Consider the following 72,089-nt stretch of genomic DNA (forward strand, 5'->3'; position numbering starts at 1 on the left):
AGAATAGTCCTTAGCTACTCCCGCTACGAAATTCTCTCTAACCTCCTGTAATTGAGCATCTACCAACTCACCTTCATTAATCCGCTCTAGTAGGGTCGTCTGCAGAGTAATGTTGGCCAACCGGCCCACCATCAACTCTATCCCCGCTCCGGCCATCTCATCAACTAACTCTCTTGAAATCTGAGTGGAACAATATAACTGACCCGGGGCCCTCCGGCTCAACGCATCCACCACTTCATTGGCTTTCCCTGAATTGTAAAGAATATCACAGTCATAGTCTTTTACAAACTCTAGCCAATGTCTCTACCTCATGTTCAGGTCCTTCTGTGTGAAGAAGTACTTCAAACTCTTGTGATCGGTCTATATCTCGCACTTATCCCCATATAGATAATGTCGCCAAACCTTCAGCGGGAATACCACTGTTACCAACTCCAAATCATGGGTAGGATACCGCTGCTCATACTCCTTCAGGTGTCGTGACACATAAGCTATAACCTTCTCGTTCTACATCAACACACATCCCAAACCCAACCTTGACGCATCGCAATAGACAACAAACTTTCCTTCCTCCGAAGGAAGACTTAACACAGGTGCAGTAATAAGTCGTTGCTTCAATTCTGGAAAACTGTTCTCACACTTGTCTGACCAGACGAACTTCAAATTCTTCCATGTCAATTCTATCATCGGTGCTGCTATCTTCGAGAAGCCTTCCACAAACCGTCTGTAGTAACCTGCTGATCTGAGGAAACTCTGAACCTCTGAGGCGTTCCTTGGCCTTGACCAATGTCTCACTGCCTTCACCTTAGATGGATCCACCTTAATCCCATCTGCACCAACAATATGTCCAAGGAATGTCACTTCTGGTAGCCAAAACTCACATTTCATAAACTTGGCGTACAACTAATGCTCTCTCAACCTCTGCAGAACCTGTCGAAGATGAAACTCGTACTCTGCCTCTGAACTGGAGTACACTTGAAAACAATGACAAACTGATCCAAGAAGTCCTTGAAACCCTGTATTCTATACACATCCTCAGAGTCCCATCCTTCTTCTTCACAAACAAAACTGGACCACCCCATGGCAAGTAGCTCGACCTGATGAACCCTAAATCCAGAAGCTCCTGTAACTGTATCTTCAATTCCTTCAGTTCTGCTGGTGCCATTCTATATGGTGCCCTTGACACTGGCTCTGTCCCTGGCGCTGACTCGATAACAAATTGAATCTCCCTATATGGCGGCAACCCCGGTAAGTACTCAGGGAATACATTCAAGAACTCACAAACCAATCTAGTCTCCTTCGGCCCAGCTGGCAACACCCTGGTGGTATCCACCATGCTAGTTAGAAAGCCTATACATCCTCCCTATAATAAATCCCTAGATCTCAGTGCTGATATCATGGGCACGCGGGGTCCATATACCGCTCCCACAAAGACAAAGGGTCCTCGCCCTCCGGCTCAAAGGTCACCATCTTCTTCCTACAATCAATAGTAACTCCATATCTAACCAGCCAATCCATCCCCAAAATCATTTCAAAGTCCTCCATACCCAACTCAATCAAGTCTACTGACAATTCCCTACCATCAACCATCACTGGCAATGATCTAATCCACCTCCTAGAAACTACCAGTTCTCCTGTAGGCAATATAGTCCCAAACCCCGTAGTATAATACTCACTAGGTCTACACAGTCTATCAAACACCTTACAGTAAAAGGAGAGCCAGCACTAGAAAGCTGAACTGTCGCCAACGAGGGACTAGCCTCGGCCTCTGCCTGCGTCAGGGTGAACACTCGAGCTGGAGTCAAGTTGTCCACCTTCCCTGCTTCCCCTTTCTTCATTGTTAGGAAGTCTTTCTTGAGGTGTCCTACCACCTCGCACACATAATAGGCCTTAGCCTGACATTCGCCCGGATGGCGTCTTCTGCACCTCGTGCACTCAGGATAGCTCCTCCATGAATCACTGCCTCCCTGACGGCCACCCTAAGTACCCCGACCTCTCCTATCAGGATCAGGAGCGATCGAAGCATCAGGAGTCTTCCTCTTCAGATCACTGGGGCCTCCGCCCCTACTAGACCCAGAGTATGGAGGCACCGCACTGCGGACCTCCCACCTTGCCGTACTTTCCCTCCAAATCTTGTTCTCCGCTACCTTAGCGGAAAGAGCCTTCTCAACAGCCTGGGCATAAGTTGTCCCCCCAGAAACTGTTGTAATCCTCACATCTCGGGCTATCATAGCATTAAGCCCTTTGATAAATATGTCTTGCCTAGCTGCATCAGTAGGCACAAGATATGGTACGAACTTCGCAAGTCTGTCGAACTTCAGGGCATACTCTATAACTGTCATGCTGCCCTGAACAAACCCCACACATTCATTAACCTTTGCCGCCCTGATAGAAACATTGTAATACTTCTGGCTGAACAAATCCTTAAACCCTTCCCAACTCAATGTAGTAACATCCCTAGTCTGTGGTGCCACTTCCCACCAGATGCGAACATCCTCTCTCAACATATATGCAGCAGAAGCCACTCTGTCATGATCCTCTACCCTCATGAAATCAAGAATAGTAGTGACCATACTCATCCATTGTTCAGCCTTTAGTTGATTTGGTCCTCCCTCAAAAGTTGGAGGATGCTGTTTCCTGAACCGCTCATACAACGGCTCCCATTTATTCCTAACCTCTACTAGCTGTACAACTGGTACCACTGCAGGTGGCACAATAGGGGCAGCACTCCCTGACGAAGCCTTCTGCTACAGACGTCAGATCTGCTCATCCTGGCTCTGTAGCTGTGCTTGCATGTCTACCATAATTTGCTGCCAGTTCTTAGGGACTGACGGAGAGGTCTGGCCCTGATCATCATCCCTTGTCTCAGACCTACTGTCGGTAAGTCGCACTGATCGTCTTGGATGCATAGCTATCCAAGTTCATCTGTAATCAATGACTCGGCGGTCAGACTATGATGATAGGGTAATAATCCTCCATTGGAACTCAACCATTCACAAGCAATCAAGATATAACAGTTTATTCTATTATTCATTCACATACACAGCAATGCCTCCACTACAAGAAAAAACAGTATTCATAACACTTAAAAATCGCTAACTGGGAGTATTGATAACGCTTCTGAAAACGCTAACATAGCCCATGTTATTAAAAGTCCTATCTTTTCTATAACAGTATTCGAATGTTATGTTCAATGTTATCTTAAACTATTCAATAATACAGTTTTAGTTGCAATAATATTCAAAAAATAACATTTAGTTAGAGTTTTTGGTTATAAATTTGGAGTTTAATCTTATACTTTATGCATAACACTTTCTAACTATTATGAAAATTGTTATATTTGATCATTTTAAAACGTTTTTAGTTCATTCTATTATATAAATCATGACTTTTTGTCCCAATTATAATATATTATACAAAACAACCATAATTATTGTAAATTCTCCCAATAATAACATTTTGTTATTTTGTAATATGTATTTTTAATTGTTGTAAAAAGTTTTTATTATTGTATTTTTATTAAAAAAATCACAATTGATCACAAGTGTAATATTAAATAGATAAAAAAAATTTAAAATATTAAATATATATGATAAACCATGAGTATTTTTACATTTGAAGACGAACTACTTCAAACCATGACACTGTCCACTTCAAAAGTTCTTAGTTCTAACTTGAGTTTGAAAGCACACATAATAAAATTCTATAGTCTTGCACATCTTATGCTTCAAAAGTAAAAATCAGAAACATAACAAGATACACAAAAAGTAAACCATGAAGCTTGCTCCACCCTCCAATTCATCATCCACTCCATTGTGCACTTGTCTTTGTTGTGAAGTTGATTTGCTTAGCTACACAAGAGTTTAAATAATTAATGCTTAAACTTAGAGTTAATAGTAAACTAAAAGAGTACAAAAAGAAAGAAAGTTAATAAACTCATTACGACTTTATAAGTTGGCCATGCAATTACACTAACTACAGCACATAGGCATGAAAGATTGAAGATTCATGCTTGGTAAAATACTCATTAGAAAAGTTAGCTTAAACACTTTATGATTATGAAATGAAAATGCAAATGATACACCAACCAAACATATATATATATACAATACAACAACTAATTTATAAAGAAAACCCAATAGCATAGACACATGAACTAGAATTAGATCAAATATAAAGTTCCAAATAGCAAGTGCAATGAATTTGCCATTTTTGTTGTAGATTTCACTATTAAAGGTTTCTCATAATCTTGCAGACCTAGTTTCCATAAGATAATCAACACCAACAATTCAAACAAATCAAACAACACACAGGTTTTCGTCCATATATCACCGCATCACACATAATTCTCATAACCTACTTTACTAAGACATGCAAGTTTTCAACCTTCCGTTATCACCGCAAAACACAGAATTCCCATAACCTACTTCACTATGGATAAATATCTAAGATATTCAAACTCTACTAAAGTTATACAAATTCTATTCAAAATTATAAAAGATTGAAAATTAAAAAAAAAATCAAATACAACATACCTCTTGCAATTAGCTACCAATCCAATGCTTTACAAGAATCACTAAAGTATTTATAAATCATAATTAATACCCAATTTGAACACAATCAATATACACAAACATCAATTTGCACACAGCTCATATTCAGACCACAATTCCCCATCTCAGTTTATGCAAATAAAATTTAAAATCCAAATAAAACTAACAACATATCCCAAGTTATCAGAACTCATTCGAATTTAAAATTTCAAAGTTAGTTTCTCTCCATGACATGTTTAAAGCTAAAGTAAAAATATCGACATCGGGACAACTATAAAAGTAAAAGTCAACTCAATCAAACAGTCACAATTTCATGAAAATAATATTTAGAAAAAAAAAAGAAAAAAAATCAATCAAGACTCTTTAACAAAAAAAGCATGAAAATCAAATAGATTGATGGACATTCCATATGAGGTCAAAATACTCCATCTGCACACATTAAAAGAGAATCAAATAACTCAAATATCAACTGCAAAGTAAATTTCACATTGTGACATGGACACATAGACTTGAAATTAATACTGAATAAATCAGATTTTTTTAATGAAAAAACTATAATAAAACTTTTGGCAAGACGTCTTATGATCCAAAATACCATTATCAAATAGCAATCCAAATATCATACTAAAAAATAGGTCAAAGATGAACCACGACACCAGAGACCAATGACATAACAGAAAACAAGGCTATCCCAAAACAGAAAAACGACATAAACAACTTTATACAATTGAATTACCTGAAATTGATCAGAACAAATGGCATAGGATCCTTCCTCTCTATGAGGGAAAACAAAATCAGAAGAGAAAGAGAGAGAGAGAGAGAGAGAGAGAGAGAGAGAGAGAGAGATTTAGAAGAGATACGTACCATCAAGCCTACACCTCGCCTTTCCAAGCCCTGCCACCATCAAACCCCACAGCCACCGGTGCACCTGCAAAATAGAAAGAAATAAGCATAGCTAAGTGTCTAAGTCATTTATAATTTATATTATGCACCCAAGAGCAAGCAATTTCTTCCACATCAATAAATTTATTGTCAAAAGCATTCTATAAATTAATAATAAATGATAGTATTCTCCATGAAACCAGAAAAGACTCTCAGATCATAACATTACATTATAATCAGAAAGATGCTACTTTAGATGACCATGAGAATCAATGGCTAGTTAATTACTTCTGATTTCAATTAAAAATGCATTCAAGCACAATAAAAGTTAAAGAAACCAATATATATCTTAAATAAAAAATAACCACAAACATCAAATTCAACAAAAATCAGCCAGCATGTGCATATATATTAGACCAACAACAAAAATATTTTTTTGAAACTTCTTAGTCCCCCTTGCCATAAAAAGATTAAAGAAAACATATTTTTTAAACACAATATTAAACATCATGCTAATTGATACACTAAGCCCAATAACTCAAATTAGTTAGTATTATGAGTATTAGACCAACAACAATACAACGAGGACCGCCAAAATACTCACCATTTCAATGCACAAAGCTAAGAGAACGAATATCAAGAAAAGTTAGCCTATAATCAATAAAACTTACTGGAATAACCAATACACCAAAAGGAGGACTAAATAATTGAAAATAGGATGTGTAGATGATAATGTATCAAAAATAAATTCAGATTTAATACATGATTTAAAAGGGAAATTAAATATGATTTGGGATAATAAATAATACATGGAATCAATTAGCATAGTCCAAGAAGCTAACTGCAAGAAGCAAGCTGTCATCTAGCTCATTCACAAGGCAAAGCTTAAAAATTCATTTATATGAAAAATCATGATTATCAATGTTGTTGTGAAGTGTATTAAAGAACCAAGCAATGTTGAATAATTTGTTTTTCTTTTAAAGATTTAGTCCACTCTTATATATAGAAAGACAAAGGTATGGCTAAACAATAGAATCATGGAAAGTTTATTGGTTCATTAAAAATATTAAACTCAAGAAGCCTTATTCAATACAGTTAATAGTCTATAACAGAATACAAAGCTGGTATATGCATATAGCAAAATATTTAAAGCAACATAACTAACATAATCCTATTTGAGCTTGCAACAATATCTCAAAACTGTACATGGAAGAATTTAAGTAGCATAAAGATCTATTAAAACTACAACTAGTTCACATTTAGAGTTTAGTGTTCAAATTCTAGTTTGTACTTCCAGTTTCACACCCAATGCATGTCGCTTGCCAGAGAAGGATCTAAAATTTAGGAAAACATTATCATGCTAACTAAGTGGGGGTGATAATCTGATTTTATCTACACTGATGTGTTAGTTTTTAATAGAGGTTAGTGAAAAAGCTTCTCACTTTAGGGTAGGCACTATTAAGAATAAGATCATATCCATTCTAAAATATATGCAAATTTCTATATATGAATATATATTTTTCACATTTCTTCTACAGATTGAAAGGAGTTGGAACTAATTTCCTTACCAAGCATCATTTAAGAATATTTTATTCTACAATTCCTATTACATATGTTATAGCTTCACTAAGTTCCATAGAATTAGGATTGCAGGGCCTTGAGCACCATAAGATATTGTGTTTAAAATTACCAAAATAACAATTTAGTAAATGCACCTGAAGTTATGCTTTGGTGGAAAGAGTTTTTGGTAAAAGTATACATACAAGTATCTCATCATCAAGATATGAGATCATGAATAGTCTCTGGAAAGTTCCACCTGTGTGCATAAGATGAAATGCTTAGGATATTTTCACATTTTATAGTAATAACCTAGTGAGTCAGCAGTAAAAGTAAACGAAAGCATGATTCAATTCTCATTGAAAACTGAATCTTAAAAATCTCTCTTAAAATATAATCATATGGCACCTTATATTTCTAATTACCACATTTTTAATGTTTTTTTTCCTCATTGGTGGTAGGTACTGTATGGAAACTTAGTGACTGAATGAATAGAATCAATTCTCATTAATGAAGTAATGATACAAAAGAGTATATACACAGAAAAGACCGAAACTAATAAAATAACTAATCTACAAAATAACAATAATTAGTTACAATGAACAACTAACTAACCAAAATATTTAGTAGCTGTAAAAATTGGCTTAACAAGTACCACATTTTAATGATCATTTGCATCTTTCTAGGGAATATTATAATGATAAAGTGTAATCAAAGGTGAGTACAAAAAGTATCCTCAGCAGTCAACACTTAATCATCCTTTGGCAAATTTCAACTTTTTAGTTACTGATAGTTATCTTAGCTGCTCTAATAGCTCAGGTCATTTTTGTGTTATAAAGAACTGTGTAAAAGCAACTGAAGATAAAACTCCAGGGAACTACAAATGTCAAGTGTGTTTGGGGTGTTATAAAAGAGCTATATAAAGGAAATCTGGAAGATAATAAAACCCCAAGAAACTGCAAATGTCAAGTGCAGGATACTAACTCGCCAAAGGCTGATGACTGTTTTCTTATACAAGCAAGAATGGTAATGCAAAAGTTGACAGGCTGAAAGGACAGGGTTCTGTCCCATACAGCAGTTGTTTCCAGGACAAAGAACAAGCAATATCTGACCAAACACTTTTTGACAACATATTAAAACAGTGATTATAGGTAGGTACTAACTCAAATTTGTAAGGTTTCAAAAATGGTCAATAAAGCATAAATTTTTCTTACTCAAAGGAACTCTCAGACCACTAGTGAAAGCATCCCTAACAGGTATAGAAAGTTTTTGTATTGTGTTTGCTGCCTGACCAAGTGCACCTTTAAGCTGTTCTGGCACTGTTTCTTCAATAACCTTTAGTGTCTCAAAAACCCCACCTGCATATTCCTCTCTCATTCGAAGTGGTCCTTCAACAGTCAATTTTGTTGACAGAGTAAACTTGGTTTCTATCTGCATTCAAACAAACATAATAAATGCCCTTTAAAAAGAAAGATATATGCAGCTATGTGCTGATGAAGTTATCAAAGCATACAAATCGAGTCAACATTAAAAAAAAACATGCAAACAGATTTATTTCCCATTTGTACTAAGTTTTCGGCATCTTAGAATAAGAAGTAAAAGTTAATTTTGTAAAATCATTTGAAACCATATGGTCAATCAAATTAAGTTGGAAGCATTGGGAGAAAAGGAGCCAAATTTGTAAACACATACTATGAAATCCCATTTGTTAAGTAAATTCACATCATTAAAGAGTAGAATGCCGAGTTCAAAACTCTCATGTTTGTCGTAACTCTTGCATATCCATCCTTGATCACCATATCTATTTTCGATAAGTTAGCCAAATTTGAGGGAAATATCCTACAAACAGTTCAGGGGTTACAATAAACATCAAACACAATCAGTTGTTATCCAACTCAATCCAATTTCACATTAACCACATAATTTTGGACAAATACAAACCACATTTCTCAAAGCTGAGTAACACATGAGAGCATAGAAAACTCACTCGAATATGAATTTGGCAGCAAATAAACCTGGGCTTCCAGACCCAAACCATTCGAAACTCCACCGACCCTCCACGAATTGCGACCTGATTAGCTTAAACAAGTAAAAATCCCATAAAAATTGAAGCTTGGAAAAAATCCTCAGCTCAAATGAGCACTTACGTCGTTGGAAGAGGCGTCGGATTAAGCTGCTCAAGGCCGGTAATTCTTCCATTCACATCAATTCTCTGCAAATCACTCGTCTTTCCAGATACTAAAGCCTCAAAACCCCCAGAATCCTTAAACTGAATAAATAAATAATCCCAAATTCAAAGCTCAAATGCTAGGTCTTATCAACTACAATACACAAATTCTTAAAACTTGAGACTCACAGCAAGAAGAAGGGATTCTTTAGCGGATAGCCTCTCCATTTCTTTGGCGTAAGCAATTGGAGCTCCTCCCTGTACAGCATGCTGGACCATTGCTCTGCAAGTCAATCTCCATCGGAGTCGGGCGAAACATGGAGAGGGAAGTTGTGGTAGATGAGGCGGAGGAAGATGACGAACAACAGGAACAGATTGTAGAGATAGCAGATAGCTGGTACAAGACCGTGGTAGACCCACGAGTCGAGCCATGTCGTAGACCCACTGCCGCAAGCACAGTCGCTGTAGAGTCCAAGAACTTTACTTAGCTAGTTAGATAGTAGTATTATAGTAATTATATTATTATCTTTATAACTGTGGATTTTTGGTTCAGACCGGGATTTATTTGGACACTCGTAGTAGTACCTGTAGATTTTCTAAGTTTAACCTATAGTGTAGGAATATTAATTTTAACCTAAGGTTTGATTAATATGACTGATATTGAGGATAATATTTATTATACTATAAGGTTTAGATAAGAACCAATAGGATTTTAGCACATGTTATGCATGGGTTATTAATGATTAAGTATTTTGAGGATTAAATTTATTTAGGGTAAAATTTGAATGCTCTAAGGTCAGTCAGCAGCTTTGAAAACGTTTAATGGCTTAGTCAAGGTTGTTTACTCAATTCAAATTAAGCTAAAAATGGGTAATTTCGTGTTTAAATAATCAACATATGCCGATATATCGCAGCATGAAGATACGAAAAACACGAAACGATGCACGACTGCCTCGGGCATACTGGCCCAGGCAATATATCGCCTACAGGGGGCGATATATCGCCCCTCTCAGCATATTTTGAAACTTTTTGAAATCATTTTCCATTCAACCCTTCAACCTCTTGATAAGTCCAGCATCATTTTGAACGAGTCTTCAGCCTCTGCTGAACGATAATTCAAATTATTTTCACTTAGAAAGCCATTATTTTTATTCAAGTTAAATGAAGATCTCTTCATTCCTAAACTCTATAAATAGGACCTAGTACCTAGCCATTATTCATCTTTTACTCTAAGTTCAGAGGCTGCAAGTTGCTAGGTGAGTGTGAGAGTGTAAACACTTGGGTTGGGAATCATAAGCTTGATCATCATAAGCTTATCAAAACACTTGGGAAGTAAGATTTTATAGCATTTCGGTTCAAGGTTTAGATCGGTCTTATAAGTCTTCAAGGTATCCCAAACTCTAGTTCGTTTCTGTACATTTTCTTTAAAAGTTCTCATAGCCTTCTACTCATTCTAACCTTATTCTTATTTTGGTTAGGAAATCTAAGTTCTTGAGCAAAAGGTTTTGGTAAGTATATTTTAAAAGTATAGTTCCTTCATCTCTTTTTCTTCAATAAACTCACCTTTCATAAATGGTTTTTAAGAGTGTTCCAAAGTCCCAACTCTGTCCTCATATCCCGGTAATTTTGGTAAGGAAAATAGGGTAGAATTCATATGTTATATGTTTTATATGTTATCTTATGTTTTTATGTTACGAAATGTGTTATGTTATGTATGTATGTAGGCTTGGGCATATGACCCATATGACTAACAAGCCCCAAATGGATTATGGGCATATGACCTGCTTAGCTAGTAGGACCCCACTAATCTAATGGGCATATGACTTGTTTAGTCTATGGGACCCCAAGTAATAATGGCCATTATAGTATGTGTATGATATAAGTGTTATGTTATGTTTTTATGTTTCTTATGAAATTTATGTATATGAACTATGTGTTAGATTTTCCTTGCTGGGCATTAGGCTCATTATTTTTTGTTTATATGTGCAGGAAAATAGTCTTAGTGGCGGGAAAGGTTCTTGGAAGCTTGGAGAATGTGTATTGAGGTCGAATGGATTCAAGAGCCGAGCGTTACAATTCGAGGATGTAGTTTTGTTTTATGGTTTTTCCATGTATTTTTCCACACTTGTTATGTAATTCCTTTTTATTTTAAATTATGTTTTGTTTTGTTTTTAAAACAATGGGATCCCATATCCTAAGCTAAATTTTATGTAAGTTTAACTCTTATTTTTACAAGTTTCTTAATAAAGTTATGGTATTTTCACTTGTAAGTTTTATTAAGGATTAGTATGTATAGTTTTCGTTAATGGTCCAAAAGTCTAGAGTAGTTGGGTCATTACAGTCACACCCATGAGCGAGCCACGTTGTAGACCCATGAGTCGAGCCTCCCTGTCACACGACCCAAGCCGCAGGCCCCCATCACCTTGTTACACACCTACAACTAACAGAGAGAAAGAAAGAAAGATTGAACGAGCGAGAGAGAGTTACTGAGTGTGAGAGAGAAACAGAGGAGGCGTGAAGAGTTATTAGGGATTCAACCTTAGAGATTGCTTTTTTCTTTAATTTGGCACCTATGTACTTCATTTACCGCCTGTTTTCATTTCATTTAAGTAAAATGTCTGTGTCTTTTTCTATTAGCATGCGACAATAACACTTTTTAAAATATGTGATATTTTAATGTAATGTATGGGCATAATTGTTGTAGTGCTCGATACCATCACACATCAGTCAAGGCCCAGGCCCTATCAGTATCTCATGCTTCCTATTAATCAAACAGATATCAGCATTCGTATTCCTTTCCAATCATATAAGCATATAATCATGTATACACAATTACCAAACCTTGAGTCGAGCTTGTCTTTAGCGGCGAATGTACATGTCCAGCCAGTCTTCAGGTACCCTTAAACCTAGGACACTCTGATACCAAGTTGTAACGCCCTGTGTAGCCAAGACCGTTACACTGTGTGTTTATAAAGGTGCAAGACTTGCTAATCAAGTCATTTAGTTAGAAACGTGATACTGAAACCATAATTGAACTAGGGTTATAATATTTTGGTCATAAAAGATACATTTCATTTAGATAAACATTTCGTACATGGGATCCCAAAAGAAATAGAGTTTAAAAGATAGTTTACAAAAATTCCAGGTTGTAAACAAGTACTGGCCACTCTAAGGGCAAATCAAACATTTAGGCTTCTCCTATCATGTACCACTCCTCGGCTGTGGCAGCCGATCAACTGACTATGTACATTCAGTCTCAAAGCTCTCCAACTCGGGACTGGTCCACCTGCTCTTGCCTTTACCTACACCACGAAGAACCCGTAAGCCGAGGCCTAACAAGAAAGCCACAATACAGAGTATAAACGGTAAAAAACAGTCAGATATTTCATGAATTATCAATCAGATATAAACAGGTCATATTGCTCATATAGATAGTGATACCAATCTACAAGCAAATAATCAGTTACTCAGACAACATACTCTCCACAACCATTAGTTTAAACAACATTAAACATATCATGCCAAAATCTAGGGTCGGCGCCCTTAGGCCACACCCTCTGAATATCCCACTGACTCCGGCTCGCTTAGGCCGAGCTCAATTTTTATGTCTTTAACCTCAGCTACTAGTGGCCGAGCCGCACCCTGTGCGCAAATATTGATTATGGCACTCTTAGGCCGTTTATCACAAGTACCCATGGCATAATCTCATCTCCTGACATCACATAAAAATATAGGAAACTCTTAGTCCCGACATATTCACGTAACAGGGTGCAGTTTCTTACCTTTGAATTCGATAGCTTTGATTAGTGAAATCGACCTTCAAGCATGATCCCGTCTGAGCCCTAGTGTAAACCTAGTCACAGCCATAAATTAGAACCATCACTAAACTTCAATTCCATAATCTAACCTCGAGAAAAATCCTGAGCCCTCGGGAAGCCCTAATTCCACCAAACGAGGTAGTGGAATAAAACCTTGAGCCCCATGGCAAAAACCCTAAGAAAATACCCAAAAATCCATTTCTGGAGGTAGGGTAGCACTACAGCGCCACAAAGTGGGTGCTACAGCGCTACAAGCAAAGACAAAAGCCCCCGCAGGAAGCCAGCATAGCGTTGTAGCGCTCCAAGGCTAGCGCTACAAACTACAATCTTTAACCTCTGGTTTTCTCCTTCGAATTTCCCCGAGCCAAACCTCCATAAATCCCCTCCAAACCTCTACCACACTTCAAATTAAGCCTACCACTCACTACATCTCACCCCACATGGCCCAACACATCAAATTTGGCCACATGCACCAACAAACACAGAAAAAACAAGATTGAGCTTGAAGCTCAAGGACTTAACAAGAAATTCAAAACTTCAAAGCGAGAAATTGTTACCTTTAATGGGAGAATTAGACCTTAGGTTATTTCTATGACCTTCTAGCCTTTAGCTCCTCAACTCCCAAAGCTCAAATCCCTTAATTTCCATTCAAAGCTCAAAATCATAATCAACTTCATCAAAGTTAGAAAATTCAGACCGAACTCTGTAAATTTTACCTTAATTGAGTATTAACTACAGCTGAACCTCTAGCCACTTCAAGGATCAAAGTCTCAAGACATTTCCTAGACCATCCTTGAGATTCCAGCTCCAAAACTCACAAGAAATGGTGAGGAATAGAGCAAACCGAGAGGAGAAGAAAGGGGTGAGTTAGATGTTCTGTTTTTTCTTCTTTCTTTTCTTTTGCTTCTTTCCTTCAACTTCTAATTCATTCTACAACTTCCACTATCTCTAAAAAGTCAGATTAATACTAATCCCTTTTAAAACACCAAAAGACCATATTGCCCTCCCAAATATAACCCAGCCTTTAAGTCATTCTAGGGGCATTTTGGTCATTTGTTCCCAATTCCCGCTAATTTCTCAAGTGTCCCTAATATTTACCGCTTAAACATTGACACTTAACTAATCACCAATTATTCTTCCTAATGTCAAATAGTCTCCAATATATTTCCCAAATTCCCAGAAATACCCCCAGGCTCCCCCGAGTCGGATATAAATCCTTACCGTGACTTTTTCACTAAATCGCTCACTAGGATCGCCTCGAGTCACAAGATGCAGATATATATCCACATAATAATGTGGTCTCAATATTTAATCACAATTAATTACATTTATGCCCTCAACGAGCCAAAATTACGAATATGCCCTTATAACCTAATCATGGCCTACATGCATACTAATACTCATAACCATGCATCTCATATATCAATATAATCATATAATCATATAAGCATGCTTATCACATAATCATGCATTTAATCATTTAAATCACACATAAACCAATTATGCCCTCCTGGCACACTAATCAAGGCCCTTAAGCCCTATTAGTAATTTTGGGTCGTTACATGCATCCTGGATCTAAAATCCATTCTTTGTTTGATGCATTCTCTGAGATTGAAAAAACATCCCCATTAGAGGACCAATCATCATTGGTGTCGGCTACAACAATAGTTTCTTGATTATACTGATTTGGTTTGTGATTACTCTTGTGATCTGGTTGTGACTTGTAGTCATATTGGTGTCTATTGTCTTGTTCGGTTTGAACATTCTCTGGTTCTTCAACATGTTGCAGAATCTTTTCATATGGCCAACTTTGCCACAATTCAAGCATTGCCTCAAATCTTTGCTTCTTGATTTGGAACGAAAGTGAGATGGCTGCCTTGAAAAACTTCTCTTTAATTGTCTTCCTCATGCAAAATAGGCTTCATCTTTCCTAGATTCCTTCTCTAATTGTAACTCGAACTCCTTAGATTTTATAGTTCCAAGTACATCTTCAAGTGAGATAACATCCCTGCCATATTTGATGGCAGCTTTAACTTCTTGATAAGTTATTGGTAGTGATCTTAGTAGAATAATGGCTTGGGCTTTCTTCATCTACCTTGTGATCAATGTTACCAAGTCCAACAAAAATTTCATTTTAAACTTATCAATATTATCATTTAAAGAAAAGGAGGAATTCATTCTAAACCCGTATAGTCTTTTGAAAAGGTTGATCTTGCATGAAATTGAAGGTGTCAAGTAAAATTGTTCAAGCTTATCCCAAATGCCTTTTGATGTAGTTTCTCCACTCAACTTTCTCCTTACTAGTCGGAAAGGTGCATGATGATTGTATAGTATGTCATCTCCTCCATTTCAGCTACTTCTCCCTTCTTACTCTCCAACAATTTCTTGTCTCCTAGCACCTTAGCAATCTTGTGAACAAGAATTCCCTTCAAAATTTCACGCATAATCCGAAATCAGTAGAACCATCAAACTTTTCGAGTTAAACTTTGCCATTGTCTACATGTTCTTAGTGTGATGTTGTTCTTGATTAATCTTGATGCGAAAGTACTAGGATCTTGATTGCTTTAGATCGTCAACCTGACTTTGATTTTGTAGGAAATTTGTATTGATTTCAACTTCAAGATCCCAATAATGCAAACAAAATGTTAGTTTGTTTAAACACAAGAGTAAATCAATAAGTATAATATCAATATAAGAACATAATAAGTGCAGAAAATTAAATAAAATGACAAAGAACACACTCTCTCTCTCTCTTGAGCTTCTTTCTTAACCCGAGCAAGTGAAGACCAAGTCTTAATATATAGCCTTTAATAGATTTGTCATTGGTTGACAAGTTAGTTAATTATTCTGTTATGACTGGTATTGGTGTAGGATTTGGAGAAACTAATTCCACAAGTAGGAATGTCATCTAAAATTTTGTGCGAATTACAAATATGGTAGGAAAAAATTGTAAAAGGGAAACTTGTATTTGTTCTTCGATAATAATGTAGGTTCTTAGAATGAAGGTTTCTTTAGTGGTGATCTTGGGTTTTATAGACCATGGGTAGGAAGAGCAATTAGTTTTTAGAGTTTGGATTTTTGATAGCTTGCCTTTTTGGAATGTTAAATTATTAGGCAATTTTACTGAGTTTATCAAGTCCACAATTTGTGGGATTCAATTAAAAAAAGTAATGTGTATGGGAAGGCATGGGGAAATGTATCTCACAATTTGTGTGATTCCTTTCAGGTATAATAATATTTTCATTTTCTGTATGTATATGGTTATTTTTTACACATTTTTTCTAAGAATGTTTAATCGTTATTTTATATATTAGGTATAGTAATAAAAATAAATAAATTAAGCCCTGTATATATAATATTACATTACGGTTAGGCATTTGCCCACAATTCTAATTAACAATTAATTTTTAAAATTAAAAAACCAAATATAGTCATTGCATCAATAATAAAATTTTAATAATAAAAAAGCATGATATATTAAGGAAACCATACATGCATTTGAGAGTTTTTTTAACTTATCCTTTAGAAAGTGGGTCATATTAATAAATACACAATCATAGTCCATTAAAAAAAAAAAAAATAATCGAGCTAACTATATTTCTCAGAAAATATAAATGACAATAATTTACCACAATATTTAGAGTATCATATTTGATGTTAATGGATCAAAGATAAAATAGTATTAGTATAAATTTTGTATTTTTTAATGTTGAAATTACATGAGTTAGAGGAAATTTTGATTAAAGACTACCCATCCTATTTTTTTTACCCTATATTAAAATAAAGAAAAAATTTGGGTAGTGATTGTTTTTAAAACGAGCAATAAGTATTTTTAGTATTTTCAGTATATGATAAGTTGTAACTCAATTTTTTTAAATAATGATGTATAATATAGTTACAGGAGATCTCTCACAAATTTTTAAAAAACTCCAGATAAATTTAGGATACTAAAATTAGGATTTAAATATCCTATTACACTCGCGTATAAATATTGAAACAAACATGCTTGCAACAAGTTGTTTGAATCTTGATTTCAGCATCCTATTATTCAGAATTTCTTGAAAAAATTGGGAAGTCTACTATAACTGCATTATATACCATCATTTTGCAAAAATATTAGAGTTGTAACTTATTTATATACAAAAAAATACTAGAAATAGTGATTAAAAATAATCACTACTACAGTCAGTGGTATCTTTAAAATAATATTATATAATGGGTTGCATTACAAGAGGCAATCCATAAGTAGGCCGCAAAGTAAGTAGGGTAGAAGGTGAATGACGGTAGTTTGGCGACAAGGTAAAGGAAAACCTAGTGAGGATTAAGGCTAGGATAATTTTATACTCGAGCGTGCTCAAGTTTCTGCCCACACACATTCTTCCTCCAAATCCAAACGGTAGAAAACCCATCTTGTGGCTGCAGCCACCATAAACTACGTCGTTTTGGAACCTCTCAGGTTTGAAGTCATTGACGTCATTTCCCCAAAGAGAAGGATCATGGTTCATTCCCACAACGTCAATCCATATGTTTGTTCCTTTGGGGATTACCATGTTTTTGTCTATTACTTTTATGTCTTCTCTAGTTTGCCTTTGTATATTAGGTGCCGGTGAGTATAGTCGGATAACCTCGTTCATTACCCATCCCATCTGCACAATTTGAATATGAATCCATGATTAATATAATTTATAAGAAGTATATGTGTATATTTATTTATAGCTGTTACTAAGGTGAATTAAATTGCCAAAATTCCCAATAATATTCCAACCACTTTAATGAAATAGTCAGTCATTTTTTCTTAAAACAAAATACACACATTATTAATAGTATAGAGATTATTGCTTGATAATTTGTGAGATAATTTTCCTTGTTACTCCGCCAGCCGTAAGAAAAATTCTCTTTTATGTAGTATCATGACATAAATTTTTTACTTATTGAATCACCTATACTATTTGTGGCATGAAATGATTTCTTTTTCTTCTTCAATAACTAGTTATTGCATATTATTATTTATTTATTATGTGGTTATAAAATTTCAAAATTACAATATAAATATCTCTTCTATATAAATGTGTAGATAACATAAATTTTTTGTTTTAACGATTTTTTTTGTTAACTTTAACAGAATATTCTAAATATTTAATTAAATATATATACTTTTAAAATTAATTAAAAATATATATTTACTACTTATATTAATATAAATTTAAATTCAAGTCTTATAAAATATCATTATTATAATAATATATAATACAATATATATTCCAATGTTATAAAATATTATTATGTAATAATATGTAATCTTAATTTTTTACTAATTATATTAATATAAATTCAAATATTATAATAATAATAATAATAATTAATACAAGACTGAATATTTAATAGTTATACTAATATAAATTTAAATATTATAAAATATCATTATAATAATGATATATAATATATATTATTTATATTTAAAAAGAAAACAAGCATATTTTTATTTGATCTAATACTACAAGAAAAATTAATATTAGAGGCGCTATAATTACAGACAAGCTGAATCCGCCTGTAATGTGAAGGTTATTAGCAACGGACTAGGGGGTCCACCGATAATAATGTTTAAATTTTAAAAAATATATATAAAATATTGTTAGTGGCAGATTTATTATTTAAAATTATTAGCAGCGGATAATTGATATTATTAGAGGCGGACTATCCGCCGCTAATAACTTTGTATATAGAATTTTTTTTGAAAGGACCCCTCATTTGGTCTGACTCTCTTCATCTTCGCCACCTCTCTTCTCTTCTCTTCTCTTTTCTTCTCCGAACCCACTTCCTCCACCACCATCTCGACGAACCCATCTCTCCCACCATCGTACCGACGAACCCACCTCCCCCACTACCATCGTTGTCTTCGTCTCCACCGCTCACCCCATACGATAATATCTTATTTATATATATAATTATATACATATAAATACATATAATCTTTACATATATATAAATATATTTATTATTTTTATAATTTTATTTATATTGTTAAGGGTACCACCACTGACCGGAGCACCACCATTGGTCAGAGCACGACGATTCATATATATATATATATAAATATTATGAATTAATTTTAAAATTATTTAAATTTAGTGAATATTAATTTTTTAAAAAAATATTAAAATCATTAGCGGCAGACCCCGCAGCTAATACTAAATGTTATTTTGTGTTAGTGTTTGATTCTGACACATAAAGTAATGGCGGGGTATGTTGCTAATACCTGCCGCTAATAATATATTAGTAGCGGCCGACTGTTAGTCCACCGCTAATACATATTATTAATGTCAAATTAATACCGGCGGGGGGTATTAGCGGCTGATCCCTGTTGGTACTTAATAATAGAGGCGGAGATGGGGCTTAATAGCGGCAGAGCCTACCGCCGATATTATCATTAAATGTTATAGTGTAACTAATATAAATATATATTCATATTGAATAATAATAAATATTATAAATATATTATATATAGGTGTCGTGTGTATATAATAATAGTATAACTATGTAACTACACAAAAAATTAGAATAATATTTCTCTTTCATAAAAAATAAATAAGCTTATTATTTAATCATTAAAGTGTAATTTGAATAATATCATGAATATTTTATTTTTTAAATATAGTAGTTTATAATTTAAAAGAATATCATATTATATATATATATTAAAAAACTATAAACAATGTTTTGTTTTAATTTTTATAGTGGTGTTTATTTATTTAAAATTTATATGAAAATCATACAAAATTAATAAAAATAATTTATAATTTATAAATTATAAAAATAACAGGCGACTAGGTGCTCTCTGGTTTCTCCATGGCGAGACGCAAGAAAAGTACCCTAAAGCCAGCTACTAAATCGACGGGGGATGTTTCTCCAGCGGTCCAGACGGTTGGAGGGCAGCAGACGGTAGCCGACGATGCTATTCCGGAGGAGATGGAAGAAGTTTATACTGATTCGATGCTGGATTTCCCTGAAGCTGGAGTTCACGGTCCTTCAGGCTGTATTGGAACATCTGTTGGAGATGGTTTGTTAGACGATGGAGAAGAGGATACGACTGAAATTGCAGGTAATTTTCAAAGCCAGGCTAGGGATAAATGGTCTCAGTTCAGCGGCCTGCTTCCTAATCAAGGTGGGGCAAAGCTCAGGTTTGAGGAACCAATTGTTCAAGAGGGCCAACGTATTGCTCAAGTTGATTTGGATGAGGTCCAAATTGAGAGTTTATTCTGGAGTTCAGCTGTGGTGTGTCAGGTGCTTGGGGCAAACCCTCCGTTTGCAGTTTTTGAAGGATTTATTAAAAGGATATGGGGTAAACTTGGCATTGAGAGAATTGCCAGGTTGAATAATGGGTTCACACTGGTTAACTTTCGTGATGAAGTCACTAGGGATTTGGTTTTGGAAGCTGGGGTTCTCCATTTTGATAGGAAACCAGTGATAGTAAAGCCTTGGTCTACTGATTTGGACACCTTGAAGGCAGTGAAGTCTATTCCGGTCTGAATTAGATTACCAGGTCTTGGATTGCAATATTGGGGTACTAAGTGCTTGAGTGCTCTTATGAGCACAATAGGGGTTCCGATATTGGTCGATAAGGTTACGAATGACAGATCTATGATGCAATTCGCTAGAGTTTTAGTGGAGATAGAACTCTCGGAGGATCTCCCTAAATTGGTTCAATTTCTCAATGAGAAAGGGCAGTTAGTGGAGCAATTTCTGGAGTTTGAGTGGCTTCCTACCCAATGCAGGGGTTGTAAAGTGTATGGTCACACTGTCAGTATGTATAACAAGAAGCCCGCTGAGATTTGGAGACCAAAAACCAGTTTGGGGAATGAGGCAGGGCAAGGCCCTAAGGTTCCCCAAGTTGTTTCAGAGGTCATAGAGGCAGGAATTCCTGTCACTGGGCTGTGTGATGTCGTCAATGAGAAGGAGGGAAATGAGACTCTGACTGTGAATAATGAGGAGATGGATATGCCCCAAGAGACTTCTAAATTTGCCCCTGTTCTGTCTGGTGTTAACCAGACTCGGAAACCAATCAGTAAGACCAAGACAGGCAGTCAATCGGACTGGATTACCCCTAAACGGGTTGGAGGGAACAAAAAGGCCACACAGAGGGCAAAGAGCACTTTGACTAATTCTTCCAGTGCGTTGCAAGAAAAGGTTTTGGAGGTAGCAAATTTGGGACTAATTTCAACCAGTTTGTTACATGGAGAATCATAGCATCCTTAGTTGGAATGTTAGAGGCATTAATAAGGAGGAGAAACAGAAATTTCTGAGCTCCTTTTGTTTTGTTAATAAAATTGGTTTAGGTGGCTTGTTGGAGACCAAACTTAGGGGTGATAAGATCAAGAAGATGATGCAATCTTTTTTTAGAGACTGGAGTTTTTATTCGGGTTCAGTTTCTGATGGCGGAGTGTTGATTATTTGGCAACAACAATTGGTTTCTATTAAGGTTCTTCATGAAACAGACCAGCTGGTTCACACTTATGTTCAGGGCATAAGGACAAATAAAGAGTTTTGTGTGACATTTGTGTATGGTAGGAACTCTATAGAGGAAAGAGTGACTCTCTGGAGGGATTTGACTACTCTTTGTTTTCCAGCTACTGCGTGGTTGATAACTGGAGATTTTAATGCTGTTTTTGAGAGTGCGGACAGAATTGGTGGTCGTGCTATATCGTCCATTGAGTTATCTGATGCTCAAGCTTGGAGGGCCTTGGGGTTAGTTGATGAATTGCGTGCTAGGGGGTCTCACTTTACTTGGACAAATAATCAAAAGAAGGATGACAGAATTTATTTGAGATTGGACAGAGTCTTTGTGAATGAAGGATGGCTGGACACTTTCCCTCAATCTGAGGCTGTGTTCAACTGGGAAATGCACTCAGACCATTGCTACTGCATCATTAAACCTGAGGTTTCTGTTAATTGTGGTATTAAACTTTTCAGGTTCTTCAATATGTGGTCTAACCATGAAAAGTTTAAGGTTATTGTCTTACAAAACTGGTGTAAAGCTATTCGAGGGACTGGGCTGGTGCGTATCTGTTATAAGCTGAACCGACTTCAGGGGGTGCTTCGGAAGTTTAATAGGCTTAGTGTGGGAGATGTTGGCCAGAATTTCACAATGGCCAAAGAGAGGTTCCAGGCTGCCCAGTTATCCCTGCAGAGTGATCCGCACTCAGTGAGTCTTCAACGAATTGAATCTGAGGCTGGTATCAATTTGGATTACCATGCCAGAGTGTATGAGAGCTTTTTGAAACAGAAAAGTAAAGTGGACTGGCTGTTGTTTGGAGATGATAATACGGCTTATTTTCACGCCTGTCTTAAGCAAAGGAGAGCCTCTAACTGTATCACTTCGGTTGTTACTGAATCAGGCCAGATTATTGATAAGTTTACTGATGTTGTGAACCATTTTGTGACTCACTTCCAGAAGATTATGGGAAGCAAAAGCATGGCCTCTAGTCCTATTCAGAAATCTTGTTTTGAGTTCGGTCATAGATTGACGTTGGAACAGCAAGTTAGTTTAGTCAAGCCTTTCTCTATCAAGGAAGTTAAAGATGCGATGTTCAGCATTAAGTCTATTAAGAGCCCGGGGCCTGATGGGTTTGGCTCGGGATTTTTCAAAGCTCTTTGGAACGAGTTAGGGACTGAAATTTCAGCTGCTATTATCGGTTTCTTTGACAGTGGTTTTCTGCCTGAGGAAATTAATAAAGCTACTATTTCCTTGATCCCTAAAGTTGAGACTCCTTCTCGGGCAGCTGATTATAGGCCAATTGCTTGTTGTAACTCTATTTACCAATGCATTTCTAAAATGCTTTGTAGTAGATTGGCTTTGGTGCTTCCTAGTCTGGTCCATCCTAACCAAGGAGCCTTTGTTAAAAACAGGTTATTGGCGCATAATATTCTAATTCTTCAGGATATTATCAAAGGCTATAAGAGGAAAAACACTTCCCCAAGGTGTGTCTTGAAGATTGATTTGAGCAAAGCTTATGACATGCTAGATTGGAAATTTTTGGAGGATATTCTCGCTGAGTTTTGTTTTCCGGTTAAATTCATTAAGTGGGTCATGGCTTGTTTGAAGGATCCCACCTATCTAATTCTTATGAATGGGAAGGTTCAAGGGGAGTTTAGAGGTCGGAAGGGGCTTAGACAAGGGGACCCGATTTCCCCTCTGTTATTTGTTTTAGCTATGGAGTATTGTACCCGATTATTTCAGCAAGCTTCATTGGACAAGAGTTTCCGGTTTCATCCTAAATGTAAGCGCCTTAAACTTGTCAATCTTTGTTTTGCCGATGACTTGGTCATTTTTTGCAAGGGGGTTAATAGCTCGGTTCAGATTATCAAGGAGAGCTTTCAGGCATTCTGTTGTGCTTCTGGTTTGACAGCCAACAAGGATAAATCTCAGATTTATTTTGGTGGCGTGGCGGATAAAGAAATTACTAGTTTGATTGAGGGCCTCCAGTTTTCTGAAGGGCAGTTCCCCCTAAAATATTTGGGAGTTCCTCTTCGAACTTCTAGATGGAAGGCTGGCGATTGTTCTCTCATAATCAAAAAGATTCAGTCTAAACTTCACACTTGGGCGAGCCGTCATCTTTCATTTGCGGGGAGGGCTCAATTAATCAACTCGGTGCTTTTGGGCATAAGATCTTTTTGGATGAGTATTTTCATTCTCCCTAAGAGTGTCATCAAGGAGGTGGATCGGCTTTGTAGGAACTTCCTTTGGGGAGTTAAAGATGGAAATCTTCAACGCAGCAAGTTGCACTTCACTGCTTGGGATCAGGTGTGCTTGCCTAAGTGTATGGGTGGTCTTGGCTTCAAAGATAGCTGTATGTGGAATAAAGTGCTTCTTGCCAAGTATATTTGGGCTGTTTCGTCTAAGCTTGATATTCTTTGGGTTAAGTGGGTGGATTCGATTTACTTAAAAGGTCAGGATTTCTGGCTTTACAGAGCTCCTCAGGATGTGAGCTGGTATTGGAAAAGATTGACTAAGCTCAGAGATGACTTCCCTGTTGTTAGACTTGATGAGGCAGTCCATCATAACAAGCTTTGTCTGAAAAGTCTGTATCACAAGTCGCTTAACAAAGACAGAGTTATTTTTGCAAATGTAGTTTGGAACTCTTTGTCTGTGCCTAAACACAGATTCATTTTATGGCAAGCTACCTTGGGCCATCTTTTGACTAGAGACAAGCTCAGCCTCTGTCATATGGATTTTCCTTCCTTGCTCTGTCCGGTTTGTGAAGCGGATCAAGAATCTCATGCTCATTTGTTTTTTGAGTGCCCGTTTTCTAGGCTGGTTGTTTCCCAGGTGCAGATCTGGTTGGGTTCTGGTTTATGGCCGAGTAGCATTGATGGTTGGAGCTCTTGGATGGCTGGCAAGCCAAAGGGGCTGAAGCAAATAGTTTTGTCTGCTGCCTTAGCAGCTTCAGTGTACATGGTTTGGAGAAATAGAAACCATTGTATTTTTAACTTTTGTTCCTTCTCTGTGGGGTATGTCATTAAATTGATTAAACATTTTGTTAGGGGTAGACTTCTTAGTCCGGCTAAGAAGAAGCTTAAGTCTCATGAGCGTGCTTTTTTTGACAAAGTAGTTCAGCTGTAAGTTCTCGGTTGTGTGTTGTGGCTGTTGAGTTTGTAATTGTTTGGTTGGTTTTCAATATATTCCCTTTTTCATCAAAAAAAAAACTATACAACCTTACATGTTATCTAGTATATATATATATATATATGTATAGGTACCTTTTTTAGACCAGCAATGCAGGTGAAATTAACTTCATCTCCAATCACATCCCTAATTTCTTCTCTCAACTGAGTTTGCCAATCTTGATTCAAAGCCAAAAGCAATAGCGTCCAAGTCAAAGCCAGCGCGGTGGTATCATGGCCGCCAAAGAAAAAAGTCTTCGACTCATCGATTAATTCCCTAACCGTCAACATCTTTCCCTTCTCACCATTTTCTTCGTTTGCTTTAAGCAATAAACCCAACAAGTCTCCTTGGCAATTATTTTCCTTTATGGATTTTCTTCGAGCGGTTATGATTGATAGGAGGATTTGGTCTATTTCTTTCCCGAGATTTCGGGCTTTAAGAGTTTGTTTTCGGTCCATAAATAACTCACTAAAAGGAACCCCCACTAAGCGATTTGACTTGAAGAGTGCAACTTGTAGGGCTTTTAGTTTATCAAACACTTTCTGCCCATTTTCGTAGCTTATTCCAAAGCTTATTTTGGCTATGATTTCTCCAGTTATGGCTGTCAGTTCTCGCTCTGCATCTATTTCAAATGGCTTATTTGAATTCACCAGAGTAGTCCACCTGTCTAACATGTTGTTGGTTGACTCTATCATTGACCACGCCATAGCCTACACATAGCGTAATTAAGTCAATGGTTATTGATAGATATTATTTAAGAAGCCTTTAGTCATAGAGAGTAAAACTATAACTCATAAACATATAGTTAGGACGAAATAATCATAAGACGACCGTATAATTCTAAAAATCACTACTAGCTAGGCATGCAATAATTAGTACTGTACCATAAGATCGACCCATATGATGTACTCTAAAATAATGTCAGGGTGATAATCCCATGGAAACGTCCAAATCAAATAAATAGTAAAATTCTATTATTCTCAATAAAGTTACACACTAGTCCTTATAGTAATGTTCTTTTTAAGGTCAGAACGACGTGGTACGTATAAATGCCTATACATATATATAAATAAATAAAGACAGAAAGTCTTGCATGCATGCATGAATTAGTACCTCCAAGTTTGTTTTCGAAAACGCAGGAGTAATGGCACGTCGATGGCGAACCCAGTCGTCACCTTCAACCATAGTCAAACTATTGTTCCCAAACATAGGTTCTCTATCTTTTCTAAATACATTGGGCTTTCCCCAACTCTTTCCCACTACTCCAACTGATATTCTTCTTAAAAATTCAGGATCTGCTACGTACAGAAAAGGTTCCGTGCCAAGCCAATATACGAATACTTTCCCTGCACATTTTCATGATTAAGCAATACAATCAAAAATTCATTAATTATCACTTAATCACAAGTAAATATATATAATGATAATAAAACAATACATACATATGATAATTGTCAAAGAAAAATGGGAGTTAGTTACCATAGATCTTTCGCCACAGTGCAAAGTGAGGGAATACAGTAGAGTGCAAGTCATGGCTGATGATATTTTTTGATGGTACCACTTCAGCTTCATTATTGCTCGAACTCTTTCTTCTCATCTCACTTGCATTGCCTAATGGGAAACTCGGCGTCGGACCACCGAACCCGTTTTCTCTAAGATTACGGTAAACCCGATTTGGAGATACCCACCAAGAATGGGCTACTCTCCAAAACAAGAAGAAAAAAGTGCCAAAAACTAATATGATGGCAAACCAAAGAGCTTGGGAGATCATTTTAAGAGCCTCCATTGAATTGTTTCTGTGTTGATATATATCTTTTCTTTAACTTATTCGATTTATGTGATCGAGTATTACACATATGTCCGAGTGTATATATATACAGAGATGGTATTATTTCTGTCGGAAACTAACCGCGTGAGAGGAATATCTGAGACTGAGATATTGTCGTTCATATAATATAACATATGTATGTGATGGGTGTTCTTTATTTCTCCTCATTAATGTTTAATTCCTTGCCACGCGCCGTCCAAGTTCAGTCAATGAATCATCACCACGTGGACGGCCTTTGACGTAAAAGGTTGATTCAAAATAACATGCGTACCACGAGAGAAAATTAAAATTTTCCGCATCTTTACCAAAAAATAAAATGAACATGATGATGATTACAGAATAAAATAGAAAAACGTAATTACAAAAGAATTTCAATAGGGCAGGAGGCAGTGCAGGACCGGGGTCCACTTTATATCAATATATATAGCTTATAATTTAGGAATTGTAATTTAGCAATTTAAAAGTGTCTAATATTATAAGAGTTGTAACTTTATAATTAGTTAGAATACTTGTTAAATTAAAATATATAGGATTCCATATTAGATTATACTAATAATAATAGTATGTCAAATTTTTTAGTGTTTGCTCAACAATACTCTATAATTTATAAAGTAATATATAATTAATATTTTTTATTTTATATTATTTAGATAATAATAAATTAATTTTCTTCTTTAATTATCTCTTTTTATATTTATTTTTATTTATTTTTAACAATCAAATTGATTCAACATTTTCTTAGCCCAAAAAAAATATTTTCTTTTAAAAGAATGAATGAGCATTTAAAAATTTCAAATTTATAAAATATCTAAAAAACTTTAAGATATTAAAATCAATGGTCTTTCTTCTCTTATATATCATATTATAGTCACCAATTGTTGGCTATATAAATGACTCCATATATATATAAATGTATATCATCAAAATATAATAAGAGAATGAAAATATATTTAGATATAGTCTAAGTAGTAGTGCCATCATATATATATATATATATATATATATTTATAATATAAAAAGTAGGACACACTTACTCCTAGTGCATGCAATGTTAATAATATGTTATATGTCTCCATATATTTTAATCACACTACTACAAAATTGACGTAGGATGACAGTTTAAAACTGTCGTAAGAACGCTCATACATCAATTCTAATATTGTCATGCCATGCACTAATATGAGACGGCAGTTCAAATAAAAGTGTCATTCACTGTGTTACATGAGACAACAATTTTGTGCAAGCGTCGTCACCTATGCTACATCAGGCAACAGTTTATGGCCACATGTGATGTGACCACAATTTTTAAAATAAACTTCGTGTCATGTTGTACATGAGACGACAATTTTGTAGGAATTGTTTTCCTATTGATAAAAAAATCCCTTTTCTTTTTTAAAACCATACGTCCAAAATTTCAAAATTGTACAATTAATATAGTAAAATTTAAACATAATCTACAAAATTTTAAAAACCAAAATTACATGATAAAAAATATACTTGTTTTTATCAAGTAAAACTAAAAACTACATATTTACACTAAGTTTCATTTTTGATAAAACAACTAACACTATAGTTACCCTAGTTGTCTCCTCCGCTCAAAGAAGCACTAGAAGAAATCTGACATTTACCTACCAATTTCTTACCTACTTATATTTATTTGTGGGTAAATATGAGTTTTACCTACCAATATTTAATGGTAAGAACTATTCGTAGGTAAATATTGCAAAATTTATAAACTATTTCAGATTTATTTTTTGCTACCAATAAAATTAGTATGTAAAGAGTTTTAGCTACATATATATTGGAGGGAAAATTTTCAGCTTTTGGAGCTTATTTTTCCCTCCAATTTTATTTTAATTTTTAAAATTTTATTAAAATTAATGTTGATGTGTCTACAACATTATCCTAGTGTGTGACCATACTTATTTTATAATTTACACATCATTTTATCATTACATATAATATAATAAAAACATAAATAAATTTATTATTTTCTCTTCTCTGAGTACAGCCTCTCTGTTCTCTCTTCTTCGAGCACCGCCACCACCATTAGACCATGGCTGAGCATAGCCGAGACCCTTCATCTCCATGGTTGAACCCAGAGACCTTCTTCTCCGTTGTTGAACTAAGATGCCTTTACCTTTTTTCTTGAACCTAGACGCCTTATTTTTGTTATTGAACTCAAACATATTCTTCATTGTTCGTGAATCGAGATACCGCTCATCTTCGATCTTGAACCCAGATGCCTTCATCTATGGTCTTGAACTCAGGGGCCTCTTATCCGATCTTGAACCCAGACTGCCGCCGTCCGGTCTAAGCCACCGCATCCATGACTAAGCCTCTATTGTGTGTTGTATGCGCTTGTAACCTTTGTTCTCTGTAAGCGATCTTTGATCTTGAGGCCCTTTGTTCTTTTTTTCTTTTTTTGAAAAGTAATTTTTTTCTTCTGTTTATTGCTTAGAATATATGTAGTTAGTAATATTTGTTTTGGATTGATTGGTTTTGGTTGAGGATTTTGGATTGCTTGGAGGCCATGAATTTTTCGGACTAGCTGGTGGATTTGAGGTTTTCGGATTGAGAAATTTTGTATGATCACAATGACTAAATCCCCAATAATCTGAAGGATTAGTGATGTTTCATTAATCTGAGGCATATTTGTTCCATGTTTGTGTATTTCCATGTGTTTTGAATTTTCGGTTTTCGAATTGCATAATATATTATATATATATTTCTGATATTGATAGATTTAAAGTTAGGAATTTTATGTTTCTACTCTGTTTTGTTTACTGATATGTTTTTGGATTTGAGATTTTTAGAATATTTTTTTTATGTTGATATTAGTTTTAGATTTAGATTTTTTGTGTGTGTTTCTAATCTGTTTTGTGTTTTTCAATGTTTATTTTCCAGTGTGTTATACTGCTTTGTTTTGTATATTTCCATGTTTAAACTAAAAAAATAAAAGAATTTCTTGTGCATGGCAGTTTTGCAAGTTATTTCCTTAGAAAAAAAATATTTTTTAAAATATAGAGATAAAGTATTGATCATTTTTTGTTGCTCTGGTTTGTTGTGTTTAGTTCTTTATTATTTTAGATTTGGGTCATCATATTTATGTATTCTGATTTATTGTTAGGAAATATTTTGTGATGTGTTTGTAATCTAAAATATAAATGATTATTTGGTTTAGTACGAACATTAAACAATTTAGTACTACAAGCTAAATAAAGAATCATAAAAGTTCTCTAATCTAAATTTTTTATTTTATGTGTTTGAATCTAATCTAAATGTGTGCCTTTGGTTTACAAGTCTGACTGGTTAATATATATTAGTTGTAATGCCCTGGATATCCAAGACCGCTACACTGTGTGTTTATAAAAGTGCTAGACTTGCTAATCAAGTTGTTTAGTTGAAAATGTGTTATTGAAGCTATTATGGAAGTAGGGTTAAAAGGGTTTTGGTCTCAAAAGCCACATTTCTTATAAATAAACCTTTTATGTTTACACGGGATCCCAAAAATAATAAGATAAAACCATTTACAAAGATTCAAGGTTTAAATACTGTAATCAGCCATTCTAAGGAAAAACAGACTAATAGGCATTCCTTGTCCTGATCCACACCTCGGCCATGGCGACCGAACAGCTGACTATGTACATTCAGCCCCGCAGCTCTCCATCTCAGGACTGGTCCAACTTGCCTTTGCCTTTACCTGCACCACGTAGCACCCGTGAGCCAAGGCCCAGCAAGAAAACACAATAACAGAGCATAAACAATTATCAGACAATTCAATATCTCATATCACATTAACATATTCTCATCAGACCAAACATCCATGATAATCAAGTATACCAAACACGTCATTTCACTTCAACAATTAATCACAAATGATAACTAGGGTTAGCGCCCTTAGGTCGCACCCTCTGTTTATCCCACTGACTCCGACCCGCTTAAACCGAGCTCAATGAATATTAAGTTGTCCTTGGCTACCAGTGGCCAAGCCGCGCCCTTTGCGCAAATATTGTATACGACACCCTTAGGCCGTTTATCACATGTCCCATGGAATAATACCATCATTGACATTATATAGATATCGGGAGCACTTAGTCCCATCACAGATAGATAACCAGGTGTAGTTTTCTTACTTTTGAATTCGCTAGCTTCGTTCACTTGATCCCCGAGCACGATTCCTCTTGAGCCCTAGCGCACACCTAGTCACAACCATAGATCAGAGTCATCACCAACCCTCATGTCCAAAACCTAACCTTGAGACCAATCCCGAGCCCTCGGGAAACTCTAATTCCACCAAACGGGGTGGTGGAATCGAACCCTGAACCCCCCGGGCAAAAACCCTTGAAAATAACTCAAAAACCCTCTTCTAGCAGCAGGGTAGCGCTACAACGCTCTTTGGAGGCGCTACAGCGTTACAAGTAGACCCAAAATCCCCCCAGACAACCAATCCTAGTGCTACAGTGCCCAAAGGCTAGCGCTGTAGTGCTAGTCACAGAACCAACACCCCTGCATTTTTCCTTCCTACGATTTCCCCGAGCCAACCCTTACCAAAACTTTTCCAATCTTCAACCAAAATTAAAAACAAGCTTATCAACACACTCCACTCATCCCAAGCATTCCAAATATATAAAACCCAATCACATGCACCCCTAATCTCAAAATTCACCATGGTTGAACCTCAAACTCAGAAACTCCAGCACAGCAGTCAAAACCTCAAAATTGAAAGCTTAGAATTTCATACCTTCAATAGGGATTCGACCCTAAGTCAGCTTCTACACCTCCTTGGCTTACTCCTCCTCAAACCCCTGGCTTGAATTCCCTAGAGTTCCCACCAAATTTAGCTTATACATCATAGTTCAATAGCAAAACCAAAAACTGAAGAAACTTCAAAGTCTTACCTCAACTAAATGGCTTATTCTTGCTAAACCCTTGCCAAATCTTCAAGCCAGACCAAGAAATCTTGCCTCAAGCTTACCCTGGCTTCCCCTGGGTTTCTGCTCCAAAATACCTCAAAAACTGATGAAAAAAACCTAGACCGACCTTGACAAAATGGCCTGCTCTTCTTTCCCTTTTCTTTCCCTTCTTTTCTTTCTTTCCTTTTCCTCAGACTTCTACTTCATTCTACAAACTCCACTAAGCATAAAGCCTCAGTTATGCCTATCTTTATATGCCAAATGACCACAATACCCTCCCCTTTAATTCTAAATCCTTTAATCCACTTAGGGGCATTTTGGTCATTTTACCCAATTCCCGCTAATTCCTCAAGGGTCTCTAATATTTTCCGCTTACTTCCCGATACCTAATTAATCACCAATTATATTCCTCGATGTCAAAATAGACCCCAATATATTCTCTAGATTGCCATTTATACCCCAGGCTCGCCCCGAGCCAGGTATAAATCCCCACCGTGACTTTTTTGCTAACCTGCTCACTAGGATCGTCTCGAATCACAGATCACAAATATATCCACATAATAATGTGGTCTCAACAATTATCACATATATATACAGTTACGCCCTCAACGGGCCAAAATTACAATTATGCTCTTTCTAACCTAATCAAGGCCTACATGCATACTAATACACATAGCCATGCATCTCAGATATTCAAATAGTCATATAGCATGCTTTTAAATCATTAAATCACATATATTCCAATTATGCCCTCTCGACACACTAATCAAGGCCCTTAAGCCTCATTAGTAAATTTGGGTCGTTACATTAGCTTTGCCTATTGTTATTTAATCTGAATTTGCAGTTTTATGTGTTTGAACCTCAAATGAATTTGTTTATTTAGATTTGGATTTTTGTCTTTTTTTTTTTTAAATAAATTGTTTCAATTCTAGAAACTAGAAACCATTCATAGGCTAATTTTTTTTATATAGTTTCTAATCAATGTATTATTTTCTTTCTTTGATTTTATTTGAAAAAAATTGTGGGTTCTATGTCCTTTGTAAATCAGTAACTTGTATGATTTGAATCTTTCTAACTTGTATAACTATTAGTAGTTTTTCTGAGCTGGAAGTTAGTCACACTGAAACAGAAGCTTGAGTTTATGCAAACAAACTAAGAATTGGTATTAGGTTTCATATTGATATTAAGAAAAGGCTTGAATTTGGTTTAATTTTGTTGTAGTTATCTTATATCGATCTCATATATTTTCTTACTATTATGTGTTTATCTTCTTTGTTCCATTTAAAGTTTGTTAGTTTGTATTTTGAGTTTAATTATTGTGAGATTTATATGAGTTTGAATATGACTTGTCAATCTGTTTCAGTATTATTTATGATCTATTTTGAAAAGCTTTTTATTATGTTGTTTTGAAATATCTTTGTTTGTATCTATTTGAAGAGTCTTTCTAGTAATAAACAATGTGTATATAAACATATTTTGAATTTGATTTGTAGCTTGTTGGTTGGTATTATGAGGATAAGTGTAAGATATTTGTGTGTCTGGTTTATTTTTAATCGCTTGTGAGTATGGTTTATGATCTATTTTGAAGATTTATGTGTTCTTTTAGATATTTTACCAATGATATTTTAATAATAAGTATGATTAGTTTATGTCGGTGATTATGAGACTTGGTGTGCTCATGTGTTTTTAATATATGTTGCTAACCAAGTGTTATAAATGCCCATAAAAATCCATATTGCTTTCTTTTTTCTGAAATCCTTATGATGATTAAATTTGGGGATATTTTATTAATTGAATTTTGTAACACCCTTGGCCTCTAGCTCTCTCCATTTATTGAGCCAATCTGCCTATTCAGCCATCACCACTGCTCAATCCAAAGCTGATTGTCATCTGTTCTGAGGCTTTGAGTTGTATTTTCCTATTTTGTTTTTGTCTAAGGTCATAGACTGGTTTTGTTTTAGTTCATGATCTTGTTTGTTTAGTATTTTTGTGACGTGTTCGTTGATTTTATTGTGCGATTAAATTTACTTGTGGTGGCTTTAAGAGTTAATTTCAAATTCGTGGCTTTATGAGTTTTGGATTGTTGGCTTAGTGGCTTTGAGGTAACTTTGTATGATTTATGTTGATTAAATCCCTAATAATCTGAAGGGTTTATGATGATTGATTGTTCTGAGGAAATTTTTTTATGCTCTGTTTGAGGTAATTTTTTAAAATCTGTATCGATCCTTTTTTGTTGCTATGGTTTGTTGTGTTTAGTTCATTAGTGTTTCATATTTGGGTCACCATATTTTTGTATTCAGATTTATTTTTAGGCAATCTGTTGTGGTATGTGTCATTGTTACTTTGAATTATTTTGGCCTATGATGTTCAAGAATAAATATACTTATTTTATGTTGGTGATTATGAGACTTGATATGCACATATATTTGTTTTTAATATATGTTGGTATCTCAAATGTCGTAAATGCCCATAATAATAAGTCATATATTTTCTGAAATCCTTATGATGATTAAATTGGAGATATTTATTTTGCTGAGATTAATTATATAGTCCTTCTCACTGGCGCCAATTCGAACCCCACCTCCAGCCATTGTCGGTGTCCACCTCCCAAAGTCATCATCGACATTCAGAAGTTCATTTAGAGAAAATGAGGCTCTCATGCAATGATTCCAAAGTGAATAATAGGAAGAATGTCAAGAAAAATGACATTATGTAGTTTGCAATGACCTAAAAAGAATTTATAGACTTGTTGATATTTTTTTTATGAAATGTGCTTCTTAATAAGCAATGAATATTGTATAATATATGTTTGTTTATTTTTTTATTAAATTTAAATATTTTATTTGAGTAATAATGTTAAATATTTTTCAAATTAATTACTTTCATTTATTATTTATATTATATTAAATTTATATATATAATTAAAATTACCTACATAGAAATAGTATATTTACTCACAAATAAATAAGTGTAGGTAAAAATAAGTATACTACAACATGCCACGTGGACCAATCATTTAGTGCCACATATCCAATAAAAAAGTGACAAGTAACCCAATCACTAAGTTCCAACTGGTCCAATATGTGTGCCACGTGTTTTAATAAAAAAAATTGCCACAAGGCTTGCCACGTCACTTGCAACATTAGATGCCATGTCAAATAACTCCAAGTCACTTCTATGGGGTCCACGTGAGTTTTACCCAGCAATATGTCAATCGTAGGCAATGGTACCTTTCTCGACTAACTATTAACTATTAATACACTATTTTTACCTACGATTAATATTGGTAGGTAAAGGTCAAATTTCTTGTAGTGAAGCTTGGGTGTCCATTAACTTCAAGTCCCATTATTTTCTTAAGTGTACGTCTTCATCCCAAGATACGTATGTTGCGACTCCGCCAATAAGTGTCAAGTTCTATACAAGATATGGCCTGCCAATCTCAAGACATGAAACTAATTCAGTCACAATCATAACCTTTCACTAATCCTGCTAATCACAACAAAAATATTTTAGCATGGTACTAAAGAAAAAAAAGTTCATGAAAACAGGAAAGCTAAATGATGTGATTATGACCTCCTTGCCTAATTGACATATATAGAACAGAAAATAATTAAAGACTTCTAAAGAAAGACAACGACTTGCATATATGTGGTGTTGATTAATGAAGAATCTACCTTATGAAATTGCAAAGGATTTTATGGTGCTCACTCCACCGATGATACATTAATTCCAACTTCTTCTCTTTTGTCTTTGCAAAAACACATGCCCACTTATCTCCATAAAGGTGAGGCCTCCATATTTTCAGTGTGAACACCACTGCTGCTAATTCAAGATCATTGGTGGGGTATCTCTGCTCATAATCCTTAAGCTATCTCGAGGCATATGCTACAACTTTCCCATTCTACATTAACACGCACCCTAAGTCGTTTTTAGATGCATCACAATACACCACAAACTTCCTGCCCTTTGTGGAAACACAAAGGATTGGTGCAAAGATCACTTTATCATTCATAGTTTGAAAGCTTTCTTCACAATTGTCAGTCCATGTGAACTTTTGGTGTTTGGGAGTCAAGTTTGTCAAGGGTGTGGTGATCTTAGAGAAACCCTCGACGAACTTCTGGTATTAACCCACTAACCTTAAGAAGCTTCGAACCTCCGAGTCATTCTTGGGTTGGGGCCAGTCTCTAATGGCCTCGATCTTTGCTGGATCTACCACTATTCAATTCTTGGACACTATATGCCCTAGGAAAGTCACTTGTTCTAACTGAAATTCACACTTAGAAAACTTAGCATAAAGTTTGTGCTCTCGTAGTCTATTGAGCGTCAACCTCAGGTGCTCCTCGTGATCCTCCTTAGTCTTTGAGTAGATAAGGATATCGTCTATAAACACCACTACAAATTTGTCCAAGTAGTCTTTAAACATTCTGTTCATCATGTCCATGAATGACGCTGGGGCATTAGTGAGTCTGAAAGACATCACTAGGAACTCATAGTGCTCGTAGCGGGTTCAAAATATTGTTTTAGGAATATCTCCTTCCTTCATCTTTAGCTTATGAGTTCTATCCTAGGCAAAGGATATTTGTCCTTATTCGTGACCTTATGAGTTCTTGGTAATCAACACATATTCTCACACTTTTGTCTTTCTTATTTACAAATAAAACTAGTGCTTCCCATGGTGAATGACTAGGTCGTGTGAATTCCTTATCCAATAATTCTTGTAGCTGGGTTTTGAGTTCCTTCAACTCTACAGGTGCCATTCAATAGGTTGCTTTGGATATTGGTGTTGTTTCTGGTGCAAGTTCGATCACCAATGCGATTTCTCTGTCCGGGGGTAAACTTGGTAAGTCTTCAGGATACTCCTCGGGGAACTCACAAACAATGTGAACATTCTCAAGTTTTAGCCCAGCCTCTATAGACTTATCAACAATGTTTGCCAAAAGTGTTGAACACCAATGCTGCATCATTTTTCGAGATTCTAATGCATATATGATAGGTGTACGAAATCATGTCATCTCTCCCTTAAAATAAAAGAGTTCTCCTTCCTTAGGTTTGAACTCCACTGTCTTTCTACGATAGTCTATCGTTGCTCATTTTTGGCTAACAAGTCCAAGCCAAGTATAACATCATAATCAGGTATGTCTAACTCTATGAGGTCTGTTGGGCACTCTCTGCCCTCAACTACTATAGTAGGTGACTGTAACCACCTATTTGATGACACAATGCCCTTTAATGGAAACATGATGCTAAAGCTACGCTCAAACAATTCACAAGGCAAACCCAATTTATCAATTATATTTATAGCAACATAAGAGTGAGTCGCTCCATAATCAATGAGAACTCTATATATCATACTAGAAATAGGAAGCTAACCAACGATGACGGTGTTACTGTTGGCTGCTACTTTTTGAGTCAAGGCAAAGACTCTTGCTGGCACTAGATTGCCATTGTTTCCCTACCCTGCTCCTGATCTCCACTGTGGGCAATCTTTCTTAAGATGGCATGTTTGACCGCACTTGTAACACATGTTTGTGCCTGGCTGACATTCACCCAAATGTCAAAGCGAGCATTTAGGATAGTTGGGATACTTAACTTTATGGTTCTGATGGTTTCCGCGGTTATGACCATTGTGGTGACTGTTATGATTGTTGTGGTTGTTATGGTTGTTTCCATTCGAGACTCGGGTCTAGGCCTCTTATCATTTCCACTACTCTGTCCTTCATGAGCCTTCCTTTTGTTGCCCTCATGGAAACCCTTATTGTTGTTGGCCTCCCTTCTTGTAGCACTATCCTTCCATATGCGATCCTCCAAGTATTCTGCATCAAGAGCCTTATCCAAAACCTCAGCGTAATAAACCACTTCAGCATTGGTCATCTTGACATCCCTAACAATCATGGATTAAGTACTCTCATAAACCTTTGGACTCACATGGCCTCAGTTGGTTCCATTTCAGGTGCAAACCTCGCCAACCTATCATACTTCTGAGCATAATCGGTAACATAAAGGTTTCCTTGAACCATGGTCACAAAATCATCACCCTTGTTGCCAGTACAAATGAACTGCAATAATTTTTACTAAACACTTGAATGAAATATGCCCAATCATAGTGTTTAGGTCATGGGTTTGCTTCACCATGTTCCACCATATCCTTGCATCCATTTTGAGTAGGTGAGCTGCACACGAAACCCTTTGATGGTCGTTCAAATCCATGTGGTCAAAGATAGCCTCTACTATCTTCAACCGATCTTCTGCCACCATAGGGTCAGCTTTCCCTTCAAAGCTAGGTGGGGATTGCTTCCTAAAGCGTTCAAAGACTGGCTCAAAATTGTAAGCCATTGGAAAGGGTGCAGGTGGTGGTACTAGAGGCTCAGGCTATACCAACAGTACTTGGGGCTCTTGCAGTACTTGCCTGACTTGAGCCAACTCTTCATCCCTTTGTCTTAACTGTTCTCTCAATCTTGCTATCTCTGCAGCTAAATCCATAGCTGGTGGAGGTGGGGCTGCTCATTGGGCTGGGGGCATTCTTAGGTCAGGGATTTTTGCAACATTCGGGTTTGCAGAGGCACCTCTTCCTTGGCCTCTTCCCCTTCCCCTTCCATCTCTTGCTCCTCTTCCTCTTGTTGAGATTATTGTATTCTAACTCAGCAAAAGAAAATCATAAGAGGAGATAAATCTCATGGTGTTTTGGTTACTTAAAAGCTATTCATGAAGGTTGTCATACATACTCATATCCACTCAACATTTAGAGTTTGCAAGAGAGAGAAAAGATAAAACTTATAATGTCCAAAGTTTGCTCAAAAGTACCCCATAAATCAAACATCCAACAAAATGTCTAAATATAACCATAATAATCCATACGTTTTCAAGGGTCTTTAAGGAAGTCCCCCATTTATTTAAATAAGATTTATTTTGTGGAATTTGAAATGAACTCTAATCCTTAATTGTGGACTTGTCCCTAGAATTGAAATTGAAGATATCTTCCGAGATGTGGTAGTAGTTAGGGGCGCTAGCCTCGAAACGTTCCTCCACACATCCGTCCTCATTTTTAATTAGGACCACCTCCAATCGGTGGAACTCATAGTTGTCCACGAGGTCGTAGATGATGTACTTGAGAGTGTCAAATTCTAGGTCATCTTGGATGACGTCGTGCCACGATGCGGTCAACTGGAGTAGAGCTTCAGGGTACATTGTCAGTGACTCCCTCATCACCCACTATTTCTCAATAGGCCAAAGCAGTGCTCCTCTCTTGTTGATCATTCCTTGTATACGCTCACAAACTACTGCGATCATCTTTAGTACGACTGGATCCTTCAGTCTTCATCGAGCTGAACCTTTGGTATATCGTAGATTTCTTTAAGTAATTGATTCTTGGTAGTCCTAATGATAGGAGACATCTTTTCTATATTGTAGTTACAAAACTAGCAATTTAAGATAAGGAAAACAAATAACAATTGAAGTAAATACTTACGACTCGGTGAGGTAAGATTTTCCAGCCATTAGCATGTATGTGGAGGGTCCTTGGAAAAATATGAACGACCGACTCTGATACCATTTGTAAAGAGCGCCTTAATCTATTACTTTATAAAAATGTTGCTCAACTCATCATTATTTGAAAAATACCATTTTAGAGAAATGGATAAGTGAGGCCTTAATAAAACATGAAATTTAGGCCCAATAAATGAAATAAAATGTTGTGTCTTTGGAAATAAAATAAACATAATAAGTCCCACTGACATAACTAAAATATAAACCAGAACTTGAGTTCTTAATTATTCTTGGCGCTCATCTTGGTCATTAATCACTCATAGGGCTGGTGGGAAAATACTTATACATAATCTAGTTTATTTTCATGTAAATCTTATATTAAACAAATTAATATAAGAAAACCTAGAATATGTTTCTATAATTGAATTTAAATAGAGATAATGATAAGAACACTTACATTATACACAGCAGAATGTATTAGTCTTTCCTTCAGTTTCTCTAACCCTTGAATCCTTTCTGTCGCAGGGTATCACCAAGAAACTGAACCGATCTTCAACTTTCTTCACAACCTTCAAAATTATCCTTAAGATCACTTAGAATAGAGTGGGCAATTCTCAACACATGAGATAGAGACAAAGAGAAGAAGAGAAGAGAAAATTGAGGCTTAGAAAATGATTTTTGTTGTAGAGAGAGTCTAAAAATGTAGAGCATCAAGAATAAATCTTCTGATCTTCTTTTGATTCACACACCGATTAACTCTCACTTAGCATTCCTTTTATAGGCTCAACTAGGTCATTTATTTAATTAAAAAAATCAATAAAATAATAGGTAATATCAGCCATTAGGTCGAAATTCTCATGGGCTTTAGGCCCGTGATATTTTCCATTTAATTATAAGCCAGTTGGACTTAAAATCAAGACCCGTATTATTTTCTATTGATTAATTAATTAAATCCTTTATCAAATTAATTATTTATAATTTGAACCTTGATTTAAACTTATTTATTAATTTAGACACCAATTTGTCTTAATTAATAAATATTACCTAAAATCTCTTTTCTTCTCTAAATTGTATAACTCTGTGAAACTATCCAAAATTCACCTGATCAACTTTGATAATTCTAATTGATAATTAAATCAATTAATTGACACTTTCTAGATGATTTTATCCAAGGTACAGTGGGGACCATGGGCCTAGGAAATCAAGCTCCCATAAGTTATGATAAATTTAACAAATAAATCTACTAACTTATTAATTCCTCGTGACTCCACTAAAGACTCAGAATTGCATTCTGAATTCATAGAATGCTCTATAACAAATATAGATACGTTATTAGTTATCCATTGTCACAACACTAATTATCACTCATTCATCGATAGATGGTCTACAATGAGATGGGACTAAAATACCGTTTTACTTAGTCCGTAGGGTAAGCCGGTAACGAACAAGTCAAAGAACTCAAATAATACAATCAGTTAGAATACTAACCACTCAGAAGTAAGATTGAATTGACCTATGGTCAACTATATGATATGACTAGAATAGATAATAACGGTATGTTTACTTATCCTATCCATTTTCAACATCGGTCTAGTCCGATGTAACAAATACATCTAATCTTATCTACTTTTGCTAACGTTCTGGAATGAACATAACACTACAATGTGTAAGTAGATCATATCATAGATTGGCAAGTAAGTATAAATCTTGTGCACTGACTAATCTTAGAACTAACTTATGTTTGATCATATAATTATATTTATATTCCACTGTGATCACGTCACTATAAATATGATTAGCTATATGCTTCGGACTTAATAAATGTTTATATTAAACAAATAATCATAAACATAAAAGATGTGAACAAAGTGATTGGCAAAGTGAAAAATGATTTCTATTCTTTTATTGATAATAAAATGAGATTACAAACAAATTGAGTTTTAATTAGAGCCTAAAACTCCAACAAACTCCTACTTGCACTAATTGAAAACAATGTCTTAATTCTACTAATCCCATTTATTTGATATGTTTATCAAATGTAGCTTCTGGTAGTGTCTTTGTAAACGGATCTGCAAGATTCTCTCTAGGTGCAATCTTCATAACCTTCACATCTCCCCTGGCCACATATTCTCGAATTATGTGATACTACCATTCTATATGCTTACTCCACTTATGACTTTGAGTTTCTTTCGAGTTGGCAATCGCTCCTGTATTGTCACAAAAAAACACAAGCAATTTATCCATATCTTTAATAACACCAAGATCTGAACAGAGCTTCTTTAGCTAGACTATTTCTTTAGTTGATTTAGACGCAGCTATGTACTCAGCCTCCATAGTGGAATTTGAGATCGCAAATTGCTTTATGCTTTTCCATATCATAGCTCCACTCCCAAGAGTATACACCATTCCATAAGTAGACTTTCTATCATCGACATCAGTCAGAAAATCTGAATCGGTGTAGCCTGCAGGGTTTAGAATAACACCCTTGTAGACTAACATATAATCCAAAGTGCGCCTTAAATACTTCAGGATATGCTTAACTGTAATGACCTAAATTTCCTAATAAGGCTTAGGGCCTTGATTAGGGGGCCAGGATGACAAATTTTGGAATTATGTGATTATATGATATTTATGTGTATCATTACATGAAGATGTGAGTTATATTATAATATGACTTGATATGCATGTTTAGGTGTATTAAATATACATGTGGGCCCATTTCGGTTTAATTGGGAAATTTTCATAATTTGGCCCGTTTTGGAAATATTTGGCATATATGTGGTATGTGTGTGGTACTTCATTATTATTTGGTTATGCATGGGTTACTCAGCACGAGACGATCCTAGAAGGCAAGCCAGTGGAAAAGTCAAAATGGGATCCATACTTGACTCGAAGTGAGTCAACGGGTATTTAGAACATTAACGGGATATTGGATAATGGGAATAAATATTTAATGATAAATTGGGAGTTAGTGAGATCAGGGGGAAATTCTGGGAATTTTGACTATTTTACCCCGGGGGTGTTTTTGGGACCCCGAGCATTAGGATTTGCTTGAGGTTACTTAAGCTCGAAGTAACCTGTTAGAATTATAAAAGAACGTTCAGAACGTTCTCTCCCCCTCCCGTTCCCTTTTCGACACCCGTTCGCATTTTCGAAGGAAACTCGAGTTTCAGGACTCAGATTCAAGCAAGGATAGAGGCATAGCGATTCTAGGGAAGATTAGAAGCTTATTAGCCAGACGATTTAGTTGGGAAACGACTCAATCGGAGGTAATCCAAGTTTTAAGTTCTAATTTTTTTAAAGATTTTAAGCTATGATTGGATTTTACGTTTTGATGAGGTGTTGGATGGATTGAGACTTGGGTTTTCATGGTTTTGGTAGATTAGGATGTTTAGGAACTTTGATTTTGGGATTTGGATATGTTTGGATAGGTTTTTGGAGGATTTTTAGTGGGAAAAAATGTAGGAAATGGCTGGTTGCGTGGTCAAGTCGCGACCATGTTCTAGCAAGTTGCGACATGGATGAAGCTAGGAGCCAGGAAGGCTCTGCCTAGGGGGCGTGCCGCAACCCAAGAGGGGCAGAGTCATGGCCCACACCCTGAAGCCCAGGAAAATGCTCTTTGACTTGGGGCAAGTCGCGACCCTAAGGGCCAAGTTGCGACCGGCTTGTGCATTTTTGCCTAGATTTGGTTTTTAATCCTGGGAACTTAACTCTAAGGGCCTGAGATCAATCCTACTACCCAATTGAGTAGGATTCGACTTCCCAGACGCTAGTTTTGGGTCTGGAAATATTTATTTACTCTTTTTTTATGAGGTTTTATATTATGGTTGTGACTAGGTTATCGCTAGGGGCTTGGAAACAGGATCGTGCTTGAGGGTCATTTATTGGTAACCTGTGATTGGACCAAAGGTAAGAAAACTGCACCCAGTATGTGATGCATGCAATGCATGTGATTATGGTATGGCATAAAGGTGAAATATGGAATTTTCTAGAGCTTGAGTCTCTATAAGTGCACATGATTATAATTATGCTTCTGATTATTGACTAGGCATGCTAAATGCCTTATATCTGAATATGTGACATATGATGCATGTCTGTTTGCATTACCACATTGAGGACACACTGATTTATTAGTCAGGGAACGACAATGGTGTTAGTATTGATTGTGAAGTTGTGACTTATTAGTCAAGATAGGCAGTAGTATTGAGCACTGGTCGTATGGTATTGGATTATCAGTCGAGAATGATATTAGCGTGTTTAACGCAAGCCAAAATGATTAGATCTAATCAACATGAGCATCAAATGCTTGACATACCCCAAGGTCGAAGATTGCTAAAGCGCTTGTCTAGCCTAAAGGCTAGTTACATAGAGCCTGGGCCAAAAAGCTCAGGTGACTGAAAAGTCAAATGGCGGATCCCAGAGATAGACTTATCAGTCATTTATATAGAGATACACTTATTATTCATCTATACAGAGATAGACTTATCCGTCCTCTATACAGAGATAGACTTATCAGTCATCTATACAGAGATAAACTTATCAGTCATCTATACAAAGATAGACTGATCAGTCATCCATACAGAGATAGTCTTATCAATCATCTATTTAGAGAGTGACTTATTAGTCAACAATTCAGAGAGTGACTTATTAGTCGTGTACCTCAGAGAGACTTATCAGTCATCTACCTTAGAGAGAGAGACTTATTAGTCATCTACTCCAAGCGCAAGACTTCACAATTATTGATTTGTACCTGCCTGCATGCATGAATAGGGTTATTGCTGCTAGGCATGCTTACTATGATTTGGTGACATGTTATTATCTGCTTAGAAGCATGTGTTTGAGATTTCTTATTGAGCTTTGGTTCACGGGTGCTATGTGGTGCAGGTAAAGGAAAAATAAAGTTGGACCATCATTGAGTTGGAGAGCTTTGGTGACGATGTGTACATATGCGGCTGTTCGACCACCACAGCCAAGATTTTAAAGAGGAAATAGGGTTAAACCCTATTTTGTTGCTTAGGTCGGCTGGTTGTAAATCTTTTATTGTAATTAACCTTTAAAATATATTTTGGGATGCCAATGTATAGAATAAATGTTTTAGTGAAACGTTGTATCTTTGACCAAATTTTTTAACCATAAATCGTTAATCACATTTAGTTACATGATTATGGCCAAATTACTCGTTTAGCGAGTTTAGCACTATTTAAAATGCAAAACGTAATGGTCCTTGGGTAGTAGGGCATTACAACTTGGTATCAGAGCGAGCCAAGGTTAAGGGTTCCTGTAGACAAGATGGGCATGTACACTCGTCACTAAAGAGAAGCTTCACTTAGGGTATGGTAACTATTTATTTGGTTATGTGCTTAAATGCTTAAATTGAATGTAAATTCTTTACATGCATATTGTATTAAGGAGCATGAGATTCTTATAGAGCCTGGCTCTTGACTATTGACATGATTATATGATTACATGCTCAGTGAATATATAAATGTGTTATTTGCATGCTGAAGTTGGAGGCATGGTATGTATGTTGGAAGATTAGGGTTTATGATTGATGTATGAATGCCATGGGCATGTTTTTAGTGCTGCAGTAGTTTATGAATGTAGTGTGGTAAGATTGTTCCCGTGGGGACAATTTTTGAATATGTTCATCATGTTTAATGGTCAAGTTATTGATTATAGATTCAATTAGAAGGTATGTACCCAAGACAATTAATGAGGCATGGTTATGGTTATGGTTATACCAAGGCTGGGAATTATAGCCAGGGCCTGAGTTCTTCACCTACCCCTCAGAATTTGCAGCAGGTGTTTACAAATATGCAATTAAGATTGTAGAGGCAAGAGGAAGAGACCAGGTGTTTAAAACAGCAGCAGGCTCTGTTAGGGAACACCTCTTCCTTTGCTATGCCAGGAGTGGCACCAGTATTGGCTCAACCTAGGGTTGAGAATAGGTGGGAATTTCTTTGTGGAAGATTCCAAGAATATTACCCTCCAATTTTTGAGGGAGGCCTAGATCCATTCAAATCTGAGTAATGGATGGGCATGATCAGTTCCATTCTCGACAGTATGGGGGTGGTAGGTCACAATAGGGTGATCTGTGCTACATTTGTATTGCGGGATGATGCCCAGACATGGTGGGAAGTAGTATCCCAGACATGAGATATAGCTGTGATGGACTGGAAAGACTTTAGGCAGTTGTTTAATGAAATATATTATTGTGATGCAGTCAAGACTGCTAAGATGAATGAGTTTCTAAACTTGGTTCAGGGAAATGCAACGGTAACTGAGTATGTTAACAGATTCGGTGGGTTGGCCAAGTTTTCTTTTGATATGGTATCCACAGATGCAGCTCGGAAGGAAAGATTTATCCAGGGATTGAATCCCAGAATAGCTCAGGGCATTAGAGTTGCCCCATTGCATGAAATCTCTACCTATGCTCAGGTGGTAGGAAAGGCTCTTGCTGTTGAGAGCACAGGAAATCAGATTGAGAAGGAGAGTGCTGGAGAGCGCGGTGCTCAAACAATGATATCTCCATTTATTGAATCGAGCCAGAATAAGAATTGGAGACTTTACCCAAAATGCACTCGGTGTAAGAGGAATCATTTGAAGGAATGTCGAGCAAAGGTATGTTTCTCATGTGGGAGAGCTGGGCACCTCAGGAAGGGTTGCCCAGGATGGAGGACAGATGAGAAAAAATGGGTGGACAACTCGACTCCAACTTGAGTGTTCGCTCCGATGAAGTCAGAGTCAGAGACTGAGACTGGTTCCCCAGTGGTGGCAAGTCAACTTTCTAGTTCTAATTTGCGTATGGTACTGATTGGTTTTGGTGCCATGTTGTTCTTTGCTTTGTTGCATCTAGAGAGGCCTAGACTTGATATGGAAGTTACATGGTTATGTTATGATGAGAATGTGATACTCTATTGGTAATTTTAAAAGATGAGTTGAATTATTATGGAGAGAGGGCTCATCAGTCGATTTGATATGGTTGGTTATGACTGACTTCGATATGATGCTGGTTATGGATTGGTTAATCAAGTGTGGGGCAATGTTAGATTGCAAGGAAAGAATAGTAACTCTTGGGCTTGAGAGTGGGAAACCCTTGTGGTAGTTGGCACTATGCTGATGACATCTGTATTTAGAGCTAGAGATCTATTGCATGAGGATGCATAGAACTCCTAGCTAGTATGGTGGAAGCCACTTAGGTCGTGCCAGTGGGATCAGGATAGACTGGATTAGTCTGTGAGTTTCTGGATGTGTTTCCAGGGGAATTACCATGATTACATTTATACAAAGAGATAAATGGTCATTGGATTCGTGCCGAGGACAGAACCAGGTCTAGGGCACTGTATTGAACGACTTCAGCAGATCTGTAAGAACTAAAGGCTCAGTTATTGAGTAAGATGATATTCTTTAAGGTGGATCTTCAATCTGGTTATTACCAGCTAAAGATAAGGAAGAATGATAGGTAGAAGACTGCCTTCTATATTGGCTATGGGCACTGGGAGTGCTAAGTTATGTTGTGAGGATTTGATTGATGTAAGTTGTTTTAATGGATTAAATGAATAGAGTATCCAAAGATTATCTGAATTGGATTTATGATCATCTTGATCGACAGTATTGTGGTATACTCTCAGTTGGAGATTTGCCAAGGTCAAGGAACACCTCAGAGGGCAGGGGTTCCTTGGATGGGCAGGGTAACACATGTGCTTTGTGGAAATGTTCTAAGTCTTCTTACAGATCATAACCAGTTTGAAGGGTATTATGATACCTTATTGACAGGAAAGGTGATTGCCCAAGCAACATGTTAGTTGAAGGGTGTGACCAGAACTTGAGCAGAGTTACTGGTGGGCCAGGTGGCCAACTTTATGTTTGAGTTACTCTTGTAGAGAGGAATAAAGGGAAAATAATTAAGTGAACCATAGATGGGAAATTTTTTAGGGGAATGTTATAGCTGGATTAGCTAAGGATTAAATGAGGGACTCTGGATGAATCTCATATTACCTCTTATTCTCTTCATCAATGCATCATAAAAGATGTATTAGGATTTGGAAGCTTTATAGTGGTGGCCTGGGATGGAGAGGGACATGACTGCACACGTGGCCAAGTTCTTATCCTGTTAGCAGGTCAAAACAAAGTATCAGAAACCAGTAAGGCCATTGCAGCCTTTGTGTAGTCCATAGTTGAAGTAAGGAAACATCGCGATGGTTTTCGTGATGAGGCTGCCTAGGATAGTGGGTCAGCATGATTTGGTTTGGGTCATTATGGATCAGTATACAAAGTCAGCTCACTTCTATCAGTAAGGACGAATAATACAGTTGATCAATATGCTGATCTCTATATGAGAGAGAGATAGTATGCCTTCAGGGAATTTAAGGACTCTGTTATTACTTCCATGTTTTGAGAAAGGTTGCAGAAGCCGATGGGTATACAGTTGGAGTTTAGTACAATTTATTATCCTCGGACTGATGGTAAATTAGAAAGAGAATCATCTAGTTATTGGAGAGGCACCTTATGAGATGTTGTTTGGTAGAGAATGTATATCGCCCATTCACTGGGATGAGATGTTATATATGGATCCTGAGGTAGTTCAGGGGATAATTAAGGCTATTGAAAAGATTAGAGCTTGGATGCTCGCTTCTCAGAGTAAATAGGAAAGTTATGTTAATCTGAAGTGCATGAATATGGAGTTCTAAGTGGAAGACTGTATCTTCCTTAGATTATCACCATGGAAAGGGGTGAGCAAATAAGGGAAGGTTGAGCCCTAGATTAGTTGGACCGTTTGAAATCTTGGATAGGATCAGTCAGGTTGCATTTGGATTGGCATTAGTTTTGGTATTGACGACCGTATACAGTGTATTTCATATTTCCATGTTGAGGAAACATGTGTTAGATGAGACTCATGTGTTGAGTTATGAGAATCCAGAATTAGAGGTTAAGTTATCCTGTAAAAGGTAGCCAGCTCAGATATGAGACAGAGTGAACAAGATTCTGAGAGACAAAGTTATACCTTAGGTTAAGGTATTATAAGGAAACAGTAGGGTCGAGGGAGCAACCAGGAAACTGGAATCAGATATGTGGATTGATATTTCGGGCTACTCAGATAAAATTTCGAGGATGAATTTCAGTAAGGAGGGGATAGTTGTAACGACCCAAATTTCCTAAAAAGGCTTAGGGCCTTGATTAGTGGGCCTGGATGACAAATTTTGGAATTATATGATTATAAGATATTTATGTATATGATTATGTGATTATGTGAGTTATATTATAATATGACTTGATATTCATGTTTAGGTATATTAAATAAGCATGTGGGCCCATTTCTGTTTAATTGGGTAATTTTCATAATTTGGTCTGTCTTTGGGTATATTTGGCATATATGTGGTATGTGTGTGGTACATCATTATTATTTGGTTATGCATGGGTTACTGAGCACGAGACGATCCTAAGAGGCAAGCCAGTGGGAAAGCCACAACGAGATCCATATTTGACTCGGAGTAAGTTAAGAGGTATTTAGCACATTACTGTGATATTGGGTAATGAGAATAAATATTTGATGATAAATTGAGAGTTAGTGAGATCAAGGGGAAATTCCAGGAATTTTGACTATTTTACCTTGGGGGCGTTTTTGGGACCCCGAACATTAGGATTTGCTTGAGGTTACTTAAGCTCGAAGTAACCTGTTAGAATTATAAAAGAACGTTCAGAATGTTCTCTCCCCCTCCAATTCCCTTTTCGACACCAGTTCGCATTTTCGAAGAAAACTCGAGTTTTAGGACTTGGATTCAAGCAATGATTGAGGCATAGTGATTCTAGGGAAGATTAAAAGGTTATTAGTCGGAGGATTTAGTTGGGAAACTACTCAATCAGAGGTAATCCAAGTTTTAAGTTCTATGTTTTTAAGCTTTGATTGGATTTTACATTTTGATGAGTTTTTGGATGGATTGAGACTTGGGATTTCATGGTTTTGGGAGATTAGGATGTTTGGGAACTTTTATTTTGGGATTCAGATATGATTGGATAGATTTTTGGAGGATTTTAAGTGGGAAAAGACGTAGGAAATGGCTGCTTTCGTGGTGAAGTCGCGACCATGTTCTAGCAAGTCTCGACTTGGATGAAGCTAGGAGTCAGGAAGGCTCGGCCTAGGGGGCGCGTGCAACCCAAGAGGGGCCAAGTCGCGGCCCGCACCCTAATGCCTAGGAAAATGCTCTCTGACTTGGGGCAAGTCGCGACCCTAAGGGACAAGTCGCGACCGGCTTATGCATTTTTGCCTAGATTTGGTTTTTAATTGTGGGAACTTAACTGTAAGAGCCTGGGATTGATCCTACTACCCAATTAAGTAGGATTTGACATCTCGGAGGCTAGGTTTGGGTTTGGAAGTATTTATTTACTCATTTTTTATGAGGTTTTATATTATGGTTGTGACTAGGTTATCGCTAGGGGTTTGGAAATAGGATCGTGCTTGATGGTCGTTTTTTGGTAACCTGTGCTTGGACCAAAGGTAAGAAAACTACACCCAGTATGTGATGCATGCAATGTATGTGATTATGGCATGGCTTAAAGGTGAAATATGGAATTTTCCAGAGCTTGAGTCTCTGTAAGTGCGCATGAATATAATTATGCTTTTGATTATTGATTAAGCAGTCTAAATTCTTTATATCTGAATATGTGACATATGATGCATGTCTGTTTGCATTACCACATTGAGGACACACTGATTTATTAGTCAGGGAACGACAATGGTGTTAGTATTGATTGTGAAGTTGTGACTTATTAGTCAAGATAGGCAGTAGTATTGAGCACTGGTCGTATGGTATTGGATTATCAGTCGAGAATGATATTAGCGTGTTTAACGCAAGCCAAAATGATTAGATCTAATCAACATGAGCATCAAATGCTTGACTGACCCCAAGGTCGAAGAATACTAAAGCGCTTGTCTAGTCCAAAGGCTAGTTACGTAGAGCCAGGGCCAAAAAGTTCAGGTGACTGAAAAGTCACATGGCTTAGGGAGCAGATCCTTCGAGCACAGGACTTCACAATTATTGATTTGTACATGCCTGCATGCATGAATAGGGTTATTACTGCTAGGCATGCTTACTATGATTTGGTGACATTTTATTATCTGCTTAGAAGCATGTGTTTGAGTTTTCTTTCTGAGCTTTAGCTCACGGGTGCTATATGGTGCAGGTAAAGGAAAAATAAAGCTGGACCATCCTTGAGTTGGAGAGCTTAGGTTACGATGTGTACATATGCAGCTACTCGACCACCACAACCAATAGTTTATAGAAGAAATAGGGTCAAACCCTATTTTTCCACTTAGGCCAGCTGGTTGTAAATCTTTTATTGTAATTAACCTTTAAAATATATTTTGGGATCCCAATGCATACAGTAAACGTTTTAGAGAAACATTGTATCTTTGACAAAAAAAATTAATCCTAAACCGCTAATCACATTTAGTTACACGATTATGGAAAAATGACTCATTTAGCAAGTTTAGCACTATTTAAAAAGCAAAACGTAACGGTCCTTGGGTAGTAGAGCGTTACATTAACTACTATTCAAGGTTTCGGTCCAGGGTTTGACTGATACCCGCTCACTTCTCCCATTGCATAGCAGATATCTGGTCTAGTAGACAACATAGCATACATCATACTTCCAACTGCCGATGCATAAGGAAATTTTCTCAATGAATGTTCCTCTTCAGGAGTCTGGGGAGACTTCTTCTTTGAAATGTGAATTCCATGGCAAAATGGTAGAAGTCCTTTCTTAGAATTGATCATTGAGAAACGTTCAAGCACTTTATCAATGTAAGCTGCTTGAGATAGAGCTAAGAGTTTGTTCTTTCTATCCCTAATGATCTGGATACCTAGAACAGAACTTGCTTCATCCAAATCCTTCATCTGGAATTCAGTGCTTAACCAATTCTTCACATATGAAAATTTATTAACATTGTTTCCAATAAGTAAGATATCATCTACATAAAGAACCAGGAAAACAACTATTTGATTTTCCTTCAGTTAGTAAATACAAGGCTCATCAATATTTTGTTCAAAGACATAGGTTTTGATTATTTCATTAAACCTAAGGTTCCAGGAATGAGAAGCTTGCTTAAGTATATAAATGGACCTATTTAACTTACAAACTTTTCCTTCTTGTTCAACTACTTTAAATCCTTTTGGCTGATCCATATAAATGACTTTGTCAAGCTTCTCGTTAAGAAAAGCTGTCTTGACGTCCATTTCCCAAATCTCATAGTCGAGAACGGCTACTATAGATAGGAGGATGCAAATGGACTTGAGCATAGCTACCGGACTAAAAGTTTCCTCATAGTCCACACTTTCTCTTTGGGTATAACCCTTTGCAACTAATCGCGCTTTATAAGTTTCGATCTTTCCATAAACTCCTCATTTCTTCTTATAGATCCACTTTCACCCAATGACCCTAAAGTTACTAGGTGCGTCCACAAGATCTCAGACGGAGTTTGAGTACAAGGGCTCCATTTCTTGTTTCATGGCTTCGAGCCATAGTTCCTTTTTAGGGCTATGTTGGGAAAACTTATACATGATATTTATTTATTTTCATGTAGATATAATATTAAAAAAATTAATATGAGATAACCTAGAACATGTTTCTAAAATTTAATTCAAAGAGAAACAAAGATAAGAATACTTGCAATATACGCAACGGAATGAAATAGTCCTTCCTTCAGTTTCTCTAACTCTTGTATCCTTTCTGTCGCAAAGTATTATCAAGAAACTAAATCGTTCTTCTAATTTTGTCACAGTCTTCCAATGTATCCTTAGAATCACCTAGAATAGTGTGGGAAATTCTCAACACATGAGATAGACACAAAGAGAAGAAGAGAAAATAACAAAGAGGCTTAGAAAATAACTTGTGTTTAGAGAGAATCTAAAACTATCAGGAAATCTGACTTCTGAACTTATAGACTCAATTAGGACATTTAATTTAATTAAAAAATCAATAAAATAATAGCCAATTAACAGCCCTAGGTCAAAATTATCATGGGCTTTAGGCCCGTGAAATTTCCCATTTGATTATAAGCCCATTGGACTTAAAATTAAGGGGTGTATTATTTTCTATTGATTGATTTAATCAATTAAATAATTATTTACATCCTTTATCAAATTAATTATTTATAATTTGAACCTTGATTTAAAATTATTTATTAATTTAGATACCAATTTATCTTAATTAATAAATCTGCCATAATTTCTCTTTTCTTCTCAAAATTACATAACTTTGTGAAACTATCAAAAATTGAACTGGTCAACTTTGATCATTCTAATTGATAATTAAATCAATTAATTGAGACATCTAACTAATTTTATCCAAGGTACAATGGGGACCATGGGCCTATGAAATCAAGCTCCAATAAGTTATCATAAATCTAACAAATAAATTTACTAACTTATTAATTCCTCGTGACTCCACTATAGACTCAGAATTGCACTCTTGAATTCATAGAACGCTCTATAAAAATATAGATACGCTATTAATTATCCATTGTTACAACCATAATTGTCACTCAATCCTCTATAGATGGTCTACAATGAGATAGGACTAAAATACCATTTTACCCCTCATTGTATTTTATCCTTAAAACACTTAGTTCATTGTAAATGATATTTCAGTAAACTAATTTAATTACTGAAATGAGATATCTATCATTTAACACCTTGAACCAAACTAAAAGGACACCATCGTTTCACTTCTTTATCAGAAGCTATTGATGTTCATATCTATGATTAACACTCCCACTCAATTATATTACCGAGTTCCCAAGATGTAAGTATGGGCTAGTCCGTAGGGTAAACTGGTAACGAACAAGTCAAAGAACTCTAATAATGCAATCAGTTAGAATACTAACCACTCAGAATTGAGATTGAATTGACCTATGGTCAAATATATGATATGACTAGAATAAATAATAACGGTATGTTTACTTATCTTATCAACTGTCAATATCGGTCTAGTCCGATTATCTACTTTGCTAATGTTTTGGAAAGAACATAACACTGTAATGTGTAAGTAGATCATATCGTAGATTGGCAAGTTAGTGTAAATCTTGTGCACTGACTAATCTTATGACTAACTTATTTTGAACATATAATCATATTTATATTCTACTGTGATTACGTCACTATAAATAAGATTATCTATATGCTCGGGACTTAATAGAAGTTTATATTAAACAAATAATCATGAAAATAAAACATGTGAGCAAAGTGATTGACCAAGTCAAAAAACAATTTCTATTCTTTTATTGATAATAAAATGAGATTACAAAAAATTTGGGTTTTAATTAGGGCATAAAACCCCAACAGGCTAGCCATTGCCTGTTTAAAAGACAACAGATCATAATCACCACTATCACCAGCAACTGTATTGGTTTCACCATCTAAACCATAGCAAACTCGGTTCCTAGAAACCCTCCCACTACGACGAGGCTCTATGACTGTTTGCTTAGGAACAGTGTTACTTTCTTCATTTAAATTGACTTTCATCGGTTGGACATGAAGAGTGGGAATTTCATCATAAACTTGCGTTGATGACGATGGAATATTGGTTAGAGTCAATTCTTTAACTATCTTCTAATACTACTTTCCTGCGCAATTTGAAGTTTTGGACATAGTCATTTTCTAGAAAAGTAGCATTCGTAGAAGTAAGCACTTTATTTTCTCAATGACTATAGAAAAGTCCACCCCGAGTGCCTTTAGGATAGCCAACAAACTTGAAAATTTTGGTTCTCGGTTCTAGCTTTTCTTCCTTTTTCCTCAAGACGTGGGCGAGACACCCCCAGATTATAAAATGACATAAACTAGGTTCACAACCATTCCAGTGTTCTATAGGTGTTTTGGGGATTGATTTGGACAGTACGAAATTTAGAATATCGTTCCCAGTTTCAATTGCATGTCCCCCAGAATGAAGTTGGTAGAGTTGATTAACTAAGCATGCTTCTAACCATTTCCAATAAAGTTCTGTTCCAGTGCTCCGCTACACCATTTTGTTGCAGAGTACCCAGGGCAGTAAGTTGTGATAAAATCCCAAGTTCAGTTAAATGATCTTGGAACTACATATCCAAATATTCTCTACCCCTATAAGATCGCAAGATCTTTAACGTTTTCCCAAATTGGTCTGAGCCATAGCTAGGAATTCCTGAATCTTTGAAAATGTTTATGATTTTCTATGCATTAAGTAAAGACATGAGTATCTAGAGTAATCATCAATGAAAGTGACGAAATACTCTAAACCACCCCTGACTTGTACATTCAAAGGTCCACATACATCTGAATGAAAAATTCCAAATGGTTCTTTGGTCCTATCACCCTTTTCAGAGAATGGATGCTTTGTCAGTTTGCCTTCTAGACAAGATTCACAGATAGGTAATTCACCTAAGGTGAGATCCCTTAAAGGCCCGTCTTTTGTAATTCTTTGAATTCTATCATAGCCAATGTGACCTTGTCTCAAGTGCCATATTTACGCCATGTTGTCGTTATCGATCTTTTGACGTTTATTGGTCCTAGGTTTAGCTACTTTAAATAAATCATTATTAAACACGAGGGGTTCGTTAGGTCGCATAATATAAAGTCTATTTTCCAAACATGCAATACACAATTGTGATCTATTGAAAGAAATAGATATATTAGAACTTGTAAAAGTCATAAAAAATTGTTCTAATTGCAACATGAAAACTGAAATTAAATTTCTACTAAAATTTGGAATAAAAAATATATCTTTCAAAATTAAATATTTATTTCCGAAGTTCAGGTGAGCTCTTCCTCTAGCTTGGACCGTAACGAACACTCCATTCCCAACTCTAAGCTTTAAGCCACCTTCATGCATTTCCTCCCTTGATTCAATAAGCTGGAAAGAGTTACAAACATGGTTAGTAGATCCAAAATCAATAATCCAAACGAATTTATCATTGTCTAAAACACATGTTTCTAAGAAAAATGAGCTACAATCATTACCTTTGTTTTTCGCTGCTAGAAACTTGGAACAATCCTGTTTCCAATGCCCCTAGTGAAAGCATTTACTTTACCTTTCTTGTTTTTCTTTTTCTTCCCCTTAGGCATCTGTGCACTTGGTTGGACACTCGTCTTTGCAGCCTTTGCAGGCCTGGGGTAGGTGTTTTTTCCACCTTTCCTCTTATTTCCAACTTTCGAAGATGAAGCTAGGTTAGCTTCAGTTTTATCTAGATCAACAGCAATAACAATAGTCTTCTTTTCTCCTCCCTTACTTGGTCGACCCATGATAGACTCGAAAGTTTGAAGCTTGTTAATGAGCTGTGTCAGACCATAGATGAGTTGATCACGAATGTACGGAGACAGTGCCATCCGAGCATTGGCATATTTCTTGGTGGCCTCAAAACGACTCTCCACAGACTTTGCCCCGAACATGTCTTGGAGCTGATCCATGATTTCGTAGGCCATCTCAATATTCTCCATCTTTGTCTTGAGAGTATCGACCATACTAGTGAACATGTAGTGTCGTGCCTTGTTATTAGCCGCCTGCCAACGCTCATATTTGTCTCTTACACACTTGGTAGCTCTTTCAACCGGAACTTCTAGGGATTCCTCAGTCATGACGAACTTGGACTTGTCACCAATCAACACTATGTTGATGTTCTGCTTCCACTTAAGGAAGTTTTTTCCAAAAAGTTTCTCCATTGAAAGTTGAGAAAGGACGGGAGTAGACACAACCATACTTAAAACTATTGGTTATCAATAAAATAAAAATCAATCACATTTGCTCAATATAACTTCTATTCACTCTAATTTCAATAAATAGCACAACATATACCATAAATATGTAAGATAATGGAAAAAATATCAAAATAATCATATCTCTATTTCTTTAGGTTTCTAACTATTTTATGATATCATTGTCCCGATTGGCGAGAGTAAAAAAAATGTCATTAGTTAAACAGAGTTGTAAAATAATTTAATAATGGACACCATTATAAACAACCTACTATTCAATCAAAATAAGAAAACAAATATTTTATTTTATGAGCTAGACCCACGATTTCGATACTCATAGATTTAGTCCTAGTAGTCACCGTATGGGTGAGTCTAGTAGAATTTGACCTATAATTATTTATCTTTCGAAATCTAACCTTGTCAAAATAACTAATGAACACCTTCCATAGGGGGACGAATTAAAGCGTCTCGAGGCCCCATTAAGCTATTGACCTTGTTAAACTGACAGTGGAGATCGAATATACTTCTTAAAAAAAACTCATTATTAAATAGTATTTTTTTATTATTTTTTGAAAATTAATGATCATAGTTCTCCAAAAAATTGTAAAATTGAATTTTTAAATCCAAGTTACTATAATCTTCTATTAACTCTAAAGTATCACATTGAAACAAATTCAATTAAATTAGAATTAATTTGTTGCTAATCAATATTTATGTTTAACTATTATAATGAACCTATACAATTAAGTCAAACTCAGGAAAATTGGCCTTGTACGGAGGAGGGCTTGATCCAGTGTGTCGTTCCCACTACTAAGCCCCCCAAACTTCCATACAAGGTCCAAAAGATAGGAATTTAAACCTTCGTTTTATTAATTGTTATTAATTGATTAGACCCACTATAGTCATGCAAAGCAAATGGACTTTCACAAGTAGAGCCACCCACAAGAGAGAAATTTAAACTTTCCAATTTCTAATGAGCCCAAATAAAACCTATCATTTTAAGAATGTTTTATTTAGCAAAAATCCATATATTAAGCAAACATATGGACCACTATATGCATCTAAGCCTAATTGACAAAAAATACTACATATAATGCAAACAGACATGTTATAATTGGATGGGTCTAATCATGTTACTATATGAGCAAGTCTATGAATTTATGCAAAAATACCTCAATTAATTTTCTAGAATTTATCAAATATTCGAATTAATTAAATTTTTGAAAAAAAATAAATAATTCAATTTAAATGAAATTTATCACAATTAACAAAAGTTAATTTAAATTTCATTTATCAATAATCAACTTAGTTTATGCCATTTTGAAAAATATTAATTTAATTTAAATAAGATTTATCAACAATTAACAAAAGTTAATTTGAATCCAATTTGTTAAAAAATATTTTATTAATTGGTTTGCAAAAACATGATATTTCCAAAAAATTTAACCAGTTATAAATATTTAAAACAAATATCATTAGCAATTTTAAAAAAAATATCTTAATTTATTAAACAAATTCAAATATCCATAAAAATATCTAGTCAACAATTTTTCTATTTTAGAATAATTTAAATATTAAAACCCATAGAATAATCGATATTAAAATTTTCAAATAAAAGATTTCAGAAATGTCAAGTATTTAAAAAAATATCTTTAATATCTGATAACTTAATTCTAATATATTAATATATTATAAAAGATTTAAAATTAATTAGTTAACCTATTTTTAAATTTAAATTTAAATCTTTGCATAAAATATCAATTTTTTAAAGATCAAACAACAAAAATATCTTATTTCAAAAAATATATTTTTAATTGATAGAAAAAGTATGATATTTTTGTATTAAATCATTAAAAAAAATACATTCAAAATTCAAATTTTAAGAAAAAATTATCGCTGGTCGCGACCAGTGAAAGTTGGTGGCAACGGCCATGGGACTAATTTGGGAAATTTTCGTGCTCTGGCTGCGACCAGGGGTTTGTGGTGGTCGCGACCACTAGACGCTGACTCCCAGGCTGTGGTCACAGCTAAAAAAAAAGTTTAAAAAAATTGTGAAATTTTCAACCCAAAAATATTTTTTAAATAATTTTTACCATGTTTTATATGAAATAAAGCATTTATAAAAATTAATTGCATAGTAAAACACAACAAAATAACCCAAATTTGCTAATAAACACATACAAATCAATATGCTGAAAAAAAACATGAATTCCACCCAATTACTCAACACATCAAATAGTTCAATTTTTACCATGTTCATGCATGAAAATAAAGATTACCAAAGGCTCTGAGACCAGTTGTTGGAAAAACTCTTATACAAGATCTTGTTTATTTTCCTGTAAATCTTATATTAAACAAATTAGTATAAGACAACCTATAACATGTTTCTATAATTGAATTTAAAAAGAGATAATGATAAGAACACTTACATTATACGTAACAGAATGTATTAGTCATTCCTTCTGTTTCTCTTACCCTTGAATCATTTATGTCGTAGAGTATCACCAAGAAACTGAAACGATCTTCAAATTTCTTCACAACCTTCAAAAGTATCCTTAGAATCACCTAGACTAGGGTGGGTAATTCTCAACATATGAGATAGATACAAAGAGAAGAAGAGAAGAAAAAGTTGAGGCTTAGAAAATGACTTTTGTTGTAGAAAGAGTCTAAAAAACTAGAGCATCAAGAATAGATCTTCTGATCTTCTTTTGATTCATACAACGATTAACTCTCACTTAACATTCCTTTTATAGGCTCAATTATGTCATTTATTTAATTAAAAATTTCAATAAAATAATGGGTAATATCATCCATTAGGTCAAAATTCTCATGGGCTTTAGGCCCGTGAAATTTCTCATATAATTATAAGCTCATTGGACTTAAAATCAAGGCCCGTATTTCAATTGATTAATTAATTAAATAATGATTTAAATCCTTTATCAAATTAATTATTAATAATTTGAACCTTGATTTAAATTTATTTATTAATTTAGACACCAATTTGTCTTAATTAATAAATATTACCTAAAATCTCTTTTCTTCTCTAAATTGTATAACTCTGTGATACTATCAAAAATTGACCTGATCAACTTTGATAATTCTAATTGATAATTAAATCAATTAATTGACACTTTCTAGATGATTTTATCCAAGGTACAGCGGGGACAAATGGTGTGACAGTCATAATCCCGTGATTCGTAAGGTAAAAGACCGGGTAAGCTGTGCAATCCCACATCGCCTGGGGAAGGTCAAGTGTTATGATTCTTAGACTGTGTAGGTATGGGACTACGCAGTTGAAGAAGGCTTAAATGGATTGATGGGTACTACCTATTCCAACAGGATGCATCTTCTTTTCGGTAGCCCATCACTTGAGAACTCCAAAGTTAAGCGTGCTTGACCTGGGGTAATCTAGGGATGGGTGACCTCCTGGGAAGTTTTCCTAGGAAGCATGTGAGTGAGGACAAAGCACGCTGAAAAGACTCGTGTTGGTTTGTAGGGCCAGTCGTCATTCCAGAAAGCAGCCATAGTGACGTGGGGCATCACAAATGGCCTATGAAATCAAGCTCCAATAAGTTATCATAAATTTAACAAATAAATTTACTAACTTATTAATTCCTTATGACTCTACTAAAGACTCAGAATTGTATTCTTGAATTCATAGAATGCTTTATAACCAATATAGATATGTTATTAGTTATCCATTGTTACAACAATAATTATCACTGAATCCTCTATAGACGATCTACAATGAGATAGGACTAAAATATCATTTTACCTCCCATTGTATTTTATCCTTAAAACACTTAGTTCCTTGTAAATGATATTTCAGTAAACTAATATTAATTACTGAAATGAGATCTCTATCATTTAGCACCTTGAACCAAACTAAAAGGAAACCGTCGTTTTACTTCTTCATCAGAAGATATAGATGTTCATATCTATGATTAACACTCCCACTCAATTATACTATCAAGTTCCCAAGATGTAAGTATGGGCTAGTCTTTAGGGTAAGCTGGTAACGAACAAGTCAAAGAACTCAAATAATACAATCAGATAGAATACTAACCACTCAGAATTAAGATTGAATTAACCTATGGTCAACTATATGATATGACTAGAATAGATAATAATGGTATGTTTACTTATTCTATCTATTATCAATATCAGTTGAGTCCGATGTAACAAATACATATGATCTAATCTACTTTGTTAACATTCTAGAAAGGACATAAATCTCCTATGTAGATTGACAAGTTAGTATAAATCTTGTGCACTAACTAATCTTAAGACTGACTTATGTTTGATCATATAATCATATTTATATTCCACTGTGATTACGTCACTATAAATATGATTAGCTATATGCTCGGGATTTAATAGAAGTTTATATAAAATAAATAATCATGAAAATAAAACATGTGAGCAAAGTGATTGACTAAGTGAAAAATGATTTCTATTATTTTATTGATAGTAAAATGAGATAACAAAGAAATTGTGTTTTAATTATGGCATAAAACCCCAACAAGGAAACCCCGCGTCATACATGCCTAGACATCGTAACTTCCCACATCACTGTGCGTGCCAAAGAGAAACCCTATTGCCTACCTGAAAGGGGAAAGTAAGGAGGTGAGCTAAAAGCCTAGTAAGGAAGTACAAACAAATGCAACATGTGTATCGTAAACTCATGGTAATTCATATCGTAACCATATCATATTCATATTAAATTCGTACTCATATTCATCATCGTAATCATAATCATAATAATAATCACACATCTTGTGATCATGGCACCCTTATTGTCCATGTCACATCTTGAGGTAACCACCAAAAGCATAAATCGATAAGACCTCATTTATGACATAAATAGGAACTTAGGTCCTCGATTAACCTCGGCATGTCCTCCCTATGATGTACGTCATATCCTTAGTAACTCCTTTGTTGTGTCGCGTTCAGCATGCTTACAACCTACTACTTTTTATACAACAAACAAGCAAACATACAACAATTCATATCATAACGTAGTAATACGTACTTTTCATAACACTTTAGCTTACCATAGCTCATAATTTCTATAACACCATAACTCTTGCAATCATATTAGTTCATACTTTTCATAACATAATGCATAGAAATTTTACCTAACTTCCTTAACATAAGTCCAAGCAAATTAAAGAGCGACATACTTCACATCGAGCCTATAATAACAATCAAGCATTCGTTTTAATACCAAATAAAACAAACACACCCTAAAGACATACCCCACGTGTGCATGGGCCATGCACACATGGCACAAGTTGCATCTCAATTCATCCATACAATAATCTCACATAAATACATAAAGAATAATACCATTTTTACTAAGGAAATCTCAATAGTTTCAAAACAAGGATCATGCACTTAATCAAATAGCGTATATTTGAATGTGAAAATAAATTTGCATGTAACATGCATACGTGGGAGGGTTTTCAATACCCACTATGAAGTTGGTAAATTTATTTCTTTATCTTCTTGTTACTTTCATAAAAATTCAGCAAGAAAAGAATAATTTACCATCTTGATTAATATTACAATATTATCTCTTTCAATCACAAAATTTCATTCTTTAATTTTATTACAAAAGTTATTTTATTAAACTAGTTCTTTAGCTATATTTGTAGCAAATGTTAATAATCTCATTTTAAAAACAATGACAACATTTATTATTTCTCTTTGTTGACCCTAAAATTAGTCAACGACACGAAGTCAGATAAACGATATGAAATGAGATGAAATCAAGAAGAAAAATCAAATGGAAAAATAAGTAACACAAACGATTTATAGTGGTTCGGCCCCAATTGGATGGTCATGACCTACACCGACTTAGTGTTCTTATTGATGTAGAATTCCAATATTGTGATAAATGAACTAGGGTTCACAAGTTTCACCAGCCTTGGGAAGATTACAACTTCAATGAATAATCACGCTCTACTTTTCTCTCAGAGTACAAAGACCAAAAGTTCAAAAGAAAAAATAAATCCCTTTCCTTGACCCCTTTGATTCTTATTTATAGGCTCAAGAAGATAACATGGGCCGATGGGCCTTAATTACCATTAAGACTTGGGTATCTAGGTAATAAAAGAAACTACAATTAATGCATAATTATAGATTTACACAGACAAAGGAAGTAAAAGGAAATATGCGATCAGGCTGGTCGCATATAAGAATGACGCTTGACAAATCAACAACTTTCTGGTCGAGGGCCGATTAGGATGCATCCACCTAAAGCTGCCATGTGCCTGCCACGTGTAGGTCAATCCTTCCACATCATTAGGGATAGTTTTTGGGTAAACATTTTCCCCCCATGTTTATTTTACTGCGACCAGTATAAAGTAAATTTAGACAACCGACTTTTCGTATGCCTTGTCAAATCTGTCAGAACCATCCATGCCTTCTCGAAAAAAGGCAACCAATCATATCACTACAGTTTCCCAAAAAGGTGTTGGACGGCTATCACGTTTTCCCATGCCTTGAAAAATAACCTCTCATCATTACCTTGGTTATTGCACTTCGACTAATATAAATAACCCCTCAAAATCATTTTTTACTTTTTACTTTTCACTTTCTCCTCAAGAACAATAAAGAACAAAGCGTAAAAAACCTAGAAACTCAGACGATCTTGACGACTCATAGAATTTCTTCCCAGTCACTTAACGTCTCAGAAATATTTTCTCCAATCTTTATTCAAGTAAGTTTCTCGAACTTTTCAGTCGCTGAAATGCCATATCTGTTTTATATTTGTTTCGACCTTTGAGTTCTTGCATGTTCTTGGAAAAAAAAAACTTTTTGGGGTAAATGGGTATGTAGATATGAGCACAATAAGATAAGGAAAAAACACTATAGGAGTCCTAGGAATTGGCTTGGGAGTTAGGATTATTGATTTAGGGCATCAATTCGAAGTAAAAATTCGATTTTTAAGCATGTAAAAAAAACTGGGTTTTTCCTTTCAGAGTCGAAAAGTTTTTCTTGAAATTTTTTTCACTTCTATTCTTTAATCCGTTTTCCAAACTGTTCACATAGTGTTGACCCTCGATTTGGCCAACGACACAGAGTCAAAAATACGACAAGAAATGAACTAATAATCAGTAATGTAATCTAATGGTAAAGGACAGACACAAAGGATTTATAGTGGTTCGGCCCCAATGAATGGTAATGACCTACGTCCACTTAGTGCTATTATTAATATTGAATCCCAATGTTGTGATCAAAGAACTAGGGTTCTAGAGTTTCACAAGCCTTAGGGGAAATACAACTATTTGGAGGATAATTGCACTATTTGCTCTTTCTCTCAGTATTCAGGAAAAAGATAAAAAAGCTTAAAGTCCCTTCCTTGAGCTCTTTCATGCATATTTATAGGCTCAAGGGTGGTTACCTGGGCCAATGGGCCTTAACTATCCTTAATATCCGTGTATCAAGGCAATAAAGAGGAAACAATCAGCGTAGTTATTACAAGATTACAACATTATAAGGAAATAAACCTAATCATACGACTAGCCTGGTCGTATTTAATCGTGAGGTTTGACGAAGCAATGTGTAGCTGGTCGATAATCGAACAGCATCTCCTTATTCCGACTCTGCCACGTGTCAACCACGTGTGAGAAATCCTTGCCACATCATCAGCAGCCGTTTTTGGGTAAACATTTTCGCCCCAAGTTTACTTTACTGCGACCAGCATAAAGTAAACTTAAGAAACTGACCCTTCCCATACCCCACCAAATTTTCCAGAGCCGCCTGTGCCTTCTCGAAAAAGGTAACTAATCAAGTGTTTTCGGTTCCCCAAAAACTTGTCTGACGGCTATTACCCTTCCCAATACTTTGAAAAGAGTAATTCCATTATTACCTCTTTTATGGTGTCACAATCACTATAAATAATACCTCAAGATCACATTTTTACTCTTTACTTTTCACTCGCCTTCTCTTCTTCAAGAACTCTGAAGAACTTCGACCATCAGAGCCAAGAAAATCCCAGAAGCTCCTGCTAATGATCTAAGGAACTTTCGCTCAGACGCTCAAAACGTTCGTGTTCATACTCCACCTTTCATCCAAGTAAGCTTTCTGAACCTTCTAATCATTTGAGTTGCCATGACAAATCATTTTTTATTTGTTTCGTATCTGAGTTCTTGACTGCTCTTGATCGAAACCGTCGTGGGGTAAATGGGCATTTTGATCGATGTTTGATAGGGTAGTGAAATAACGTTTGATAGGAGTTAGGGGTCAGTTTGGTAGTCGAGATTGTAGATTTAGGGCGTAAAATTGAAGTAAAAATTTGATTTTTAAACTAGTTGAAAAACTGGTTTTTTCCCGCCCTTTTGGAGTCGAAAAAGTTTTCTCTGAAAAACTTTTTACTTCCGCTTTTTAATCCGTTTCTCAAACTGCTCATATAAAACTTAGTGTTTTTGCTTGAATGCTGCTGGTCGTATAAAAGCTTAACTTCTATACGTGAGCAACGTTATTCCAACTCTCAACACAAATTTTTAGGCTTTAAGTTATCATCTCCCCCTTTTTTCTGTTCGTAGCTTTTCATGCAAGATCCATGGGGAGGTGAGAGGCCTATCGACGACGAATTACTAGCCCAATTGCTTGAGGACGAGGAACAATCGTCACTGTTTATACCAGAAATCCCTTTTTCTCGAGCTACCCCAAACATTTCATCGTCCCCACGTCAAAATATGGGTCGAGTAAAGTCTAAAGCCCAGAAAAAGAAACCTTCCAAACCTTCAAATCAGCTTGCTCCTCAAGCTAAAATTCCCTCGACCAGTGGTCGAGAAAGAAATACCCCCGACCCTGGAATCCAAATTCAAGCCCAACTCTGAAATGCCGTTCAACCAGATGTTGAATGGTACGTTGCCCCTCCTAGCCGAGTAACGGTTAGGATGATTGCAAATTACATTAAAAAATACGGACTTCCTGGGGTGACCCTAGTCCAACCTACCAGAGACCAACGGGTGAATCTGCCTGGAGGCGCCTATAGTGCCTAGTCGAGGTATCACATCGAGGCGGGTGCGATCCTGCCTCTCCATCCTTTCGTCCAAAGAGTGGCCAACTATTTCGGGGTCGCTCCTTTCCAAATAACCCCTAACGGGTATAGAACGCTTTCTGCACTCTATATCCTTTATAACCATAAGAAATGGCCTGTCCCCGCACCACACAAGGTGAACTATCTGTTCGACCTAAAATCCAACCCCAATCAAGAAAACACGGGGCTCTTCCATTTTTGTCACCAGGAAATGACCTGCACTTTCCTGAGTGATACAACCTTCATTTCTAATGTGGGGAAGTGCCATCTAGAGTACTTTCTGACCACTGACATGGTCGCCAACAACCTGGACATCACTCAAGGAGGTAATATCTTAGCTCTCCTGGTCGTTTATTTTCCTTTAATTCTTCCTGCATTCCCCTTAGAGATTTAGTGTATTTCAGGTCCATGGCTGCGACCGGCTCCTACTCCAGACATGGAAATCCGACCAGCACTCTTGGCCAGCATGACTTACATAGAAAAGAGCATCAAACAGCTGGTCACAGAAGCTAACCTGAGGCTGGTCGGGCTTTTGGAACCTTACCAGGATGTGAGAGAGTCAACAGCGGGGGTGCCACCGGTGAGGAAATTCCTGAGCAACACCTAGATGTGTCACAACCTCAAAGGAGGAGGACAACTGGAGTGACAATCAGGGAACCCTCGAGCACCCCGCGAGCTGCTTCTCCCCCCGCCCCACTGGGAAAGGGAAAAAAGAAAGCCACCGAACCCCTCAAGCCTCTCGACGAATATTCGTATGAGAATGGTACTGATCTCTTGCTCTTAGATAGTTTTCCAATTCCCTGTCCCTTGTTTGACAAGGATGACAACTTTAAGTACACTCCCAATTTAGATTCAAACTTCTTCATGCCAGAGAGTGAGTTTAACACTAGTAGAGTATATAATGTAGCGACCAGTAATGATAGCTCGGGTATTTTACTTACAATTTTCTTTATTTCTTTTCCTGACATTGCACACTTAGTTATTTGTATTATCTCACTGTTCGTGTACTTTCTTCCTTGCAGACAGGGAATCCGAAAACTTGTTCGATATGTACAGTGCACCCGAAGCTCCTGCGAGCAAGAAGGAAATGAGTAGGCGGCATCACAGGGAAAGCAGTAAAGCACCTCCGGCCAAGAAAACTCGTACTGCAGACCCTCCGGCAGACGGACCTTCAAAAAATGCAACACCATCTCCTTCTCCCCTCGAGCAGCAAACTCTGCCTACTCCAGTTGTGTTGACCCCTTTCCCAGTGGCTCCAACTGACCAAACTCCACAAGCTGCCCCTGCTTCCACAGGGGGCACCATATCGAGTCGTGCCCTAAGATCAGCCAAAGACAGGATGGAAAAAATTCTGAGGCACGAGCGTTGCCGAGAAGTGATGGCTGGGACAGGGTTGATGGACGTTGACCAGAACTTAACTCGCGCACCAAACGAGCTCACGAGTGTAAGTTGTCTTTTTCTGTGGAGACTAAATCCTTTTATATATTACAGTGAATTTTAATTTTCATGCTGATCGTAGGCAATGCTGACCATCACTGCTGGCCAGATCCGCTCGAGAGTTATCACTGAGCAGTCCAAGGCGTCCGAGCAACGACACGCTGAGGAGCTCAAGGATGTCGAAGCAAAACATGTCGAGCAGCTTGAGGTGGCACAGAAGACAAACACATCATTGCTCGAGGAGAAAAACAAGCTGGCTGCTCTAGACAAGGCCATCGAGTCAAGAGACCAGTATAAGGAGTCTAACCGCATCAACTACCGCGAGACTAAAAAGCTCGAGGAGGACCTGATTGCGAGCAGACAAGAGGCTGCAACGCTGGAAGGCTGGATCTAGGAAATTGAAAAAGCCAACGCCAGTAAACTGGAGAGATACAAGAACGCCACGGTTAAGTGTTTCTATGACTTCTGGAAACACAACCAGGGGGCCAACTTCAACTATCTTCCCGAGCGCATGAGGCATGCTAAGATAGCCCGATGCGTTGCTCGCTTGACATAAGAAGAGAGAGCAAAGATACCTGCCTCGCCCGAAATCTCCTTGGCCACTGCCGTTGAAGGGGCGGACAATGAAACTACAACTGTTGTCGACCAGGACACCCCTCAAGATCCTCCTTCCTCGTAGTCTATTATTTTTCTTTATTCTTTTATCTTTTAAATACACGACCTACGAGTCGTGATGTAAAGACAATATAATTTTTATTACTGCGCGGGTAGCTACTTTTTCCTTTTAACAAACAATTACATCCGAGCAGCTACTGCTCGCGGTGTAAAGGAATTCCTCTAAATATTATAATATTTGCATTTTATCATAACATCTGTTCGCATGACCGAACCTAGCATAGTACTTTGGTTTGATTTAACAAAATACAAAATTTTGAAAAATACTCTAAGTCCCTTAGCATGCTTTCACTTATTTTGCTCATGTGTTTATATACCTTTCAATATGCTTTGCTTACTAGATTCCTTATATGCCCCCTATGTGATTGAGGAGCTTTAGGTCCTTAGTCACTTTCCTTGACCAGAACCTGTTCAAACATTACTGCTCAGAGCAAAGGAATTAAAATGACAATATAGCAAAACAACACACGTAATGAGAAAATACTTGTAATTGATACAATAATTGGCAAGAATGATTGGCTGTGCACAGTCCCTTATATTTCTCGTAATAAAAATGTGTCTGTGCGAGTGATCAATAAGATCTTACACTTATAAACGATTAGTCACATAAAATGATCAACCCTTTTTCACAACTTGTAAAAAGTAAAATTAATACAAGCCAATTCTTTAAGAAGAATTGTTTATTGATAGTACTTGCGCATGTGTTCTCCATTCCAATAGCGAGGAATGAGATCTCCATTTAAGCGAGCAAGTTTATAGGAGTCTGGATGGAGGACTTCTTCAATCTGGTACGGTCTTTCCCAATTAGGTCCAAGTACTCCAGCAGCCTGGTCACGAGTGTTTAGGAATACTCTTCGTAGTACTAGATCTCCGACATTGAATTTCCTTTCGCGCACTTTAGAATTGAAATACCAGGCGACTTTTTGCTGGTAAGTAGCTACCCGGAGTTGGGCTTGCTCACGCTTCTCATTGATTAAATCCAGGGATTCCATCAATAGTTGGCTATTAGAGCCTCGATCATACATTATTCTGCGATGCGACGGCAGATCTAACTCAACAGGCAACATAGCCTCATACCCATAAGCCAAGGAAAATGGGGTATGGCCTGTTGCTATTCGGTGGGAAGTTCTGTATGACCAAAGGACTTCAGGCAATTGTTTTTGCCATGCCCCCTTAGCTTCTTCAAGTCTTTTCTTCAGAGTATTCTTTAGCATTTTATTGACTGCTTCTACTTGTCCATTTTCTTGGGGATGAGCGGCTGAAGAAAAGTTCTTGATAATTCCATGCCGTTCGCAAAAATCAATGAACAGATCACTATCAAACTGCATGTCGTTGTCTGAGACGATTTTCCTCGGCAATCCATAGCGACATATGATGTTTTTGACCACAAAATCCAGCACTTTCTTGGTCGTTATGGTTGTGAGTGGCTCGCCTTCGACCCATTTAGTGAAGTAATCGACAACAACCACAACATACTTGACGCCGCCCTTTCTTGTGGGTAGAGATCCAATTAAGTCTATACCCCAGACTGCAAATGGCCACAGATTTGCATCTGTTTCAGCTCATTAGGGGCTACTCGCGGGATGTTGGAGAACCTCTGGCACTTGTCGCACTTTTGCACAAATTCCATCGAGTCTTCATTCATTGTTGGCTAGAAGTACCCTTGCCTTAGGATCTTTTTTGATTAGCTTTGCCCCCCAACATGGTCCCCACCAAAGCCTTCGTGTACCTCTTTCATCAATTCTTTGGCCATATCTTTCAAAATACATTTGAGGAGTGGCATCGAATATCCCCTTCAGTACAAGATTCCATCGACCAGAATATACCTAGTGGCCTGCCGCTGAAGGGTCCTGGCTTTGTTTCTGTCTGTTGGTAACATGCATTGTGTCAGATACCCTATGTATGGTGTCATCCACGTATCCGCCACCTGGATCACCAAAGTAGTCTCCTCTGTTTGGATGCTTGGCACAGACAGCCATTCAACTGGCACTATGTTCAGAGTATAAGCATCCTTCGCACTTACTAATTTGGCCAAAGCATCAGTGTTTGAATTCTAGACGCGAGGTACTTGCTGAAGGGTGTACTTGTCAAACTGCGCTAATAGATCCTTCATTTTATTTAAGTAAGCAACAATATTTAAACCTCGGGCATGGTATTCTCCCATAATTTGATTTACTACCAGCTGAGAGTCACTGCAAATGTCAAGTGCCTTTATATTCATGTCCCTGGCCAATCGTAACTCAGTGAGCAATGCTTCATACTCAGTCTCGTTGTTAGAAGCAGTGAAGTCAAACCTGATTGCACAGTGAAATCGATGCTCCTCAGGCGTTATCAGAATCACCCCTGATCTTGCGTGATTCCCATTAGAGGAGCCGTCTATAAATAACTTCCATGAAGGAGCTCGGTTTTGAGGCTCAGGCTTTTCAGACTCTTCAGGCTGCTCGCTATCTGGAAGTCCAGTCAACTCTATGATGAAGTCAGCCAGGGCTTGCCCTTTTATCGATGCTCATGGCAAATAAGAGATATAGAACTGCCCAAGTTTGACCACCCATTTCAATATTCTGCCTGCGGCTTCTGGCTTTTGCAAAAATTGCCGTAGAGGCTGGTCAGTGAAAATCGTAATTGGGTGAGCCTGAAAGTAAGGCTGGAGCTTCCTAGAGGGTAAAATTAAGCAATAGGAAATTTTTTCAATAGGTGGATACTACAGCTCCGCTCCAATTAGCCTTTTGCTTACATAATAAACAACCTTCTGCACGCCTTCATCTTCTCTTACTAAGACAGCACTACCAGCGTATTCTATGATTGCTAAGTAGATGAACAAAGTTTCTTTATCAACCGACTTTGATAGGACCGGTGGTTGCGACAAGTGCGTCTTCAATGCTTGGAAAGCCTGCTCGCACTCCTCTATCAATTCGAATTTCTTGTTGCCCCTGAGTAGATTATAAAATGGGATGCATTTATACATCAATTTGGAAATAAATCTACTCAGAGCAACAATTCTTCCGGTCAAACTTTGAACATCCTTGATCTTTGCTGGCGATTTCATATTGACCAGGGCTTTGATCTTCTCGGGGTTGGCCTCAATTCATCTCGAGTTTACTATAAATCCTAAGAACTTCCCTGATCCTACTCCGAAGGAGCACTTGAGGGGATTCAGCTTCATCTGATATTTATTCAAGACGTTGAAGCATTCTTGCAAATCCCCTATATTCCCTTCTACCTTCTTCGACTTAACCAACATGTCATCGGCATAGACTTCCATGTTTGTGCCGATTAGCCCCCTAAACATGTGGTTGACCAGTCGTTGGTAAGTCGCACCAGCGTTTTTCAAACTGAAGGGCATTACTTTGTAACAGTAAAGCCTTGTGTCAGTCTGAAAGCTAGTGTGATCCTCATCAGGAGGATGCACACTAATCTGATTATACCCAGAGTAAGCATCCATGAATGAGAGAATCTCATGCCCTACGGTGGCATCGACCAGTTGGTCGATCATGGGGAGTGGGAAACAATCCTTTGGGCAGGCTTTATTAAGATATGTGAAATACACATACGTTCGCCATTTTCCATTTGGCTTGGGAACTAGTACGGGATTAGAGACCCATGATGGATAAAACGCTACCCTGATGAATCCATTCTCCTTCAGCTTCTCGACTTCTTCTTTCAAGGCCTTTGATCTATCTTTGTCGAGCAGCCTCCTTTTTTTGTTGTACAGGTGGAAAACTTTTGTCTATATTAAGGACATGGCTAATGACTGCAAGGTCTATTCCAACCATGTCTTTATGGGACCAGGCAAAGACTCCCTAGTTTTTCTTCAAAAATTCCACCAGTGCTTGTTTTGTTGTTGTCTCTAAGTTTTACCGACTTTCACAACCCTGGTCAGATTTTCTTCATCGAGTTGGACCTCTTTAAGGTCCTCAATGGGCCCTATCTCTTCCTCAAAATCCCCAAAGCGAGGATCCAGGTCTCTATCCTCGCTTTGGTCAACGCCCTATTTGGTGACATTATCACTTGATTGGGTTTGTACATCAACTGCCATGTGCAACTCTTTTCTGGGAACTTCCCTCGATACACCTTTCTTCACCTTAGTTATTGAGGCGCTGTAACACTCCCTCGCTTCCCGCTGATTTCCCAACATGAATCCTACCCCCGCGTCTGTTGGGAATTTCATGGAAATGTGCCATATTGAAGTGACGGCTTGCAGGTCAACCAGAATTGGCCTCCCAATTACAGCATCATATGCCGAAGGACAATCGACTACTATGAATGTAGTGAGTAATGTCCTGTTAGCAGGTGCAGTACCTGCTATAATTGGAAGACAAATCGACCCAGTTGGGGCGAGCCCTTCGCTGGAAAAACTATAGATGGTTTGGTTGCATGGCTCCAGGTCCTTGACGAACAACTTCATTCTCTTCAGTGAAGACTTGTATAGCAAGTTAACCGAGCTTCCTCTGTCAACCAACACCCTCTTCACCATCATGTTGGTGATTTGCACGTCCACGACCAGCGGATCAGAGTGTGGGAATTGTACGTGCTGGGCATCGTCTTTAGAGAAGCTTATTAATTCCTTCTCTGTTTGAGCCTTCTTTGGTGCTCGATCCTCAACACTCCTCATCTCGATGTCTTGGTCATGGCGTAGGGTTCGAGCGTATCGTTCCCTTGCTTTTCCACTGTCCCCTGCAAGGTGTGGGCCGCCGTAGATGGTGAGTAAAGTGCCTACCACAGGAGCTGGCTATAAAGGTGGCGAGCGCTGGCGTGGAGGCACCTGCTCATTGCCACCTTGAGCCTCTCGCTGAGACCCTCCTGCGACTCGCACATATCTCCTTAGATGTCCTTGCCTAATCAAGAACTCAGTTTTTTCTTTCAACTGGTTGCATTCATTAGTGTCGTGCCCGTAGTCGTTGTGAAAATGACAGAATTTCATCGTATCTCTCTTAGAGATATCCTTCCTTATAGGCGCGGGTTGCTTATATGGCACGTTAGAGTTGGTCACCTGGTAGACTTCCGCTCGACTTTCGAAAAGGGCCATGTAGTTGGTGAATCTTGGCTTATATCAATTGCCTTTGGGGCATTTATTCTCAGAAGTCAAGGGCTCATAGCTCGCCCGTTTTCCACCATTCATGCCATTTCCATTACTGTTACCCTTGTCATTGCCATTTGGCTTCTCCGACCTGTTGGCGGCCTTGGCGGGTTCTTCCTTTGGCCCCTTGTCCTTCGTTGGCGATTTCCCCTCATTGGCAATCGCATCCTTGAGCTTGATATATCGATCAGCTCGATCCAAAAACTCCTGGGTACTTCTTACCCCATTATTTCTTAGGCTACTCCAGAGGGGGGAGTGGCGTCTAACCCCA

At 36.6% G+C, this 72,089-nt stretch overlaps 2 protein-coding genes across 2 annotated transcripts; both read right to left on the bottom strand.

Moving 5' to 3' along the window:
• Positions 1-7,153: 7,153 nt before the first annotated feature.
• On the bottom strand, positions 7,154-9,588 carry LOC133779018 (probable plastid-lipid-associated protein 13, chloroplastic). The gene is made up of 6 exons (XM_062219024.1): positions 9,346-9,588; positions 9,137-9,258; positions 8,977-9,060; positions 8,732-8,828; positions 8,204-8,420; positions 7,154-7,248 (listed from the first exon to the last, which is right to left on the bottom strand). Exons 1-6 carry the CDS (start codon positions 9,586-9,588, stop codon positions 7,154-7,156), a joined length of 858 nt encoding a protein of 285 aa, XP_062075008.1.
• Positions 9,589-17,182: 7,594 nt separating this feature from the next.
• LOC133779019 (cytokinin hydroxylase-like) lies at positions 17,183-26,419 on the bottom strand. Its single transcript, XM_062219025.1, has 4 exons — positions 26,113-26,419; positions 25,747-25,979; positions 24,729-25,343; positions 17,183-17,620 (listed from the first exon to the last, which is right to left on the bottom strand). The coding sequence occupies exons 1-4, from the start codon at positions 26,417-26,419 to the stop codon at positions 17,183-17,185; spliced, it is 1,593 nt and encodes a 530-aa protein (XP_062075009.1).
• Positions 26,420-72,089: the final 45,670 nt, after the last annotated feature.

This window comes from Humulus lupulus, chromosome 5 (assembly GCF_963169125.1).
Source record: "Humulus lupulus chromosome 5, drHumLupu1.1, whole genome shotgun sequence".
NCBI classification, from domain to species: Eukaryota; Viridiplantae; Streptophyta; class Magnoliopsida; order Rosales; family Cannabaceae; genus Humulus; species Humulus lupulus.

What these genes read in the sequence shown, in the direction of transcription:
- LOC133779018 (XM_062219024.1), bottom strand. Translation starts at nt 9,588, where the DNA reads ATGGCTCGACTCGTGGGTCTACCACGGTCTTGTACCAGCTATCTGCTA. An exon ending in AAGAATCCCTTCTTCTTGCT is followed by an intron (nt 9,259 to 9,345) that starts GTGAGTCTCAAG and finishes TTATTTATTCAG; the next exon opens with TTTAAGGATTCTGGGGGTTT. An exon ending in ACATGAGAGTTTTGAACTCG is followed by an intron (nt 8,421 to 8,731) that starts GCATTCTACTCT and finishes GTTTGAATGCAG; the next exon opens with ATAGAAACCAAGTTTACTCT.
- LOC133779019 (XM_062219025.1), bottom strand. Translation starts at nt 26,419, where the DNA reads ATGGAGGCTCTTAAAATGATCTCCCAAGCTCTTTGGTTTGCCATCATA. An exon ending in ACTGTGGCGAAAGATCTATG is followed by an intron (nt 25,980 to 26,112) that starts GTAACTAACTCC and finishes GAAAATGTGCAG; the next exon opens with GGAAAGTATTCGTATATTGG. An exon ending in TTTCGAAAACAAACTTGGAG is followed by an intron (nt 25,344 to 25,746) that starts GTACTAATTCAT and finishes CGCTATGTGTAG; the next exon opens with GCTATGGCGTGGTCAATGAT.